Raw genomic sequence first — 72,089 nt, forward strand, 5'->3', positions numbered from 1 at the left:
CGTAAGAATGGGTACGAGAGCACCGCCCTTCCTGTATATCTCGCTGGAAAAACTGAAGAAGAAAATGTGATGGCCCGATAATGTATGAGTGCAAGGCGCGCCTCGTCTGCTCATTCGAGTACGTGGTAGTTTCAAGTAATGTTAGGAAGGTAAATGACCTTCCATTCTGATATTTCGAGGGCAAAGTTGACCATCATTATACAGCGCTTTGAGGACGCTGGCGTGACTCTTGCAGTCCATTGCCGTAAGAATGGGTACGAGAGCACCGCCCTTCCTGTATATCTCGCTGGAAAAACTGTAGAAGGAAATGTGATAGCCCGATAATGTATCAGTGCAAGGCGCGCCTCGTCTGCTGATTCGAGTACGTGGTAGTTTCAAGTGATGTTAAAAAGGTAAATGGTCTTCCATTCTGATATTTCGAGGGCACCGTTGACCATCATTATATAGCGCTTTCGAGACGCGGGCGTGGATCTTGCAGTCCATTGCCGTAAGAATGGGTACGAGAGCACCGCCCTTCCTGTATATCTCGCTGGAAAAACTGAAGAAGAAAATGTGATGGCCCGATAATGTATGAGTGCAAGGCGCGCCTCGTCTGCTCATTCGAGTACGTGGTAGTTTCAAGTAATGTTAGGAAGGTAAATGACCTTCCATTCTGATATTTCGAGGGCAAAGTTGACCATCATTATACAGCGCTTTGAGGACGCTGGCGTGACTCTTGCAGTCCATTGCCGTAAGAATGGGTACGAGAGCACCGCCCTTCCTGTATATCTCGCTGGAAAAACTGTAGAAGGAAATGTGAAAGCCCGATAATGTATCAGTGCAAGGCCGCGCCTCGTCTGCTGATTCGAGTACGTGGTAGTTTCAAGTGATGTTAAAAGGTAATGGTCTTCCATTCTGATATTTCGAGGGCACCGTTGACCATCATTATATAGCGCTCTGGAGACGCGGGCGTGGATCTTGCAGTCCATTGCCGTAAGAATGGGTACGAGAGCACCGCCCTTCCTGTATATCTCGCTGGAAAAACTGAAGAAGAAATGTGATGGCCCGATAATGTATGAGTGCAAGGCGCGCCTCGTCTGCTGATTCGAGTACGTGGTAGTTTCAAGTGATGTTAGGAAAGTAAATGATCTTCCATTCTGATATTCGAGGGCGACCGTTGACCATCATTATATAGCGCTTGGGGACGCTGGCGTGGACTCTTGCAGTCCATTGCCGTAAGAATGGGTACGAGAGCAACGCCCTTCCTTATATCTCGCTGGAAAAACTGAAGAAGGAAATGTGATAGCCCGATAATGTATCAGTGCAAGGCGCGCCTCGTCTGCTGATTCGAGTACGTGGTAGTTTCAAGTGAATGTTAAGAAGGTAAATGGTCTTCCATTCTGATATTTCGAGGGCAAAGTTGACCATCATTATATAGCGCTCTGGAGACGCGGGCGTGGATCTTGCAGTCCATTGCCGTAAGAATGGGTACGAGAGCACCGCCCTTCCTGTATATCTCGCTGGAAAAACTGTAGAAGGAAATGTGATAGCCCGATAATGTATCAGTGCAAGGCGCGCCTCGTCTGCTGATTCGAGTACGTGGTAGTTTCAAGTGATGTTAAAAGGTAAATGGTCTTCCATTCTGATATTTCGAGGGCACCGTTGACCATCATTATATAGCGCTTTGGAGACGCGGGCGTGGATCTTGCAGTCCATTGCCGTAAGAATGGGTACGAGAGCACCGCCCTTCCTATATATCTCGCTGGAAAAACTGAAGAAGGAAATGTGATAGGCCCGATAATGTATCAGTGCAAGGCGCGCCTCGTCTGCTGATTCGAGTACGTGGTAGTTTCAAGTGATGTTAAGAAGGTAAATGGTCTTCCATTCTGATATTTCGAGGGCAACGTTGACCATCATTATATAGCGCTCTGGAGACGCGGGCGTGGATCTTGCAGTCCATTGCCGTAAGAATGGGTACGAGAGCACCGCCCTTCCTGCTATATCTCGCTGGAAAAACTGTAGAAGGAAATGTGATAGCCCGATAATGTATCAGTGCAAGGCGCGCCTCGTCTGCTGATTCGAGTACGTGGTAGTTTCAAGTGATGTTAAAAGGTAAATGGTCTCCATTCTGATATTTCGAGGGCACCGTTGACCATCATTATATAGCGCTTTGGAGACGCGGGCGTGGATCTTGCAGTCCATTGCCGTAAGAATGGGTACGAGAGCACCGCCCTTCCTGTATATCTCGCTGGAAAAACTGAAGAAGAAAATGTGATGGCCCGATAATGTATGAGTGCAAGGCGCGCCTCGTCTGCTGATTCGAGTACGTGGTAGTTTCAAGTGATGTTAAAAGGTAAATGGTCTTCCATTCTGATATTTCGAGGGCACCGTTGACCATCATTATATAGCGCTTTGGGGACGCTGGCGTGACTCTTGCAGTTCATTGCCGTAAGAATGGGGTACGAGAGCAACGCCCTTCCTCTATATCTCGCTGGAAAAACTGAAGAAGGAAATGTGATAGCCCGATAATGTATCAGTGCAAGGCGCGCCTCGTCTGCTGATTCGAGTACGTGGTAGGTTCAAGTAGTGTTAGGAAGGTAAATGACCTTCCATTCTGATATTTCGAGGGCAAAGTTGACCATCATTATATAGCGCTCTGGAGACGCGGGCGTGGATCTTGCAGTCCATTGCCGTAAGAATGGGTACGAGAGCACCGCCCTTCCTGTATATCTCGCTGGAAAAACTGTAGAAGGAAATGTGATAGCCCGATAATGTATCAGTGCAAGGCGCGCCTCGTCTGCTGATTCGAGTACGTGGTAGTTTCAAGTAATATTAGGAAGGTAAATGACCTTCCATTCTGATATTTCGAGGGCAACGTTGACCATCATTATATAGCGCTCTGGAGACGCGGGCGTGGATCTTGCAGTCCATTGCCGTAAGAATGGGTACGAGAGCAACGCCCTTCCTGTATATCTCGCTGGAAAAAACTGTAGAAGCAAATGTGATGGCCCGATAATGTATCAGTGCAGGCGCGCCTCGTCTGCTGATTCGAGTACGTGGTAGTTTCAAGTAATATTAGGAAGGTAAATGACCTTCCATTCTGATATTTCGAGGGCAACGTTGACCATCATTATATAGCGCTCTGGAGACGCGGGCGTGGATCTTGCAGTCCATTGCCGTAAGAATGGGTACGAGAGCACCGCCCTTCCTGTATATCTCGCTGGAAAAACTGAAGAAGAAAATGTGATGGCCCGATTATGTATGAGTGCAAGGCGCGCCTCGTCTGCTCATTCGAGTACGTGGTAGTTTCAAGTAATATTAGGAAGGTAAATGACCTTCCATTCTGATATTTCGAGGGCAACGTTGACCATCATTATATAGCGCTCTGGAGACGTGGGCGTGGATCTTGCAGTCCATTGCCGTAAGAATGGGTACGAGAGCACCGCCCTTCCTGTATATCTCGCTGGAAAAACTGAAGAAGAAAATGTGATGGCCCGATAATGTATGAGTGCAAGGCGCGCCTCGTCTGATCATTCGAGTACGTGGTAGTTTCAAGTAATGTTAGGAAGCTAAATGACCTTCCATTCTGATATTTCGAGGGCAAAGTTGGCCATCATTATATAGCGCTGTGGGGACGCTGGCGTGACTTGCAGTCCATTGCCGTAAGAATGGGTACGAGAGCAACGCCCTTCCTATATATCTCGCTGGAAAAACTGAAGAAGGAAATGTGATAGCCCGATAATGTATCAGTGCAAGGCGCGCCTCGTCTGCTGATTCGAGTACGTGGTAGTTTCAAGTGATGTTAAGAAGGTAAATGGTCTTCCATTCTGATATTTCGAGGGCAAAGTTGACCATCATTATATAGCGCTCTGGAGACGCGGGCGTGGATCTTGCAGTCCATTGCCGTAAGAATGGGTACGAGAGCACCGCCCTTCCTGTATATCTCGCTGGAAAAACTGTAGAAGGAAATGTGATAGCCCGATAATGTATCAGTGCAAGGCGCGCCTCGTCTGCTGATTCGAGTACGTGGTAGTTTCAAGTGATGTTTAGAAGGTAAATGGTCCTTCCATTCTGATATTTCGAGGGCACCGTTGACCATCATTATATAGCGCTTTGGAGACGCGGGCGTGGATCTTGCAGGCCATTGCCGTAAGAATGGGTACGAGAGCACCGCCCTTCCTGTATATCTCGCTGGAAAAACTGAAGAAGAAAATGTGATGGCCCGATAATGTATGAGCTGCAAGGCGCGCCTCGTCTGCTCATTCGAGTACGTGGTAGTTTCAAGTAATATTAGGAAGGTAAATGACCTTCCATTCTGATATTTCGAGGGCAACGTTGACCATCATTATATAGCGCTTTGGAGACGTGGGCGTGGATCTTGCAGTCCATTGCCGTAAGAATGGGTACGAGAGCACCGCCCTTCCTGTATATCTCGCTGGAAAAACTGAAGAAGAAAATGTGATGGCCCGATTAATGTATGAGTGCAAGGCGCGCCTCGTCTGCTCATTCGAGTACGTGGTAGTTTCAAGTAATATTAGGAAGGTAAATGGATCCTTCCATTCTGATATTTCGAGGGCAACGTTGACCATCATTATATAGCGCTCTGGAGACGTGGGCGTGGATCTTGCAGTCCATTGCCGTAAGAATGGGTACGAGAGCACCGCCCTTCCTGTATATCTCGCTGGAAAAACTGAAGAAGAAAATGTGATGGCCCGATAATGTATGAGTGCAAGGCGCGCCTCGTCTGCTCATTCGAGTACGTGGTAGTTTCAAGTAATATTAGGAAGGTAAATGACCTTCCATTCTGATATTTCGAGGGCAACGTTGACCATCATTATATAGCGCTCTGGAGACGCGGGCGTGGATCTTGCAGTCCATTGCCGTAAGAATGGGTACGAGAGCACCGCCCTTCCTGTATATCTCGCTGGAAAAACTGAAGAAGAAAATGTGATGGCCCGATAATGTATGAGCTGCAAGGCGCGCCTCGTCTGCTCATTCGAGTACGTGGTAGTTTCAAGTAATATTAGGAAGGTAAATGACCTTCCATTCTGATATTTCGAGGGCAACGTTGACCATCATTATATAGCGCTTTGGAGACGTGGGCGTGGATCTTGCAGTCCATTGCCGTAAGAATGGGTACGAGAGCACCGCCCTTCCTGTATATCTCGCTGGAAAAACTGAAGAAGAAAATGTGATGGCCCGATAATGTATGAGTGCAAGGCGCGCCTCGTCTGCTCATTCGAGTACGTGGTAGTTTCAAGTAATATTAGGAAGGTAAATGACCTTCCATTCTGATATTTCGAGGGCAACGTTGACCATCATTATATAGCGCTCTGGAGACGTGGGCGTGGATCTTGCAGTCCATTGCCGTAAGAATGGGTACGAGAGCACCGCCCTTCCTGTATATCTCGCTGGAAAAACTGAAGAAGAAAATGTGATGGCCCGATAATGTATGAGTGCAAGGCGCGCCTCGTCTGCTCATTCGAGTACGTGGTAGTTTCAAGTAATATTAGGAAGGTAAATGACCTTCCATTCTGATATTTCGAGGGCAACGTTGACCATCATTATATAGCGCTCTGGAGACGTGGGCGTGGATCTTGCAGTCCATTGCCGTAAGAATGGGTACGAGAGCACCGCCCTTCCTGTATATCTCGCTGGAAAAACTGTAGAAGGAAATGTGATGGCCCGATAATGTATGAGTGCAAGGCGCGCCTCGTCTGCTCATTCGAGTACGTGGTAGTTTCAAGTAATATTAGGAAGGTAAATGACCTTCCATTCTGATATTTCGAGGGCAACGTTGACCATCATTATATAGCGCTCTGGAGACGTGGGCGTGGATCTTGCAGTCCATTGCCGTAAGAATGGGTACGAGAGCACCGCCCTTCCTGTATATCTCGCTGGAAAAACTGAAGAAGAAAATGTGATGGCCCGATAATGTATGAGTGCAAGGCGCGCCTCGTCTGCTCATTCGAGTACGTGGTAGTTTCAAGTAATATTAGGAAGGTAAATGACCTTCCATTCTGATATTTCGAGGGCAACGTTGACCATCATTATATAGCGCTCTGGAGACGCGGGCGTGGATCTTGCAGTCCATTGCCGTAAGAATGGGTACGAGAGCACCGCCCTTCCTGTATATCTCGCTGGAAAAACTGAAGAAGAAAATGTGATGGCCCGATAATGTATGAGTGCAAGGCGCGCCTCGTCTGCTCATTCGAGTACGTGGTAGTTTCAAGTGATGTTAAGAAGGTAAATGGTCTTCCATTCTGATATTTCGAGGGCAACGTTGACCATCATTATATAGCGCTCTGGAGACGTGGGCGTGGATCTTGCAGTCCATTGCCGTAAGAATGGGTACGAGAGCACCGCCCTTCCTGTATATCTCGCTGGAAAAACTGAAGAAGAAAATGTGATAGCCCGATAATGTATCAGTGCAAGGCGCGCCTCGTCTGCTCATTCGAGTACGTGGTAGTTTCAAGTAATATTAGGAAGGTATATGACCTTCCATTCTGATATTTCGAGGGCAACGTTGACCATCATTATATAGCGCTCTGGAGACGTGGGCGTGGATCTTGCAGTCCATTGCCGTAAGAATGGGTACGAGAGCACCGCCCTTCCTGTATATCTCGCTGGAAAAACTGAAGAAGAAAATGTGATAGCCCGATAATGTATCAGTGCAAGGCGCGCCTCGTCTGCTCATTCGAGTACGTGGTAGTTTCAAGTAATATTAGGAAGGTATATGACCTTCCATTCTGATATTTCGAGGGCAACGTTGACCATCATTATATAGCGCTCTGGAGACGTGGGCGTGGATCTTGCAGTCCATTGCCGTAAGAATGGGTACGAGAGCACCGCCCTTCCTGTATATCTCGCTGGAAAAACTGAAGAAGAAAATGTGATAGCCCGATAATGTATCAGTGCAAGGCGCGCCTCGTCTGCTCATTCGAGTACGTGGTAGTTTCAAGTGATGTTAAGAAGGTAAATGGTCTTCCATTCTGATATTTCGAGGGCAACGTTGACCATCATTATATAGCGCTCTGGAGACGTGGGCGTGGATCTTGCAGTCCATTGCCGTAAGAATGGGTACGAGAGCACCGCCCTTCCTGTATATCTCGCTGGAAAAACTGAAGAAGAAAATGTGATAGCCCGATAATGTATCAGTGCAAGGCGCGCCTCGTCTGCTCATTCGAGTACGTGGTAGTTTCAAGTAATATTAGGAAGGTATATGACCTTCCATTCTGATATTTCGAGGGCAAAGTTGACCATGATTATATAGCGCTTTGGAGACGTGGGCGTGGATCTTGCAGTCCATTGCCGTAAGAATGGGTACGAGAGCACCGCCCTTCCTGTATATCTCGCTGGAAAAACTGAAGAAGAAAATGTGATGGCCCGATAATGTATGAGTGCAAGGCGCGCCTCGTCTGCTCATTCGAGTACGTGGTAGTTTCAAGTAATATTAGGAAGGTATATGACCTTCCATTCTGATATTTCGAGGGCAAAGTTGATCATCATTATATAGCGCTTTGGGGACGCTGCCGTGACTCTTGCAGTCCATTGCCGTAAGAATGGGTACGAGAGCAACGCCCTTCCTATATATCTCGCTGGAAAAACTGAAGAAGGAAATGTGATGGCCCGATAATGTATGAGTACAAGGCGCGCCTCTTCTGCTCATTCGAGTACGTGGTAGTTTCAAGTAATGTTAGGATGGCAAATGACCTTCCATTCTGGTATTTCGAGGCAAATTTGACCATGATTATATAGCGCTTTGGCGACGCTGGCCTGACTCTTGCAGTCCATTGCCGTAAGAATGGGTACGAGAGCAACGCCCTTCCTGTATAGCTTGCTGGAAAAACTGAAGAAGTAAACGTTGTTGAGTTGGGTATTGTGGCGCAAGAGCAACTAAGGCAATGCTGCGCCAAACACATGGTGAGGAAAGAAAAAAATACCTATTGTGAACAACACTACGGCGCAGACTATGAAATGTGTGCTCGGCGATGACAAATGCGATATATTGAATGGTGTAGCTTGGCTGTAGAGAAGCCTAACAGAGCTAGTTGCGTCAACGCGTAAAATATATGTACTCTAAAATTGTGAACGTGATGCGTGGGGTGCGCAGTATATGGTTGGTGATGAGGTTATGTTGTTAGAACCGCGCCCTCATAGCGAAGGGCCCGGAGGCAAGCGTCGTGTATCAAATTCCTGTTGCAGCAAGGGTCTCTCCGGAGTGCCCGTGCTACAGGTCGCATTATTTCAATTTTGCCGGTCTGGTAGAGGTAGCATAGTTTGTCGCAATTAAAGTTTATTTAGCAATTCTGCTTCGTCTAAAAAGCTAATCACATTAGCCAGGGGTATTAACGGGTCATCTCCTAAGAATAGCATTAAATGAAAGTGAAACGAAATTTTGTGTTGTAAAACATATGAAAATGTGTTCTTATTAAGGGTTCCTTATGTGGGCATGCTATAAAATGCGTACAAGTGTTACTTGCTGATTGTATTTATCGAATGTTGCTGGTTTTTCAACTAACAGTAAATAATTATGTGTGATGTGTGTATGGTCTATTCGAAGTCGGCACAGTACTACTTGAAAACGTTCTTGATGAAAACAGGTATTCCATGCACAACGGACAGGTTTAATTAGGTGAAGTTTGTGTCTCTCTTGCGATTTGCATTCATCCTGCCAATGAGAGGTGATGGCCCAGCGAACTGCTTCAATTCCATCCCTAACAGGTACGTTGATCTTTGAAACACGCAGCTCTTTTGCCGTTGCTGCTAGTTGGTGCGCCATTTCATTGCCGGTGATCCATACGTGACTCGGCACCCAACACAGGTGTATGGCGTGGTCGTCAGTGAGGTGAAATAACGTATTTAAAATATCACATATAAAGGCTCATACTGAGATATCGAATTTAAGGCTCTGGGAGCACTTAAAGAGTATGTAAATATTACTGCTTTTTATGTTTTGAGCCCATATTATTCCATACTGCCATCGACAAGGCAGAGCACTCTGCGGTGCAGAGACAAATTGTGGTAGTCTTGCTAAATGCTCGCATTTTCGTCCTACCATGCTACTTCAAATATATGCAGACGTATTCGAACCATCATTATAAAACTTTGTGAGTGTGGTACGTTTCTAGTAGCTTGCGGAATTCCTGCAGTATATGTTCCCGTGGGGTGTGTTGATTTTATATGTGTTAGTGAAAAACCAAGGTATTGGAGAAGTGACTCCGGGGAGCTAATCTGGCTTTCCTTCTGGCGACGAAGAGAGCTTCCTTGCGCCATGCAGGGATTGATATTGTTCATGTAAGTGTTAGTGCACACTAAACAAAAATACCCAGAAATGGGAGTAAACTGCTTCTCCTCTAGCGCATTCCCTTTTCTGTTTTTTACTATGTACCAGTCGAGGTAAAAATTTACTCACATGCTGAGTTTTTGAACGCAGAAACGGTAGTAATTATTTACTTCGGTGAGGTTTTGAGCGAGTATTGTCAGAGTAATTTTTTGCTTCCTTTACCATGCAATTTTCCTCGTCGTTATTTTATACACAAATTGAAAATTTGTGTATAAAACACAATTGGCGTCTTACGCAGCGATGCACTTACAACGAACGAGACGGCTCGCAGGCCCGGTTTTTGCCGCGCTCGTACTCACAGTGCACCGACAGCTGCACGTTGGTTCCGTCTGCCGCGTATCGGGGCTCACGTTCGTGCTGTAGATGTTTCACAGGGGTGGCCGTATAGAGCGAAATTCACAGTGCGAACTAAACTTATACTCCAGCGGACACTATTTTCTGTGAAACAAAATCTATGCGATGCTTGTTTAACCTGTTCTGCGACGCGCTCACATCGGCCGCTGGCCGGCTCTGTGCCGACGACGTAGCAGTTTTTTTCACTCTCGAAGAAGAAAGCACAGACGATCACAGAAGCTTGATTTGGTTTCTGCTGAGAGTGTTCTTCATAGCTGTTCAAGATTGAGCACGGAAGCGTATTTATTTTCTAGTAAACAAACGATTGATGTGGCGCCTCAGATATGCGTACTATTTGCTTTTTGATCGACAATGTTCACAAGTATGAATGGCGCTACCAGTTCAAGATGGCTGGGCATTAAGGAACTTATTAAATTTTGGCCGCTTAGCCGAATCAGGCGACAGACAAATAGACGGAGAGACATACCAATATCTCTGCGTTTAAGTTCCCCAAGAAAGACTATCGTCTTTAAAAAAAAACAATTGTAGTGTTCGCATACCTTCACTGTAACTGCAAGAGGCATTGTTCTGCGGACAAAAGCCGCCGAAGGAGGGAGAGTGGGAAGAGCTTGAGGTCACATGGTAATAAACTCTCAAACGGTGGTTAAAAATCACGCTACAGAAAACTGCCCACGTAGTAAAATTGGATTATGACATCCTTTTACTACGTTCCTCAGACGCGCTGCTAAAACTAGGTCATTTACCACTTTTACTCCTACATGACGTAGCAATTTTAGGACAGAGGGAGTTTTCAGAGGTAATGAACCGCAAAAACTTCAATGTCGGCTTACTTTTGCTTACAGTGTGGTGCAATGGTTCTTGGCTTGTTCGTGTAGTGTAGTCGTTGGTCAGAGCGTGTGGTAATGTTGCAGCATATATGGTCTAGATAAGAACGAACTCTGATTACATATGTAAACATCAGTTGTGTTCTTCTGTATTCCAAGGACTTCCGTTACTCTCGGAGTACAAGCTAGGAATAGACTAGGTCCGGTAGGCACGTGTTACTAGGCGTAGCCCTTTGCTATGGGCAGGATCTAGGTGCTTGAGGTACGAGCCTCTTGCCGAACCATAGAATACACTACCGTTGTCTAGTTTACTATGTGCCAACGAACGATAGATGTGTAGGAGGCATTTACGGATGTAGGAGGCATTTAAGGATTTACGCCGCCCCAGCGGCTACAGCGCGCGATGTTTCGTCCTTCCTGCTACGCCGATTCATACTGCGTTACGGTCCACGCAAGGAGCTTCTCAGCGTTTGAGGAAAAAACTGCTAGGGGGCGAAGATATTGTGCACGAAGAATTGCGAAATTGCCGCCACAACCGCCCCGACCACAGCTGATGGCCTGCCAACCCAAACGCATGTTCAGCGACAGCCGGGCAGGTGGAGAGACGCTACAGCTCGGAGCTGTCCAGCTGGGCCAAGGCATGAACGACAACGTGGATTGAGACGCGGTGACTGAAACAGCGGACGCCCGTGCAGAAAACCGCGCTAACACACTGATGGACCTTACGAACACCAACGACCACGCCTTGGTGAGTGATAAATCATCCGATCCTCACGACGCCGATTGAGCGGACTGGCAGCTCAGCCGAACGCTTCGCCAACGCAAGAAACAAGCCCACGAGCGCCGCAACCTTGCCGCGCTTCAGACCCAGCAAAAGCGAATTGTTAACAGTCAAGCGATGCGACCGCGAGGACAGAAACTCCCTCCACTGCCTAAAGATGATTATAAAATTGTCACACGACCGCACCAAGGCCTGCCGTTGAAAGCGATTACTGCTCCTGCACTCGCTAGACCAATCATCGAAGCCTGCGACAACCAGTTCACGGATGAGACGTTCGTTCTGCGTATCAACCAAGGCTCCAATATTGCCATATTATCCACTAAGTACTCCGAAGTGGTTCAACCAGTTCGGAAGCTCCAACAGCTTGCCATAAATGAAATGCCGCACCCGGTGCGCGCCTATATGGTTACGGGGAAAGAGGCACTCCATGGCGTGGTGCATGGTATTCAACCCAACACGTCTATGGAAACTTTAATAACTCATCGTCGCATACGCACACAAGGCGTCGAACCTTTGCAAGCCAGCATGACAGGCAACACAAAGAACGCAGCCCTAACTTTCTATGGGTATAAGCTTCCTCGAACTGTCTATTTTTACGGAGGAGAACTGATTCGCCACTCATTTCGAGCTACGTTGCAAGTTTGCAAGGTATGCAGGGAAAAGGATCATCGTACGGACGTTTGCCCGCAACCTGACGAACCCATCTGTAGACTCTGTGGCACGCGCAATCCCACCACCGGACATCCTTGCCAACTAAATTGTGCCTCTTGCGGGGAAGCTCATCTTACCGGGGATCATGCGTGCTCTAAGAGACTTAAGCCAGTGCAACTGCGCAACCGAACTAGCGAATGAAGTGCGAAACAACTACCTTCGCAAGCTTCCGAAGTTCCGCCGCGATGGTTTTCCTCTGAAGAAGAAGAAGACGCTCTGAAACTCGGAGGACGGTCCGCTCGGACTCCATCTAACTCTCGCTCTCGCTCAAAACACCGACCCCAGGCAACCAAGGCGATCAAACAGGAAGCCCAGCAACCTAGCCAGGCAACTCCATTCAAGAAGCACAACGAGCAGCAACAGCAGGGGATGAAGACTCCAGACTTAAAGGTAAGGTGGGCAAACGTCGCGTCTTCACGGCCGCTCCACACACACACACACACGGCCAGGCGTATCAGCAGGTTGTAACCGAATCCAAACAACTCAGAGCGCAACTTAACAGCTACGCCCAGATAATAGGCCTGTTAGAGAAGAAAATAGAACTGCTTTTAGAACACAGGCAGGCGGAAAACACACAGCCGCAATCAGCGCAATCTGCACAAGCACAAGTGCGACAACTGACACCTACTCTGCGGCTTAGCGGGAACAAAGAGCCGGTAGCTACTCCCCATCTCTCTTATGAACAAGCTGCACAGCCAATTATCCCACGCCAGCAGATGCAGAGACTTCAACATACACTGCTAGAACAATTACAAAGAAATCTACAACAGCAAACAAGCCAACAATTTCATCTGCTTTATCAAGAATTTCAAGAGCTTAAACGCCATGTGGATGAAACGCTTCAGAACGCCCTAAAAAGGAGACGGAAGCCCAGTGTCGACTCCAAGTGCCCAGGAGCGAAGGTAGTTGAAACATCAGATACAGAAGGCACAGCCTGCAGCAGCAATTTCCCTAACCATGGCTAAGAACTTAAGGTCGCAGGAGAATGTCACATGACGGTCTTGGAACTGCCGTTCTCTTAAAAACAAACACGCCTGTCTAACACAATACGTCCATGAAGCATTCATTCAAGCTGATGTAATCTGTTTACAGGAAGCTGGCAAGGGCTCGGAACTGCTCACAGGCTATCGCCTACTATTAAACAGCGCAGATCCAAGAGTGGCATTGCTGGTGAAGAAATACTTGGCAATTACATATGATAGCTACTCCACTCCAGAAATTACCTCACAAACACTCCCTATATGTTCACCAAAGAAGGGGCGCCCCAAAGTAGTAATCTGCAATGTATACAGCCCACCTGAGGCGCGCTCGGCGGATTTTGATAGACTACTATATGAACTCAATACCAACATAACTGGCAATGATCCCGTATTCTTCCTGGGCGACTTCAACGCGTGAAGCGCTACCTGGGGCTATAGAGTAGACCGTCCAAAAGGAACAAAGATGTTGGAAGTAACCTAACACTACAATCTAGAGCTACTTACGCCTCTGGGTGTACCAACCAGACTAGCAATAGCGTCACAGGAGACACCATTCCAGACCATGCCTTTACAAACAACATGTGGCAGGCGCAATGGAATAACCTCGGGGAAGCCCTCGGAAGTGGCCATTATGTAACACATATGCAATGCAACTCCACCCGCCTTATACGGCCGCTGGGGAAAACGAAGTTAACAGACTGGAAGAAATACAACGAGGCACATGAGAACAGACTTCACAAACCAGCCACAGCGACAGAGTGGGGACAATACATCACTGAAACCCACGCTAACTTTACAAAGACGTACCAAATCACAGTGGACAGACCGGCAGTAGACAACCACCTAGCACACCTGTGGGAGGCCCAACGGGGCCTTGTTAAACGGTGGAAACTCCAAAGGCTTAACCGTAAAGTGAAGCAGCGAACCGCCCAGCTAACCGACGAAGCCAGCACCTACGCTGCAGCGCTCACACAAAACAAATGGCGAACTTTCTGCGACTCATGAAAAGGCTCATTAGGAACCAAAAAAACATGGGCGATCTTGCGCGCGATGATAGATCCTGCTAGCACGAGAACCGAAACGACAAATACATTAAGAAATCTAGCCGCTGAGTATAACGGGAGCGCCGACCAACTTCTGCAGGAGCTTGCAAAATCTATATCGGTAGTGCCAGGTCCTCGATGGCGGGAAATGCAACTGGGCGATAATACATTGGGTCACCCAATCTCAACCTAGACGCTCCAATCACGGTGGAGGAGCTCTATTCAGCCGCTCAAAGCTTGAAAAAAAATTACTGCCCCGGGACCTGATGGTGTCACCAACGCTATGATCAGGAATCTAGACAGAGGAACATTACAAGATCTCACTGACTACTTTAACAGCGAAATTTGGACACCACAAGGAGACCTACCCGCCCCGTGGAAAAAGGTCAATATAGTCCTCATACCGAAACCAGGTAAACCCAAAACACTCTGTAACTTTCGTCCTATTTCATTGACTTCTTGTCTGGGGAAGCTATTTGGAAACGTCATACTGCAGCGATTTGAATTGAATGTTGAAAAACAGCAGCTCATGTCCAATATGATGTTAGGCTTCCGCAGAGGGTTCTTGGCACAGGACATTTTTCTCGTACTCAAGGAGGAAGTATTGAATCCACCCTCAGGAAGTCTGGTAAACATACTCTTGGCATTGGATGTGCACAGAGCGTACGACACAATCTCTCACGAAACGATACTGCAATGATTAGAAGATATTGGACGTGACCAACGCACTTACCACTATGTTCAAACTTTTCTGCGCAACCGCACTGCAACTCCCGCCATGGGTCCTATAAAACCGAAGCCCTTAAGTATGTCCAATCAAGGCACATCACAAGGTTCTGTATTTTCTCCCTTTCTTTTCAATATTGGCCTACGCAGGTTGGCCATAGCGCTCACTCATGAAACCCACCTTGGCTTTGCGATGTATACTGACGATATCACCCTTTGGACCACACAGGGTTCCTGCGGGAAATGCCAGGGTACTCTGCAAACTGCCCTGAGTATAGTGGAAGACTACCTAAAAAAGCCGGAATGAGGTGCGCACCGGCAAAGTCATAATACCTTCATATATGACCATATAAGTCCAGGTCTCGACGAGCACCTGAGCTAACATTTTATTTGGGAGGATCGCCACTCATAAGAGTTAACACCCTTCGAATACACGGCATGTACATTCAAGAAACATCGAGTGTCAAGGTAGCCCTGGATAAGCTGAGGTATATAATAAAAACCCTGACAGCCCTCATTAGAAGAATCTCCAGAGGAAAGAATAGCCTGAATGAACAGGACACGCTGAGGTTTGTGCAAGCACTGGTTTTGAGCCGGCTGACCTACGCCCTCTCTTTCCACATAACCCGAAAACAGAGCAGGAGCAAGCCGACATATTCATTCGCCTTGCGACTGAAGCAGCTCTTGTACTTCCTAACAGTACAAGCACACACCACCTGTTAGCAATGGGGGTGCACAATACTTTCGACGAGTTGGCAGCTACCCCACACTCATCTCCCAGCGAGAAAGGCTCTGCGGCACACCACAGAGAAATTCCTCTTACAAAGACTCGGATTTCCAATCTCACCGCAGTATTGTTCAGAAGACACTGACCTACTCTCACAAAGTCTCAGACAACGCATCATGACGCAGCCCATCCCCCGCAATATGCATCCATACCACCATAAAGGACGACGCAAAGCTCGAGTACAGAAGCTGCAGCGACTAAATCACCACCCTGACGTTTACTATACAGACGTTTGTCGCTACCCAAAGCAGCAAGTGCAAGCTCCCGCCTACGCTCTCGCTGTAGTCAACCGGGGCAAACTTGCCAATCCGCTACCATACATACCTCATACTCCGCGGCAGCCCAGGCAACTGCTATAGCTCTCGCCATTCGAATGGCAGACCAACAAGGTATCTCTGCCTATGTGGTCTCAGATTCGCAGGCGGCTTGTCGAATGTACCTCAAGGGCATATTACCAACACGAGCCATCCAGCTACTGGGAAACGAACTCCTCTTTGATCACGGGATAGTCTGGTGTCCGGCACATACGGGCCAGGATGGCAATGAAATAGTTCATTGCCAAGCTTGAGTACTCAGTGGCCGAGCCGCAGGACCACCCGCCACTGAAGCGGACACATATGATGGGGTGACACGGCGTGGCATACTAGACAACTATTAGATCGCCGCATCGGGGCACCTTCTCAGAAGGACCTCGACAGACACCATGCGCGGGACTGGCGCTGCCTGCAGACCAACACCTTTCCGGAGCTTCAAAAGCTTTATGTCATGTACCCAGAGAGATATCCCAACGCATGCCCATGGTGCGAATATATTGCAACATTCACTCACACAACCTACCGCTGTCCGGAGCGACCCGCTGCAGTCGACAAAGGACATACGCACCCAATACACACGTGGTCGTGGGAGGCGCGACTCGTTGAACAGACCCTGGGAAGCTAACTGGCAACCCTAAGTCAGGCTCCCGAGCCCCTACATCCAGTGGGCCAAACCAGCAATGAACCCCTCTTTTTCAATAAATGTTGTTTCTCTCTGAGCGATCAAGGCCGTGTCTTCTTGTCGGAAGTCGTCCAAGCCATTCTCAAAAGGTGCCATGCTGTTCACCGCAAAACTACTGCTTACCACCCGCAACGAATGGCTTTACCGAGCGTTATAACCGCACGCTCGGCGACATGCTCTCAATGTACGTCGACGCCGAACACACAAAGTGGGATGCCAATCTGCCCTTCGTCACGTACGCATACAATACCGCTACTCAGAGCACTACTCGTTTTTCACCATTCTTCCTATTGTACGGAAGGCATCCGTCGCACATCATCGACATGATACTTCCATACAAGCCGGATCGATCTCAGTGTGCGCCTATTTCTGCCACAGCCAGACTTGCTGAAGAGTGTCGCGACCTTGCCCAGACCTTTACGACGCATGAACAAGAGCGACAGAAGAGCATTCTAGGTGGCACCACCATTTCTGATCCCACGTTCTTCCCAGGAGCACTCGTAAGGCTCTCGGTTCCTGCCACTGCAACTCGCCTCTCTACAATGCTACTGCCGAAATACGAAGGCCCCTACCGTGTTGTCGAACGAAGATCTCCGGTCAACTACCTGATCGAACCTATTGAGCCTTCTTCGGGCATGCGCCGTCGAGGGTGTGACATAGTCAACATGGAGCGCCTCAAGGCCTACTATGACGCGCTCATAGTGATCAGCTGTTAGGTCGCCAGACGGGTCCCTTTTCGTGCCTGGGGTAATTCTGGCGAAGCCTTCGTACCGTTTATAGTCTTCCGCTCTCCAGAGGCTTCTAGTGGGTCGTCCTCTTCTGAACGCCACTCGCGCTCGAAGTCCGTGCTTTTGTCTTGACTGTCGCCACTGCGTATTCCCGCTGAGTGCCGTCCAATAAACACCTTAACAGGTGTTTTGACATTTCATAAACAACACGATCGGAACCTGGCGCGCACTTATTGCAGCAGTTCAGCGATACCTGTACCTTTGTGAGGCGGAAAGGTTCATTGTATGCCTCTTAAATATCTGAGGCCCGTGTACTTAGATTTAGTTGCACGTTAAAGCACCCCAGGTGGTCGAAATTTCCGGAACCCTCCACTACGGCGTCTCTCATAATCATATCGTAATTTTCGGACGGCAAACCCCAGATATTATTTTTGAATGCCTCCTCGTGCTTTGTGGATTTACGCTCTAGTTTCTGTTTTTCTATTCTTGCTTCGTATCGCTGGAAAGAGTCAGTACAGTGCGACGAACTCGTCACCTGTTCAAAATGCGCGCCGATGTGTTTTCCAAGCTATCGGCTTGTGTGTTTACAAGAGGGAGTGAATATGGTTGTGGTCCTGCTAACTTACTAAACATCTACGAGACTTTAGCCTCCAGTGTATATGAATTGATGCCTTATAAAAACTGCCAACTTGCCCTTCTTGCCTGTCGGCACGTCCTCCTGGCTTGAGACTTCATGTTCTTAAAACTGTCAATATTGTGACGCGGTCGTGGCGTCGACGAAGACAACAGCCGGCGCGTTCAAGATGAAACTCTTTATATGACCGAACTTGTGGCAGGACAACGAAAACTCAGAGTACATCAATACACGCTGTACAGTGACAGCGGCGAACTGGGCGTCGGCCGTCGATAATCTGCCCTGCGGTAAGGGGCGTCAGCATTTATACAGGCAGCATCGAAACACTCGAGCCTTATCGCTGGTGACCGCGTTAGTTCCAAAATAACCTCAACTGCTCGCATTTGCGCGCTAAGCTTCCAGATTATTCTACGATAATCTGGAAGGTTCCCAGACATTAGGGCGCGGCTCACGCAAGGCGGCGGCTACGTGGGTAACACTAGTCACATAAAAATGACAAAAAAGAAGCGCGCGTGGCATTGCCCCCCCTCTGAAAAAGCATCGTCCCGATGCTCGTAACATAACATGGAAGGGGGAAAAAGAAGTGCATACACAAATAAATTACAATAACAAAGCAAAAAATAGAGTCCACAGGTTCGCTAACGCGTAAAAAATGGCTTAAGGCGCACGCCATGGACGACTTCAGGTCGTGCCCGGCGCCGCTGAAAGTTCCGGATGCCGTCGGGGTTGACCTCGTAGTCTACAGCACCGAGACGTCGAAAAACCTTGTATGGCCCGAAGTATCACTGAAGAAGTTTTTCACTAAGTCCACGTCGGCGTATCGGCGTCCAGACCCAAACATGGTCGCGGGGCTGGTATTCCACGAAGCGTCGTCGAAGATTGTAATCGCGGCTGTCGGTCATCTGGTGATTTTTGATGCGTAGGCGGGCGAGTTGTCGGGATTCGGCGCGCTGAAGGTAGACAGTCACGTCGAGCGTCGTTGTAGGGTTCCTTCCGTATACGAGCTTGTATGGCATATTCTGCGTCGTTTCTTGCACGGCCGTGTTGATTGCGAAGGTCATGTACGGAAGGATGACAACCCACGTCTTATGTTCGACGTCGACGTACATGGCCAGCATGTCGGCGACGGTCTTATCTAGACGTTCGATGAGGTCATTGGTCTGTGGGTGGTAGGCTCTTCTGCTCTTTTGCTTTTAGGGGTAAACTCAGCAGCAATATAAAGTGGTGTGATGACGCGGGCGTGATTCTTGAAGTCCATTACCGTTGATTCTTGAAGCCCATTTCGCTGGGAAAACTGAAGGAGGAATAGTGACGGCCGGATGTAGTTTGAGACTAAGGCGAGCCTCTCCTCCTAATTCGAGTGCATGGTCATGTCAAGTGATATTAAGAATGTAATTGCCCTACCGACTTGATACATCCAGGGCAAAGTTGACCAGCAAAATAGAGTGGTGGGGACACGCGGGCTTGTCCCTTGCAGTTCATTACCGTAACAGTTCGTACGAACGAAACGCAACCCCCCCCCCCTTGAAATATTCCGCTGGAAAAACTGAAGAAACAATTGTGACTGCCGGATTGGGTTTAGAGTAAGGCGCGCCTCCACAGTTGAATCGAGTACGCGGTTGTGTCAAGCGATGTTAAGAAGGTAAATGCGCTTATCATTCTGATGCATCAAGGGCAAAATTGACCAGCAAAATAGAGTGGTGAGGAGACGTGGTCGTGACATTTGCAACCAATTGCCGTCAGTGTTCGTACAAGGAAAACGCCCTTCCAATACTCCTCGCTGGAAAAACTGAAGAAGAAATTGTGACCGCCGGATTGGATTTGAATGTAAGGCGCGCCCACACTGCTGATTCGAGTACGTGGTGGTGTCAAGCAGCGTTAAGGAGGTAAATGCCCTTTCATTCTGTTGCATCCAGGCCAAATATAGCAGCAAAATAGAGTGGTGGGGAGACGCTGGCGCGACAATTGCAGTCCGATGTCTTAATAGCTGGTAAAACGAAAACGCCCTTCCCATACATTTTGCTGGAAAAACTGAAGAAATTATCACAGCCGGATTAGGTTTGAGAGTAAGGCACGCTTCCACTGCTGATTTGAGTACGTGATGGTGCCACGCGATGGAAAAAATTTAAACGCCCTTTCATTACACCCAGGGGAAAACTGACCACCAAAATAGTGGTGGGGAGAAGCGGGCGTGACTCTTGCAGTCCATTACCGTGAGATTTGGTACAAGAGAAATGCCTTTACAATACATTTCGCTGGAAAAAGTGAATAAGAAATTGTGACAGGCGGAATGGTTTGAGCGTAAGGCGAGCCTCCACTGCTGATTCGAGTACGTTGTTGTGTCAAGTTATGTTAAGGGCCTAAATGACCTGCCGATCTGATGCATCCAGGGTAAAATTTACCAGCAATATAGAGTGGTGGGGAGACGCGGTCGGGACATTTACAATCAATTGCCGTTAATGTTGGTACAAGGGAAACGCCCTTCAAAGACATTTCGCTAGATAAGCTAAATAAGAAATTGTGACAGCCGGATTGGGTTTGAAAGTAAGGCACTCCTGCACTGCTGATTCGAGTACGTGGTGTTGTCAAGCGATGTTAGCAAGGTAAATACCCTTGCGTTCTGATACATCCAGGGCAAAATGAAGCGGTAAAATAGAATGGTGGGGAGACGCGTGCGTGACTCTGGCTGTCCATTGTCGTGAGATTTGGTACAAGAGGAACGCCCTTACAATACATTTCGCTGGAAAAGCTTAACAAATTGTGACAGCTGTATTGGGTTTAAAGTAAGGCGCTCCTCCGCTGCTGATTCGAGTACGTGGTCGTGTCTAGCGATGTTAGGATGGTAAAGACATTTTCCTTCTGAAACATCGAGGGCAAAATTGACCAGCAAAATATATTGGTAGGGAGACGCGGGCGTGACTCTTGCAGTCTATTGCCGTAAGAGTTGGTACGAGCAAAACGCCCTTCCAATACATTTCGCTCGAAAAACTGAAGAAATTGTGAGATCCGGATGAGCTTTGAGTGTAAGGCGAGCATTCACTGCTGATTCGAGGACGTCGTCGTGTCAAGCAATGTTAAGAAGGTGAACGCCCTTTCCTTCTCGGACATCCAGGGCAAATATACCAGCAAAATAGAGTGGTGGGGAGAGGCGTTCGTGACATTTGCAATCCATTCACCTAAGTGTTGGTACAAGGGAAACGCCCTTCCAAGACATTTCGCTCGAAAAACTAAAGAAATTGTGAGAGCCGGATCGGGTTTGAGAGCAAGGCACGCCTCCACTGCTGATTTGAGTACGTGGTGGTGTCACGCGATGGTAAGAATGTAAATGCCCTTTCATTATTGTCACAAACGAGCGCTTCTTAAAGCGCTCGCACAACCGCTTTCAAACAGCAGCGGGATAAAACCGCGCGAGCCGCTCGCCCAAGGAGCGCGAACGACGAAAAAAGAAGCATAAAAGGCGCCGTCGCGCCGCATCCTCCTCGCTAACTAGCAGTCTCAGATCAAACGGCCGGCAAAGCCTAGATGTTTCTAGAGGGAAGGGGTGACGTATCGCTGAGCGACGCCGCCGCGATTCGAATATACGAGAAAGCACTCGCCCTTTCACCAGCTTTGGCTGTGCTACACGCCGGAGAACGATCCCGACGTTTCTAGAACCCTGGGTAGAGGAGATAAAAGCGTGCGACGAAGACGAGTCAGTCAGTCAGTGAGTGAGTGAGGCAGTCGGCCTGAAGATGGTGAGGTTATGCTGATTGTGGCCCCGTCAACCAAAGAAGACGTGTTTATGATGGTGTGCGGGCAGTTGATCGTCGATCTGGAAGAATCCGATGACGACGCCGTGTGAGCCGTGACAAGTTACGACGACGGTTGAGCAACGACAGACACCACTGCAGTTTGCGGGGGTGTTTCCTTGAAGAGAAGCATTCAAGTACCGTCCATGAATTGTGGACTGGATATGCCATTTTATATACAGGACTTTCTCTGTCCTTGAATAGTTGTAATGCATGCGATTGCATTTGTAGCGTGTGATCTGTTTGTGTAGTTCCCGTTGTGTAAACACCATCTGAGTTATATTGTGAACCTGTAACTGCTAACAGCCGAGTATGCATGTGTTTGTGATATCTGTAGTACCTTAGCTGTGAATATATTTCGTTTTCGTTTGTGTTATCGACTCTCGGCTCTGATTCGGTCTTTGGACCACAACCGGCGTTTGCTGGCGCACCAAAAGGACCAACTCCAAATTGTCCGCGCTTTCGTGGTGGGTTTTCGGAGGGCGGAGACGCCAGGCCTTGGAATCCGCCCATCGATTTCCAACCCGATTAACGGGATCAGTGACAATTATTCTGGCGTACGCGACACAGGACCTTTTTGGTGCAAACTGTGTCCAAAGTAGGGAGAAAGAGCCTTGAGATGTTGATAGTGCTTTCGTGACGGTTTTTGAGTGCTGCACCGCGTTCTCGCTAACATGTGTGCATTGGGTGTTTTGGAATTCAAAGCTAGGCAGATATTTTGTGCACGCGGCTAGGTTTGTCGACGGGCATCATGGATCTTGAGAAGCTAGTCGCCCTTGGTGAGTAGATGGGTTTGTCTGGGGCCGAACTACAAAAGTGGGTCAGCGAAAAGGGAAAAGAAGAACGAGAAAGAGTTAAGGAAGAAAAAGCAGCTGAGCTTAAAAGAGAGAGGTTGGCGGTTGAGAGGACTAACAAAAAGAAAGAAGCAGAGCTGGAGAGAGAAAGGCTAGCAGCTGAGAGGGAGAAATAAGAGAGATAGGCGCAAGAGAGACAGATGCAAGCTGAGATGGCTAAGAGAGAAAGGCAACGGCAGCACGAATTGGAACTCGAACGGCTCCGTTTGCAGCAGCGCACAGAGACTCCCGTCCAGGCTAGAGTGGAGAGCAGTGAAAGGGAAGATCATGGCTTCCGATTGAACCCAAGCAAATTGCTTGTGGCGTTTCATGAGAGGAAGGATGACCTTGATGCATACCTGCACAGGTTTGAGACGATAGCTACAATCCAAAATTGGCCGGAGCAGCAATGGAGACCTGCTTAGAGCACTTGCTTGAGTGGCGAAGCACTCAGTGTGTACGGTAGGCTGACACCGACCGATGCAGCTAATTACACGAAAGTGAAAGCTGCTTTGCTGAAGTGATTTTGATTCATCGTGGAAGGCTTCCGAGATCGGTTCCGTACTGGAAAGCCAGCTGATGGCGGGTCGGCAACGCAGCATGCCGCGCGGCTCAGCCATTATTTTGACAGGTGGATCGAACTTTCAGAGACGGCACGGGAGTGCGGTAAGCTTAGAAAGCTTTCAATCAGAGAGCAATTTCTCACCAGCTCGAAAATATGGAGAACAAATTGTGAGAGCCAGATCGGGTTTGAGATCAAGACGCGCCTCCACTGCTGATTCGAGTACGTGGTGGTGTCAAGCGATGTTAAGAAGGTAAATGCCCTTCCATTCATACTCTTGTAGGGCACAATTGACCCCCAAAATAAAGTTTCGTCAAGACGCGGGTGTGACCCTTGAAGTCCATTACCGTAACATTGGGTGCGATGGCAACGCCCCTCCAATAAATATCGCTGAAAAAATAGAAGATCTTGTTACAGCCGGATTCGTTTTTAGCGTAAGGCGATCCTCTTCTGATAATTCGAGTGCGTGGTCGCGTCAAGCGCTGTTAAGAATGTATATGTCTTTCCATTCTGAATCTTCTTGGGGGAAATTGACCAGCAAAATAAAGTGTGTGAAGACGCGGGCCTGACTCTTGAAGTCCATTACCGTAACATTGGGTACGATGGCAACGCCCCTGCCATACATATCACTAAAGAAATAGAAGAACATCTTGTTACAGCCGGATTTGCTTTGAGTGTAAGGCGCTCCTCTTCTGCTAGTACGAGTACGTGGTCGTGTCAAGCGCTGTTAAGAATGTAAATGCCCTTCCATTCTGATTCTTGTAGGGGAAAATTTACCAGAAAATTGAAGTGGCGTCAAGACGCGGGCGTGACTCTTGAAGTCCATTACCGAAACATTGGGTACGACGGCAACGCCCCTATAATACATATCGCTGAAAAAATAGAAATTGTGACAGCTGGATTGCGTTTTACTGTAAGGTGCGCCTCCACTGCTCATTCGAATATAGTGGTGGGGAGACGCTGGCGTGACTCTTGCAGTCCATAGCCGTAAGAGTTGGTACGAGGGAAACTCCATTCCAATACATTTCGCTGGAAAAACTGAAGAAATTGTTAGAGCTGGATGAAGTTGAGTGTAAGGCGAGCCTACAATGCTGATTCTAGTACGTGCTTGTGTCAAGTTATGTTAAGAAGGTAAATGCCCTTTCATTCTGATACATCAAGGGCAAAATTTACCAGCAAAATAGATTTGTGGGAATACGCGGGCGTGACTCTTGCAGTACATTGCCGTGGGAGTTGGGACAAGGGAAACGCCCTTCCAATATATTTCGCTGGATAAACTGAAGAAGAAATTGTGAGAGCCGAATGAGGTTTCAGTTTAAGGCGAGCCTCCACTGATGATTCCATTACGTCATCGTGTCAGATGTTAAGGTAAATGCCGTTTCATTCTTGTACATCCAGGGCAAAATTTGTCACCAAAATAGAGTGGTGGGGAGACGAGGGCGTTACTCTTGCAGTCCATTGGCGTAAGATCTGGTACGAGGTAAACTCCTTTCCATAACATTTCGCTGGAAAAACTAAAGAAGAAATTGTGGCAGCCGGAGTGGGTTTGAGTGTAAGGCGGTGCTGCACTGCTAATTCGAGTACGTGGTTGTGTCAAGCGATGTTTAAGGGGTGGTGCCACCACATTTGTGGCTTGCGCGTTCTTTGCTGTAAGCATTTCCTATAGCTCCATGAAGTACGATACACGCACCAAGATTCATGTATTCTCGCTAAATGATTTATTACCGTGTTTTGATGCGGACAACGTTCGGTTGAGGTTTCTGGGCGCCGGGGTTGGGCAGTGACGTAGAAGTGTAGGGGGCTTGGTCACGTGACCACACAAGGCTGTGACACACTTAGCCAGGAAGCGATCGAAACTCGGCGAGTGATGTAGCAACCAATGCTTTGCCGGTACTATAGTGAACTAGGCTACATTCTAGTTCACCGCAGCTGGTACGTGCGTTGCGGAGGTGGCGTAGGTCCGGAGGTCACTCACGTCACTACAGCAGATCTGGTGTGAGGTCACTACAACTTTCGTTGCCCATCCTGCAGAGCTACGTCTGTGTTGGAGCGCTAGCGATCGGTTTCGATCGGGAGAGTGGGTATTTCGGTATACTTTGGTAGTGAAATAAAATATATTCTAAAAGTTTGGTGTGTCCGACCCTTCGTGTGGAGTGTCCTTGCATAGAGAGGAAACCCACAACGTGCTTGTTATAGCCTCGAAGTTTGATGACACCACCCCTTTAAAAAGGTAAATGCCCTTCCATTCTGATCCTTGTAGGGGAAAATTGACCAGCAAAATAAAGTGGTGTCATGACGCGGACGTGACTCTTGAACACCATTACCGTACCTTTGGTTGCCATGACAACGCCCCTAAAATACATTTCGCTAAAAAAATGAAGAAATTGTGACACCCGGATTGGTTTTGAGTGTAAGGCGCGCTTCTTCTGCTAATTCGAATAGAGTGGACGGGAGATGCTGGCGTGATTCATGAAGTCCATTGCCGTAAGAGTGCATTCGAGTGAAGCGCCCTTCTAATACCTTTCGCTGGAAAATCTGAATAAGAAAAGAATTTTGAGAGCCGGACGATGTTTCAGTGTAAGGCGAGCCTCCAATGCTGATTCGTGCACGTGGTCGTCTCAAGCAATGCTAAGAAGGTAAATGCCCCTTCATTCTGATACATCCAGGGCAAAACTGACCAGCAAAATACAGTGCTGGGGAGACGCGGACGTGATTCTTGCAGTCCATTGATGTAACAGTGGGTACAAGGGAAACGCTCTTCCAATACAATTCGCTGGAAAACTGAAGAAGAAATTGTGACAGCCGGATCGGGTTTCAGATTAAGGCGCGCCTCCTCTGCTGATTCGACTACGTGGTGGTGTCAAGCGATGTTGAGAAGGTAAATGCCCTTCCATTGTGATTCTTGTAGGAGAAAATTGACCCGCAAAATAAAGTTGTGTTAAGACGCGGGCGTGACTATTGAAGTCCATTACCGTAGCATTGGGTACGACGGCAACGCGCCAATAATACATATCGCTGAAAGAAATAGAAATTGTCACAGCTGGATTGGGTGTGAGTGTAAGGCGCGCCTCCATTGCTCATTCGAATAGAGTGGTTGGGAGACGCTGGGGTGACTCTTGCATCCATTGCCCTAAGATCAGGTTGGAAGGGCATTTACCTTCCTAACATCATTTGACAAGACCAGGTACTCGAATTAGGAGAAGGGCGCCTTGCACTCGTACGTCATCGGGCCACCACATCTTCCTCTTCAGTTTTTCCAGCGAAATGTACTGGAAGGGCGTTGCCCTCAACCCTAAACCTACGTCAATGGACTGCAAGAGTCACGCCCGCGTCTTCACACCACTTTATTTTGCTGGTAAATTTTCCCCTCGACGTATCAGATTGAGAGGACATTTACCTTCTTAACAACATTTGACACGACCACGTACTCAAAAAATTACACCATCTCCCGCTAAAGGGGACCATGAGGCGATGCGAAGCCGGAGCACTTGCAGGTCGCGTTCCGTTGGCGTTCGTTGGGCATGCTACCGACCTCGCGTCGTGGAATGCGAAGAGGGACGCTACGCGCGTCTATCTTCCATCTAGCCTGGCCGTTAATTCTCACACGGCGAGCGGGGAACGCGGTCGACACGCGGGCGGGAGGGGGGCAGCGTAGGAGAGGAGAGAGAAGGGGAGGGGACGCGCATGCGCTCGAGCTCATCGCGGCGTTGCGTAGGAGAGAATTTCGGCATGTCTAGCCCGCGTTTGAGAGGATGAGTGGAAAGGGGGAGGGGAGAGGGGTATGGGCGAGAGGAACGGGAGAGGGAAAGTGTAGAGGGGAAGGGGAGAGGGTGAGATACTTCGCATCTAATTAGCAGAAGAGGCGCGGCTTACACGCAAACCTCATCCAGTCCCCAGTATTTCTTCGGTTTTTCCAGCGAAATTTATAGGAAGGGCGTTTCACTTGTACCCAAACTTACGGTAATGGGCTCAAAGAATCACGCCCGCGTCTCCCCTTGCTGGTCAATTTCACAGTTTAGTATCACATTGGAAGGGCATTTACCTTCCTAACATCACGCCACCACGTACTCAAAATAGCTGAAGAGCCTCAACATGCACTCATATCTCTTGTGGCCATCACATTTTCTGCTGAAGTTTTTGCAATGAAATTTACCGGAAGAGCGTTGCCCTCGTAAGATATCTTACCATGATGTACTTCAATAGTCACACCCGCGTATCCAAATCACTATAATTTGCCGGCCAGTTTGTGCTTGATGTAGGTGAATGGGGGGCATTTGTCATTTTCCTTGTTTTCTATCACATCATTCCCCTTGCCACTTTACCTATATATATGCGTGCAATAAAAGCTTTTTGTTTGTTCTCGGCTAACATGGAATCATCAATATCTCCGCCTTTTCATCACAGCAGCCAGGCGGCCGCCGCTAGGTTACAAAAGGTAAATGCTCTTTCATTCTGATATAGCCACGGCGAAATTGACCAGCAGAATAGAGTGGTGGGGAGACGCGGTCATGACATTTGCAATCCAGTCCCGTAAGAGTTGCTACGACGGAAACGCCCTTCCAATACATTTCGCTGGAAAAAAAACTGGAGAAGAAATTGTGACAGCTGTATTGGGTTTGAAGTAAGGCGCTCCTCCACTGCTGATTCGAGTACGTGGTCGTGTCTAGCGATGTTAGGATGGTAAAGACATTTTCATTCTGAAACATCTAGGGCAAAATCGACCAGCAAAATAGATTGGTGGGGAGACGCTGGCGTGACTCTTGCAGTTCATTGCCGCAAGAGTTGGTACGAGCAAAACGCCCTTCCAATACATTTCGCTGAAAAAACTGAAGAAATTGTGAGTGCCGGATGAGGTTTGAGTGTAAGGTGAGCCTCCACTGCCGATTCGAGTACGTGGTCGTGTCAAGCGATGATAAAAGGGTGGCACCAAATTTGCGGATTGCGCGTTCTTTGCTCTAAGCGTTTCCTATAGCTTCATGAGCTCGATACACGCACCAAGATTCATGTATTCTCGCTAAATAAATTATTATGGTTTTTGATGTGGAGAACTTTCAGTTTAGGTTTCTGGGCGCCGAGGTTGCACAGTGATGTAGAAGTGTAGGGCGCTTGATCACGTGACCAGACAAGGATGTGACGCACTTAGCCAGGAAGCGATCTAAACTCGGCGAGTGATGTAGCAACCGATGCTTTGCCGGTACAATAGTGAACTGGACTATATTTAAGTGCACTACACCCGGTACGTACGTTGCGGAGGTCGCGGAGGTCTAGAGGTCACTCACGCCACTACAGCAGATCTGGTGTGACTTTACTATAACTTCCGTTGCCCATCCTACAGAGCTACTTCAGAGTTGGCGCGCTAGCGATGGGTTTCGATCGGGAGAGTGGACATACCGGTACACTTTGTAAGTGAATTAAAATATATTCTAAACGTTTGCTGTGTCCGACCCTTCGTGTAGAGTGTCCTTGCATAAAGTGAAAACCCACAACAGGCTTGTTATAGCATCGAAATTCGATGGCACCACCCCTTTCAAAAGTTAAATGAGCTTCCATTCTGATCCTTGTAGGGGAAAATTGAGCAGCAAAATAATGTAGTGTCAACACGCCGGCGTGACTTTTGAAGTCCATTACCGTAACATTGGGTACGTTGACAACGCCCCTCCAATACATATCGCTGAAAAAATAGACATTTCTTCAGTTTTTCAGCGAAATGTATTAGAGGAGCGTTGCCCTCGTAACTAATTTTAGGGCAATACACCTCAAGCGTCACGCCCGCGTCTACGCACCACATTACCTTGCTCCACTGGAGTATCGGATTTCAGGTGAATTACCTTCACAAAGTTTTGCACGACCGCGTTCTCAAATTTGCAGAAGAGGCGCGCCTTACACTCAGACCTCATCCGGCGGTCACTTTTCCTTCTTCGATTTGTCCAGTAAAATATATTGGAAGGGCGTATCTGTCTTAGGTAAACTTACGGTAATCGCCTGCAAGTATCGCGCCCGTGCCTCCCCGCCACTATATTTTGCTGGTCAATTTCACTCCCTTAGTATCAGATTGGAAAGGCGTTTACCTTCCTAACATCACTTCATACGACCACGTACTCAACGTAGCGGAAAAGACGTGAATTCCACGCATACGTGAACAAGCCGTCGCATTTAAATCTTCAATTTTTTCAGAGAAGTATAGTCTGAGGTCAATTTTCATCTCGAAGGATCAGATTGGAAGGGCATTTACCTTCTTAACATTACTTGGCTTGACCACATACTCGAATTAGCAGACGTGGCACGTCTTACACTCACAGCTCATTCGGCCATCTCATTTTCCTCCGCAGTTTTTCAGCGAAATATAGTGAAAGAGCGTTTTAATCTTCAGGGAATGGACTTCAATAGTCACGCACGCGTCTTCACACCGCCTTATTTTGCTGGTAAGTTTTCCCTTCCAGGTATCAGATTGGAAGGGCATTTACCTTCTTAACATCACTTTACACGATCACTTACTTGAATCAGCAGTCAGGCGCACCTCACACACAAACCTCATCCGGCCGGCACTATATCTGCTTCGGGTTTTGCGGCGAAATGTATTGGAAGGGCGTTTCCCTCGTACTTATTCTTACGGCAATGGAACTTAAGAGTCACGCATGCGTCTTCACACCACTTTATTAAATTTCTAAGTGAACTTCTGCGACTTTGAGCGCACCTATCTATCTCTCTATCTGTCTATCTATCTATCGAGTCTTCTATGACTTTGTGCTCTCCTGGCCGTTTCAATAATGGGATGTATACCAAAATTGGTATGACACAACATAACTGATAACTGCATGGCGAACAGAAATGATATGTCATAACATGAAAATCATGATAGGAATGTCTTGAAGGGCATGATTTACATGTCACGGCCTAGGAGCTATTGCGGCCGTTTCGTTAAATTGATATATACCGTACGACGAAGAATTTCTTTATGGCGAACATAAATGAGATGTGGTAACACGGAAATATGACATGCGTGATATGTACCAAACTTGGTACAGCGTGACGTGATTGTATGAAGAACACAAATCGCAGGTGGTAACATGAATCATATAAATCATGATTTACATGCCGCACTCATGGTGCGTTCAAGGCCGGTTCGCTTGCTTATACCCAACACTGGTATTTGGTGACGTGACTGTATGAAGAATATAAATGACAGGCGAGAACATGAAAAATATGACATGCATGTCGTGTACGGCATGATTTACATATCATGCTCATGTTGACTTCGCGGCCGTTTTGTTGGCTTGATATGTACAACAATTAATATTGTATGACGTGACCGTGCGACGTATATAAATGACAGGTGGTAACAAGAAAATGATGACATGCATGTCGTGTAGGGCATGGGATACATGCCATGCACATTGTGCCCTCGCGGCCGTATCGCTAGCCTAATATGAAAAAAATTGGTATTTTATGATATGACTGTATGACGTGTAGGGCATGATTTGCATGTCAAGCAGATGGTGCGCTCGTGGCCAATTCGCTAGATTGATATATGCCAAAATTGGTATTACATGACGCGACTGTACGAAGCAAATAAATGACTGGTGGTAACATGACAATCATGATACGCATTTTATGTACAGCATGATTTACATGCAACGCTCATGGTGCGCTTAAGGCCGTTTTTTAGGCTTGATATACACAAAAAACACGGTTGATCCCTCCGTCATAGGAATCGGAATAACACGAAAGTAAAGCGTGCCCTTGCAGAAGTACCTGAATGCTTACTGTACATTGATATAAGAGAGTATGCACAATGTATATTGATGTGTGGCAGCTAATGGCACCGTTTAACGTGTATGCAACCACTTTGATGATTGGTGGTACATCGCCATCCCGACGACAAACGTCCATGTTAAATGACTAAACAAACCTTTGTGGTAGATGTAGTAGTTAACGGTGAAAGCGTAATCAGTGAACGAGGTGTGAGAGCCAGAAGAGCGTCGCATATTGGACTTGAGAAGCGTGCGAACTTGAGCTTGTTGGTACACATTCATAGTAAAAAAACAGCGCGAAAACACAAGGACGAGAGAGAAGCGCTGGTCCCGTTTCATGCCTTGTCCTTGCGTTTTTGAGCTGTTTTTTACTATGCATATTGGACGCAGAGCTTGTTCACCATACCGCGGCATGTTAAAATGCGATTGAACACCCACGGCCGCACTAGAAGGAAACGCAAAGCGCGTCGTGTCGCCCCGGTAGCACGGCCGCGATTTTTCTCTGGGCGAGCGCGACAACGGGGAACGCGGTGGCACAGCCAGGTGAGGCAGGCGCGCGTCGCAGAGCGAGGCCGACGCTTTTACGACGCTTGGGCAAAGGTCGCCACCTCGCGGTGTGTTAAGGCATTGACAAAATTCAAATTCTATGGAAAACGCGCCGAATGGGACAGACGCGTAACGCGTTGCAGGTGCTAGTCGCGGAGGCCACAGCAATGACGAATTGCTTTACCTTACCACTCCCAGAGGTCAACACCACCCAGCCGACCGTGAGAGTGGTAGATATAAAAGGCGCGTTCGTAAAGCCTCCAGAGTCTGTGACCGTGGCGCAGTGGATAGCGTGCCCGGCATCTGTTGTTGCGGACCGAGCAGTCGTGGGCTCGATTCCCGTTGACGGTACCTTTTTTCTTTTCATCTGATTGTGTATATTTTTCCGACGTTATTTCCGTGACGGAAATACGTCACTGAAGTCTTGGTGGATCCCGGCATAAAACACTTTCGTGTTAAAACTGGCACTGCTTGACGTGACTGTATGACGAATGTAAATGACAGGTACTAACGCGCAAATCACAAAATGCATGTCATGTGCAGCATGATATACATCACACTATCTTGGTGCGCTTCCGGCCGTTTCTTTAACCGAATACACACCAAAATTGGTATGGCGTGACTTGAGTGCGTGACGAACATAAACGACAGGTCACGCATTGCACATGATATAATATACGTTTCATTTTATTACAGATTGCACATGCACAAATGCATGACAAACTTGCGATATACATGCACTAGATGTCATGATATGAATGACTTAATTTGCCTCAAACGCAAACAAGGCTACGTATGCAGCTCTGATGGCTGCTTCGCATTCTATAGATTCCCATCGTGCGTGGGTACTGCCGGATTTTTTTGCAGGTAAATTTTCCCCTTCACATTTGCCCTTCCGGCGAAATGCATTAGGAGCGGGTTTGCATCGTACCTAAACTTACGGCAGTGGCCTTCAATAGTCACGCATGCGTCTTCACACCACTTTATTTTCCTGGTAAACATTCCTCTCCAAGTATCAGAGTCAAAGGTCATTTACCTTCTTAACATGATTTCACACGACCACGTACTCGAATTAGCAGAAGAGGCGTGCCTTACACTCAAACCTCATCCGGCGGTCAATATTTCTTCTTCAGTTTTTGCAGCGATTTATACTGGAGGGAGTTGCTCTCGTCCCTAATATTACGGCAGTGGGCTGCGAGACTCACACCTTCGTCTGCAAACCACTATATTTTGCTGGTCCATTTTGACCTCCAAGTATCAGATTAGAAGGACGTTTACCTTCTTAACAACGACTGTCACGACCATGTTCTCGAATTAGCAGAAGAGGAGCGCCTTACACTCAAACCTCTTCCGGCCGTCACATTTTTTTTTCACTTTTCCCAGCGAAATGTTTGGAAGGGCGTTTCCCTCATTCCTGAACTTATGCCAATGACATTCAAGAGCCACCCCGGCATCTTCACACAGATTCATTTTTATGGTTATTTTGGTCAGTGTGGAGAGGCGGGCATAACTCTTGCAGTCCATTGATGTTGGATTAGGTGCGAAGACAACGCTCTTCCTGATTATTTCGTCGGAAAAAACGGAATAAAAGGTGACGTCCGGATGAGGTATGAGTGTGGGTGCACCTCTTTTGCCAATTGGAGTACGTTGTTCTGAAAAGTTATGTTAGGCAGGTAAATGCCCTCCCAATCTGATACCTCGAACGGAAAGGTGACCAGCCATATATGGCGGTGTGAAGACGCGGGCGTGACTCTTGAAATCCATTGCTTTAAGATTAGGCACGAGGGCACCGCCCTTCCTCTACACTTTTCTGGTAAAACTAAAGAATAGAGACAGCCGATTGAGGGTTGAGTAAAGTCGCTCCTCTACTGGTACATCGAGAACGTGGTCGTGTGAAGTTATTTTAAGAAGGCACATGCACTTCCATTCCTTACATGGAGGGCAAATTGGCCAGCAAAATATAGTGATTTGGAGACGCGGGTGTGACTCTTCAAGTCCCTTACGGTACGGTACCTTATGAGGGCAACGCTCTTCCAGTAAATTTCACTACAAAAACTTGAGCACAAAATGTGATGGCCGCAAGAGATATGAGTGTAAGTCGAGCCTATTCTGCTATTTTGAGTATGCAGTCGCGTAAAGTGATGTTAGGAAGGTAAATGCCTTTCTAATCTGCTACTTAGCGGTGAAATTGACCAGCAAAATATAGTGGTGGGGAGACGCGGGCGCAATTCTTGGAGCCCATTACCGTAAGTTTAGGCACAAGAGAAACGTCCTTCCTATACATTTCGCTGGAAAAACCGAAGAATAACACTGAGGGCCGGATGAGGTTTGAGTGTAAGCCCCGCCTTTTCTGCTAATTTGAGTACGTAGTCGTGTCAAGTGATGTTAAGAAGGTAAATGCCCTCTCAATCTGATACATCGAGGGAAAATTGACCAGCAAAATAAAGTGATGTGAAGACGTGGGTGTAACTCTTGCAGTCCATTGAGGTAAGTTGAGGGTTGAGGGCAACGCCCTTCCAGTATATTTCGCTGGAAAAACTGAAGCGGCGGTGGCCCTATGAGGTTCGAGTGCAAGACGCGCTTCTTCTTCTAATTCGAGTACGCGGTCGTGTGAAGTGATGTTAGTAAGGTAAATAATTCGAGTGGAGAATTGACGAGCAAAATAAACTGGTGGTAAGACGCGGGCGTGACGCTTGCAGTTCATTGCAGTAAGATTAGGTATGAGGGTAACGTCCTTCCAGTATACTGCGCTCAACAATTTGACGAAAATGTGATGGCCAATTAAGGTATGAGTGTGACGCATCACTATTCTGGTAAATCGAGTATGTGGTCGTATCAAGTACTGTTAAGAAGTTAAATCCTCTCCCAATCTGATACCTCAATGGGAAAATTGACAAGACCGATATAGTGGTGTGGAGACACGGGCGTGAATATTCAAGTCTTTTGCTGTAATGGAAGGTACGAGGGCAGCGTCCTTCCAATAGATTTCCCTGGATATATTGAACAAAATCTGAACGCCGGATGAGGTATGAGCGTAAGTCACGCCATTTCTGCTAATTCCAGTCCGTGGTCGTGTAAGCCATAATAAGAATGTAAATACCTTTCTGTGCTGATTCTTGGAGGAGAAATTGATCAGCAAAATATTGGTGGTGAAAACGCGTTCGTAGCTCTTGATGTTCACTGTCCTAAGATTAGGTGGGATGGAAACGGCCTTCCATTATATTTCGCTAAGAAAAGTGAACAAGAAATAGTGACGGCTGGACGATGTTTTCGCGTAAGGCCCGCCTCTTCTGCAAATCCTTGTACGTGGTCGTGTCAAGTGATGATAGGAACATAAATGCCCTTCCAATCTGGTACTTGGAGGGGAAAATTGAGCAACAAAATGAGGTGGTGTGATGGCGCGGGCGTGGGTGTTGAAGGCGAGTGCCGGAATATTAGGTACGAGGGAAACACCCTTCCGATACATTTCGCTGGAAAAACTAAATCGATACAATCAAGAAGAAATTGCGCATGGATTCGGAGCCTACGATTTCAGTCTTTGAATGTAAAAATAGAACATGCTTGTGTGCATAAAAGTAAGTATTTGATTGCACGCTACATAGGAATAATTATGAAAATAGGCAAAACAACGCGCTACTTCATTTTCTTTCTTCTGATCTAATATTCAGTGCCTTGCAGTTATATCGTACGAAGTTGACACATTTGCATACAGTCGATCATAATCCGCGCTTGAAGAGAATAAGACTTGAGATAGGACCTGTCTTAATCACGGTGTATTTTGAAAATGACATTCAGCGGGTTTAGGGTGGTGTTTGCGTCGCCCTCGAGCACCTTTCAGGGACAACATGAATGCATTCGCACTCAACGTGAAATCTGTAGAAAGTGCGGAGCAGTGATTAACCTGTTCTTCAGCGACCTTCGCGCTCACGGGCCTTCGGATTTATTGCCGCGTTCGGAGTTCATTGCCGAGTCCAAGAGCGGGACTATTTCTTTGGTCGCGGAGGCGAACGGCTGCTGCGCTTCGGTCGTCTGGGTGGCGACTCTCCGGATTTTTCAAGTTCTATCCCACTACCCGAGGAGGTATTCGGGCTGTCATAAACGACTGCATACGACAGCCCTGCCCCTAAAGTGCTCCGCAATTAAAGCAGTTGGTTATTGCTTCACCGGAGGCCCAATGACGGCAGGCTCACGAGTCCCGCCAGATGCGTTGCACCACCTGTGCAACTGAGGAATGCTGCTGGATAATTGAGTACTGCAAAGTGCGACTTCCTTGTACAGTTTGTTGTCGCAGCAGGTGAAGTTAGCGAGTGTGAAACGACGATTAGGCTTAATATTGCGTGTTTTGTGCACTCAACAATCAGAAAGAGAGCTATGAAATTCTCTCCGCTATTCAGTCGCGCCACCGAAACGCCACGAAGTGCGTGTTGAAGCACTTGCCAGAACGATAGTGACAACGAATGCAAACGTGACAGATCCTCATGCTACGAAGGAACGCCCGCCATCGACGCTACTGATGCGTCGTGCATTCCCACGAACGTAAAATACTGAATAACCGCGTTCAGTTTAACCGATTTTTGTCGCTGTTGTACGAAGGAAAATGGCGTGAGCGCTGAATGCGGGTCGTTGCGAACACGTTGGTTAAGCGAATTGTTCGCATTTTACACAGCCGGTCGCATGGTAAAGCATGATTATGTGGCTCTGTTGTTATATTTTGTGCGTAGCGCGGATGGAGAACAGTGACAATCTTGGCTAAAAAGTTCAGCGTTACCTCTGACCGCTGTGCGTGCCGTGTAACACGTAGTGAACCTCTAGCGGCAGACTGAAGACGCGTGATAACATCACGCACACCGCCACGTCACATAATGTGAATTGGTCGTGAGCACACAGCTTCGCGCACGCACGTTTTCAAGGCTCAATTTTCCGCTTTTAATTAGCAAATGCTAACACGTACGTCACATAAGTAAATCGCAAAATGTCGGTCGCCACATGTTGGGTGTTTCCAAATCTACCCCCTGAAAGCGGACGATCCCTATTTGCTGTATAAACAAACGGAAGACAACCTTTCATAGAACATTCAACGATGCCTAATAAAACAGTTCAATGAACAGGAAACGAGTGCTGAAAGGAGAATGCTACTGAAAAGGCGAAAATTGCCGGGGCCCTTCGTCCCTGATAAAGCGAGCTTTGTATCACTCGTCGTAAGATACATAGCTAACGAAATAATTAAATAAGGGCAATCTTATGGGCTCTTTTTTCTTTGTTGGACACAAATTTTTGAGATCTAACCAATATTGAAGCCTTGGAAACCATAGGGGATGCTATTTGTAGCAATCGCGAGATAAATGTGAAGAAATAAAGTGGACAAACAATAGCTTGCCGCAGGCTGGAACCGAACCTGCAACTTTCGGATAACGCCTCCAATGATCTATCAAATGAGATGACGAGGCGGTCTTCCTGCCATGAAATTTATGAGCTATATCTGTTAAAATACGTATATGAGGTATATCTGTAAGCAGATAACCCGAATAACCACAAAAGCTTATGCCCATGTAGCACGCCGCAAACGTGTCGGCCGTCGTGGGGCAGCGACATTACTTTCTTAATTCATGCGACCTAAGCGGCTTTCCTAATTGGCTGGCTTTTCTTCTTTCCTCGCATTTGTTTTCCGACATGTCGTGTACCTTTCCGAGAGTAGGGCTGCGTAAGCATTCTGTGTGGCGCCAGTATTTCGCTATTAGGGGAAAATGGGTTTATGGACACCTACAACCATATCAAAACAAGGATGGCCCACAAGTTATGTGTTCGTGTAATCACAATACATCTTATGTTACATCTAGGATGCGGGAGAGCCTGCAGGAGCCCTCGTCGATGCTGGCTATTAGTGTTCGGAAATGGTAATTGAAAGATGTAGCGGCTGCTGATCGCACTGGTGCGTGTTTCTCGACTTAAACTATAAATAAGTACGATAATATTCTCGCATCCATTGTTTAGCATATATAAATACGTTGATAAGTGGAGACTGATGAACATGTGTTCCTCCAGACACGTACGACACAAAAATTTGGCAGATACCACGTACCGTGGGAATCGATGTTATGCAAAGCATGCGCGCGATGGTGACTGTGGCGTAATTTTTTACATTGAGCTAAAGGTTACGGAATGACGGTAGAGAAATATGGAAGTGGTATACGCACACTCATATGCTGAAGAGTCGCATATCTATTATTTAATCAGTTGTTTACAGTTTGCTTAGCGATGGAAATAGACACATGGGCGTTACCAACACCAGACGCGGTAAGCAAATATGTAGTGCTTATATTCATCAATACTTGATAGCACGAATCCCAACAGAACAAAGAAGGAACAAGGACGCACAGGACAGGCGTAAGCCGCAACTAAGCTTCATTCAGGGAAGTTTCCCTAGATATCATCGCCATCATCATCATCATCAGCCTGTCTACGCCCACTGCAGGGCAAAGGCCTCTCCCATGTTCCGCCAATCAACCCGGTCCTGTGCTTTCTGCTGCCACGTAATACCTGCAGACTTCTTAATCTCATCTACCCACCTAATTTTCTGTCTCGCCCTCACGCGTTTGCCATCTCTTGGAATCCAGTCAGTTACCCTAAATGACCACCTGTTATCCTGCCGACGTGCTACGTGCCCGGCCCATATCCATTTCTTCTTCTTGAATATATACACATCCGAATGGCACGCACAGGCGCACTGCACGTACGTTACAGTCACAGTTACAGTTGTAATGCTTATACTTGTCCGTTATGACGGAGAACGCACGCACGTTTCACGAACCTGTGTGTATGTGTAGAAGGGGTTCTTCACAGTTCTCGAACAAGGTCATCATCACCGTGATCAGTGAGCACCAGCAGCTGGACCGGACTTGTTAATCGGATCCGTTCGTGATGGCGGCTATGAAGCGTCTAAGTGTAGTGAAGTACGAGATGTAGTGCAGCTGGTCGAAATCCTGTATGCCTTTTACGATGAAATGATGTATGATGCCTCCTGTCGTGGACGTGGCAGCGAGGTCTTTTGATGCCATCTCCACATCCAATCCGCATTTCACGCAATATAAGGACCAAGCATTTCTGGGTCATGATAAATGAATGTTCAAGACACCGGTAATGATGAGAGGCCTGCTTCTCTCAGCAGGTTTATTGTAGGAAGCATTGACGCCGGTTTTTGCCTAATACACGTAGCCTACGTTGCAGACCATGTGGACGAGTGGATGGTACTTGAGCGTCTTCCAGGGGCATTCTGTCTTCAGTTTCCTTACTTTTGTTGCGTTCGCCGCGGTGGTGTAGCGGTGAAGGTGCTCGGCTGCTGGCCCGAAGGTCGCGGGTTCGATCCCGGCCGCGGCGGTCGCATTTGGATAGAGGCAAAATGCTAGGTGCCCGTGTTCTGTGCGATATCGGTACACGTTAAAGAATATCCAATGGCCTAAATTTCCGGAGCCATTCTCTACGGCGTCTCTCATATCATATCGTGGTTTTCGGACATAAAACCCCAACAATTACTATTAATATTATCACTTTCCTTGCGTGTCAATGTGTGTGTTCGCGGTTACTGTGTTGGTTGAGACTCTGTATCACCTGTGGCACATACCCGGATAACATTAACTCTGGTTTACGGGTATGTGCCACACATGACTGAGAGAAAGGGTTTTATGACGTACGCGACAGGTATTTTGCGTTATTCATGCCATGACCAGTGAATCGTGTTCGTCATACAGTGATCCCCTGCTAGGCCAATTTTGGTATATTACAAGTTATGGAGACGACCAGGAGAGCGCCCAGACGTAGGCGGCTAAATAGATAGATAGACACGTAGATAGAAACGGCCAAAGTGCCCGAGGTTCGCTAATAAATGATTCGGATTTAAAAGGGGAATACCTCTTTGGTGGTTTTTTATTTATTTAAAGTACCTGCAGCGCCCGAAGGCATTCAGGGGGGAATACGCAGGGTAACATATGCTTACATAAATGGATAACTATGGCAACAAGATCAACAGCAAAAAAAGAGCTACGAGCGTAACAATATATCTCTGAACGAAGTTTCAGTGCGTCAGTCAACATTCTCCTGTGGAAGCTGATTCCACTGGGAGATTGTGTGGGGAAATATTTTGTGCGTTCACCTATATTTTTATTGCGATGGTATGGAAACACGTTTTGGTATAGCCATAGTAGAAGTAGGGAATCATCATTGCGTAGTGAAACCGGACAGGCCCAGGGCCCCGATGATAACCAGAAATGAACTGCAGGGGTGTGCTTAAATGGGCTGGTTGGTACATGATTAAGGCGAGAGCGAACAGCGCTAAACACGGGACGGAGGAGAAGAACGACAGACACAAGCGCTGAACTAACAACCACTGGTTTATTGCTGGGATATGCAATATATACGGAAGCACTGCGCAGAATAACAACAAAAACATAGTAACAGCGCAATGCGCAAAGAGGGGTGTGAAGTCATCATACTAGAAGCGTCGGCAAAACAGGTTTTAAGTTTTGGAAAGTAATTAAGTTCACACTTATGCAGATAAATGGAAGGAATGCTGACGCACGCATTCCCGTGTGCATGGATACGGTGCGCTTCACTAATCTCGCGTGTTCTTTGTTGATTGTACCCTTCCAAAACGGTACACCGCTCAAGAATTGGCTGACAGCCACACGCCTTGCAGTGCTGGGCTAAATGACTTGGCACTGATCCGTTAAGCGAGTACGCGTGCACTCGTAACCAGTAATTTAAACATCGGCCGGTTTGTCCGATGTAGCAACTTCCGCACGTAAATGGAATCCTGTATTCTACAGCCTTCCTCCATTCGACAAAGTGCTTTCTCTGCTTCTTCTCACACATATCTTTCTTGCCACCTTTGTTCATTTATCGGCACAGCGCTGCAAGTTTGGTTTTTGCACTAAATACAACGCGTACACCAATCTTGCCAGTAACCTCCCAGAGAAGGGTATTGCCGTCTTCTGCCTCAAGGCGTCTCTGACTCGTTCGTGCCACCACCAGGTGGCGGCTAGCTTCGAGCACCAAGTGCAACGACTCAGCGATGCTGGTTATCCCCAGGCGCTGCTGGTGTCTGTTGCTGAGAGGCTTTTGGTGAGCTTGACAAGGGGAGAGGCAGCACGCGGCAAAGAGGATCATAAGGCCTCGTGCAGGTACGGCGGTTATACCTTATGTTCACGAGGTATCGGACAGACTGAAATAGTTGGCTGGCAAGATTGGTGTACGCGTTGTATTTAGTGCAAAAAACAAACTTGCAGCGCTCTGCTGAAAAGTGAACAAAGGAGGCAAGAAAGATATGTGTGAGAAGAAGCATAGAAAGCATTTTGTCGAATGTAGGAAGGCGTAGTATACAGGATTCCATTTACGTGCGGAAGTTGCTACATCGGACAAACCGGCCGATATTTAAATGACCGGTTACGAGAGCACGCGTACTCGTTTAATGGATCAGTGCCAAGTCATTTAGCCCAGCGCTGCAAAGCGTGTGGCTGTCAGCCAATTCTTGAGCGGTGCACCGTTTTGGAAGGGTACAATCAACAAAGAACACGCGATATTAGTGAAGCGCACCATATCCATGCACTCGGAAATGCGTGCGTCAGCGTTCCTTCCATTTATCTGCATAAGTGTGAACTTAATTACTTGTCCAAAACTTAACAACCTGTTTTGCCGACGCTTCTAGTATGATGGCAACACCCCCCTTTGCGCATTGCGCAGTTACTGTGTTTTTGTTGTTATTCTGCGCAGTGCTTCCGTTTATATTGAATATCCAAGCAATAACACAGTGGTTGTTAGTTCAGCGCTTGTGTCTGTCGTTCTTCTTCTCCGTCCCGTCTTTAGCGCTGTTTGCTCTCGCCTTGATAACCAGAGAAATACTATGAATGAAACATCGTCAAAATGAAGGCAGTGCTTTACACTAGTGGGGTACACATGTCCCACTGGCGCATGAGAGTGTTTTAAGGAGTGGGAGAACACTGCCCCATTGCCTCATCAAAGAACGTTCTTGCTATCCCATCGCCGGATTTTTGGGACATGATGCTGAGGAACACTTCACAAGCTGAGCAGAGAACAATCTTGCGAACCTGAATTCCAGATGTAAAACACCACCTCCACCTGTGCCTCTAATGAGCCTTCATATGCCAGTGGTCTCTTCCTGTAAACCTTACGTCATCGCATACGCAGTATAGGAGCTTAGGTATATATAGGTAAAACAGCACCAAGGTTAAGTCGCGCTAATGGCAAAAGGTGGTATGGGAAAAAGTTTTTCTGCAGCGGGAAAAGAGGACATACTATGCCCAAAGAGATGGTACATGATCATATAGTATAATAGACTGCATTACTGTGAGTTCCTCAAGTTGTGCAATGTGAAAATATTTTGTAATCAACCCAAACTTTACGTAAAGTACAACAATATATTCAAGGCGCTACCAAAAATTTGAATTATACACTGGAGACTTTGCAGAGAATTATTTAAATAGTACGGTAATATACAATACTGCACGTAATAGAATACAAAACTCTCGGATCCGGCCATTCTGGTGATATTAAATGTCTCCTTCTTGTATACAAATATACCTATCACTGAAGGAACTGATGCGCTCTAAAAGTCACTCATAGAAAGCAAACACACTGATGAAGTTTACTGAGCGTTACTGAAATTAGTCCTGATGCTCAGTTATTTTGAATTTGATATGTCCTACTGGTTACACACTTTTGGCACTTATATGGGAACTCCTTTTACGCCAACATACGCCAGCCTGTTGATATCACCTTCGGTAAAGGATTCCACCTATCTCCGCTACATAGACGGCATACGTGTATTTCTTATATGGGACCATGCCATAAGCGCACAAAACGCATTCATTGACCACAGCAACAAGAGTCTCTCAAGTATTATATTTACCATGCACCATTCTTCTAGAGAACTTCACTTCCTAGAAACGGCGGTATCTATTGAAACAGGAAAAGTAAAGACGACGATCTAGAGAAAACCAACAGACTGCCAACAATACCAAGGATAGACTAGTCGTCACCCGCGACACTGAAAGAAGGGATGATTTTCGGACAGTCGGGCGGATAAGAATGATCTACTGCGACGATCGTCACCACATTCACCACCTAAGCAACCTAAAAGGAAACATTAGTTGCAAGAAATTACTGCACGACACCCTAAAGAAGGTCAACAACGAAGCATGTAACTTTGGAAACCAATACTATCTAAAAGAGTCCCCCTAGCACAGCCCAACGAGGCGCTATCATTTATAACCAAATATTCCAATGCACTGCCAAATATAAATATTATCCTCTGCAAGTATGATCCAAGATTACCAAGTGACCAGCACTCTAGAAAAGCATTTGCCGAAGTACCAAAGGCCCTGTATTGTCATAGTATAAATTTTAAGAACCACCCTGTCGCGTGGTTAGTGCCACAAGGGCACGGACACGCAGGGACCGACGCATACACACTGCTGGCTCGGACGAAAGTGGAACCCCCACTTTTATTGGGCACGAACATATATGATGCACTCATGCAAGTAACAGGGGCGCCACGCTTCAGTGGCGGCCTATTAAAGGGCTGAATTGTGGCTACCTCTACATCTCCCCGATTGATGAATTTCGAAGATCCGATGGGAGGATGGAGGACGCCAAACACATCACATTGTCCCAAGTTCAAACGGCGCGGCGGAACAACGCGCCGGCCGTAAAATGTTCGTGTAACACCATCACTACGGTCCCTGGCGGCAGGGGAATGTTGCAAAGGCTGCCCTTGAGGGGCCATAGGTTCCACGCTGTTGGCAGGCTGAGGTTCCTGAAGGGGAACTTGCTGCGGTGGCGATGGTTGCTGTGCAGCTGTCAGCAGCGACTCCTCACCGGAGGCAGCAGCCACGAAACGCACTAGGTGACGGCGGTTGCGCTGTAGAACACCACGTCGGCATGTTTCAACCACATAGCTTCTTGGCCTTTGCCCTGGGATGAAGACCGTAGCTTGCACTTGGTCAGGGCACACCCACAAACGCTGAGCCGTTTGGAGAGGTGGCAGGCCTCGAGCTCCATGGTGCCTATTGTAGTCGTCGGTCTGCTTACGGTTGTCGGCCGCATTCTTCGCGGATAACATCTTTTCTAGGGGGCCAGTTGGGACGTCGCTGGGAGTTTTGCTCCAGGACTCTGGTTCTCAGCTGACGTCCAATCAACAGCAGGGCTGGACTGAAGCCACCGGCTCCCGGAGTATCCCGATAACTGAGCAGAGCGAGGTGAGGGTCTTTGGAATTGCGGAACAGGTCCTTGACTGTGCGTTCGAGTGGGCGTAGTGTGGAGTACTGGTCGCATGGTTGAAGTCGTAAGACGCTGCAAATGCCGCAAACTCTTGCGACGAGAACGGTGGGCCGTAGTCCGACCTGACGTCTTGTGGGATTCCGTGGCGTGCGAAGATGCTTTTGAGACCATCGATGACTGTCCGAGCTGTAGTGCTTCTCAGGGTCACCACCTCGGGGAACTTCGAGCAGTAGTCCACCATTAGGAGGAACGTCTGACGATTGAGATGGAACAAGTCCATTCCGAGAAATTCCCAAGGACGTCCAGGTACAGCTGTGGAGACTAGGGGTTCTGCAAGGTTCACACGGGTGGAAGCTCGTTGTTCGCAGCTGGTGACGAGAGAGGCGATGTCTGCTGAGATACCCGGCCACCAAACCGACACCCGAGCTAGGGCTTTGGAGTCAGAAGTGGGATGATATCGACATAGTGTCAGAAGTGGGATGGCTTTGCGTGACAGGAAGGCCGGAGCGAAGGAATAACGCCCCCCAGCCCTAGGCCTTATCACGACGGAACGGCAGCGCGATGGCCCTCGAGACCGGCGAGCCGCCGAAACTGTACAGCGTCAACCTTCAACCACTGACACCGTTCGACTTCGCGAACCCGGCAGCATGCTCGATATGGCTCAGCCGCTACGAAGACTTCGCGGCGGTTTCCGGACTGCCAAAAACGTCGGGAGACGTGCAGGTACGCTCGCTACTGTACTTCATGGGCCCGGAGGCACTTCCGCTCCTCAAGACGTTCTCGCTGGACGCCCAATCGCTCGCCTCGTACCAAGTTGTTGCCGCCCGCTTCACTGAGAACTTCGTGCACCCGGCCAACGTGCACTACGAATCGTCGCGGAACTGTGCACGATGGTGAAGCGCTGCAACTACCCGTCAGCTGCTGTCGAGGAAAGGCTCGTACGCGACCGGTTCGTCGTCGGCCTCCGTGACTCTCGCCTCTCGGATCAGCTGTGCCGAAACGTGAAGCTGGCGCTCAAGGAGGCATGGACACAGGACCGTCAGTCCGCAGACGCCGACAAAGAGAATCAGTTGACCCAGAACCGCACCGAGCACGCACGCGAGCTCAACCACGACGCTGCGGAAGCCAACAAGTTCGTCTCTCGTCGTCGCTCCGGAGCTAAGCCTATTACGTCACAGTCGCCAGCCGTGCGCTTTCGCGAGCCGTCCACATTTGAATTCTGCGGCCGCGCGCCTCACCGACGTTCGGACTGCCCGGCTCGACGCTCCGCCTGCAACTTCTGCAAAAAGAAAGGCCACTTCGCCGATGTATGCCGCTTGCGGAAGCACCAGCAGAACAAGCTCGGCTGCGTTAACCTGCATGCCGTCGGCACGCCCGCCTCCGCGAAGTTCGTCGACGTGACTGTTCACAACTGCACAGCGCAATTCAAAGTGGACTCGGGCGCAGAATTATCTGCGGTACCCACCGACTTCCCTACGCTGCCTGCCAAGCTCGACAAGTCGACAGTCTGGTCACCGGCCCCGGAGGACAGCCACTTCGGGTGCTAGGCTCGTATCTGGCACGACTTCGGTGGGAAGGGAAAAGAAGCTGCCAGCGCCTATGCGTAATCCAGTCACTGACGGTGCCTCTTTTAGGAGTGCCAGCGCTCCAACCTCTGAAAGTTCCTTGACGAACTCAAGACTCCGAAAGCAACGCTGCACGCCGAGCTCTTCAAAGGATTGGGCACTCTCAAGGACGAGTACGTTATTCGGCTGAAACACGATGCCGTGCCCTTCTCGCTGAGCATCCCCCGCAGGATCGCCATCCCGCTCCTCGAAGTCGTCCGCCGTGAGCTGAAAAAATTGGAAAGCGCGGGCGTGATCCGCAGGATTGACAAGCCAACTCTATGGTGCTCCGGTCTCGTCGTCGTCAGGAAAGACGATGGTCCCTAGCGGCTATGCGCCGACTTGACTCAACAAAGTCGTCCTCCGCGAATTCCATATTTTGCCGACGGTTGAGCAAGTCCTTGGCCTCCTCGGTGACGCAACAGTTTTTTCAAGGCTGGATGACACCGAAAGCTTCCACCAGCTGAAGTTTTCTGCCGGTATCCAAGAGCTGACGATATTCATCACCCCATATGGCCGATACTGCTTTTACGGCTACCCGTTGGCATCACCTTCTCTCTTTTTACAGCGAAAGCTGTTATGAGATCATCTCACCGCCCGTTTTTGGCGCCGTAGTTGTCCGCCGCCGCCGGTGTCCTTAACCAGTATCGCTCGAAATCAGAAAACAAAACGAAATAAGAAAAAAATTCCAGGATGGAACGAGGTTCGAACCTGGGCCCTCTGCGTGGGAGCCCAGTATTCAATTTCTGAGCCATGCCGGTGCTTTTTTTTCTTTAATTCATGGAAAGATGACCCGTTATAGCTGTGAACCACACACTACATACTTTGTCACATTAGAATTACCTTAACATGCAGAACAACCACATTGTTGCCTACAGTAAGAGGCTGTTCAAAAGTCAGGCAAACACACACAAGCGTCCAGAAGTGCAAGCCACTCCGGAACGGGCTCAAAATCTCAACAGCACTGCGCACTTGAGCAGCTTCTTTTCGGAAGACAGACCTCGTGGATCGTGGTGGCTCGGCGTGCCTGTCGATCATGCGACTTTTCCATAGCGCATAAAATCTTAATAACATAAATAAATCGCACGGTGTATTATTGGCGGGGCTCTTTTCGAAAGGGAGGAACCGAATACCATGAGCTGTGATTGGAAGGTCTTTTCTGATTGGAAGGTCTTTTCTCTTTAGAATGTCCCAGAAATAAAATGCGTCACGGCAATAGCTTGAAACTGCTTTGCAAAAAGGTCCTATACAGGCTTCATGTCGGGAAGGAACCACATTAGCACATGCAATATAGCGTGGTAGAAGAGTAAAATGAGCACCAAGCGTCGCACAACGCGAATTCTGTAACGAGGCGTCACACAATGCGAATTGCGCAACGAGTACGTTGTTGAATGCTTCCAACCCATTAAAAAGGGCTCTGCCATAATTTTTCATCGTCATCAGGCACAGCATCACCAAAGTGCGCATAATGCCTTACATGCGTTTAGCAGGTACCAACGCTTTCCGTAGAATGACGAAAAATTGCACAGTGCATGCTGCCCTACTTCTCAAAAATTACAATGATTTATAGCGTAGTGGGTTCCTCGCAAGTGCACTTGTATTGGTTGCCATGGAAGCCCATAAGCGCATGTTCCACATCCTCGGGGTCTCAGTAAAATTACAATGATTTATAGCGTAGTGGGTTCCTCGCAAGTGCGCTTGTATTGGTTGCCAAGGAAGCCCATAAGCGCATGATCCATTTCATCGGGGTCTCAGTAAAGGTCTTCGCCCGCCCACGTCTCACTCCCACGTCAACGTGTGTTATACAGCATGACGGGAGTGGGAAATAGCGACTGGGCGTCACCCAATGCAAATTAAATAACTGGTGGGCCGTTTAAAGATTCCAACCCATTACAAAGAGCTGAGCCATAATTCTTCATCGTTATCGGTCGTCGCGTCAAAAAAGTGCACATAATGCCTGACAGACGTGTAGCTGGTGTCTCGCTTGTCCGCAGAATGACGAATGATGGCTTAGTAGGTGCTTCCCAACTTCACAAAAATTGTGATTTAGGGCGTAGTGGGTACCTTTCTAGTGTACTTGTATTGTAGCCCCAAGAGAGCTTAACGGGCTCTAGAAATGCCGCTCTTCCACCTTTCGCTGTGACTGTGCTGCGGTTTCAGCGAAGGCAGGCGATTTTTTATAGATAAAATGTAGTTTTAACTGCGCTGGTTCGAAAGTTGTCTACATTACCGCCTGTTCATATTGCCACGCCCACTTCTGTCTTGTTTTGATGTATTCGGGTTTCACCGGCAGGAACGGTTATCAACGCTCGACGCTGTCCGCGAAGCAGTGTTCGAGAAGCTTCGCGATTGTAGGAGATCGTTTTCTTAAGATTGCGCCCCGCACGCGAATGTTCCAGCTTTGTCTAGAGATAACGCCGCCACCAGCGATATTGCTGCAAAGTTCGATAGCGCCTGTATAAAACCCGACACGCTTGACCGCTTGTCGGTTGATCGAAGGTCAACACTCTGTTCGCCGCTATCAGTGTATTGCTGACTTTCAGTTTCTCGGCCACAAGTTAGGCCAAATAAACAGTTTCTCTCGGACGTGCTGACTGTTGTCTTCGTCGACGTCACGACCACGTGATATCTGGTGGAGGTGCTGCTTCTTCCATGATCCGGACACCCCCGCGAAGCGCTAACCCAAGCCCAAGCCGCAAGGAGGACGACGGCAAAGAAAACCCGGATCGTCGAACAAGCCGCAGGCAGAAGGGACTGCAGCCGGAGCACGGGCTCCTTCCCGAACAAACCAGGCAGCCCCAGGTCCCAACACCGACCGCAGCGACGATGACCGACCCCATGCAGCCTGCGCCGATCCTACTCCGGCAGCCCAAGGAGCCGCCAACCTTCCGCGGGTCGTCATTCGAAGACCCGGAAACCTGGGTCGAGACTTTCGAAAGAATCTCAACTGGGACTCCGAGGACAAGCTGCGCCACGTTTACTTTCACCTTGAACACGGAGCAAGGACCTGGTTCGAGAATCGGGTGTCCCTTTTTCGAACTTGGGACGCCTTTCGCAGCGCTTTCCTGCAGTCGTTTGCAAGCGTCGTCAGAAATGAAAGGGCCGCAGCCTTGCTAGAGACGCGGGTCCAACTTCCAAATGAAAGCGTTGCCATCTTTGGAGAGGAAATGACCAGATTGTTCCGCCACGCTGAGCCAGCCATGCCCGAGGACAAAAAAGTCAGGTTGCTCATGCGAGGGGTAAAGGAAGAGCTCTTCGCTGGGCTAATGCGGAACCCACCCTCGACCGTCCAAGAATTCGTCTCAGAGGCGACGACGATTGAGAAGACGCTGAAAATGCGCAACCGCCAGTATAATCGCCGATCGCTTCAAGACAGCCCAGCTGTTCATGCCGTCGGCTCTGACGACCTGCGTGAAACGATCCGAACGATCGTGCGGGAAGAATTGCGCAAGCTGTTACCATTAACACAGCCTGAGGTTGCCTCGATCGCTGACATTGTCCGAGAGGAAATCTAGCAGTCTCTGGGCACCCCCGAGTCAGCGCAGCCGCAGCTGCAAGCAGTGAGCTATGCTGCTGCAGCCCGACGCAACGCCCCCCTCCTCGCCCACGTCAAGAGGCCGCGCCGCCCCAGCAGTTCCGTCGCCAGGCACCACCGCAGCCGCCACCGACGTCATACCGCCCGCTAGCCGGCGAGCTATACACGCCGAGCAAGACCGACGTTTCGCGCGCCCCCGACCACCGCCCACTCTGCTACCATTGCGGGGAAGCTGGCCACACTTACCGCCGCTGCCAGTACCGACAGATGGGACTGCGTGGTTCGCCATCGACGCGCCGTGTCCACAGTGAGGGGAAAGACCACGCCACATCGCCGACTACCTCGCGCGAACACAATGGACGCCCCGACAACCTTCCCGTTCGCCGTCGCCAGGCCGCTACGTCTCCCCTCAGCGCCGACCATACACTGGCCCAACGCGAGGCCGGCCACCCAGCTCGTATCCGGAAAACTAGGGGCAGCAACCGATGAAGGTGCGGTTGCTCTACGACGAAATACCGAAGATCCTGCGCCGCCGACGACAACGCCGCAATGAAATCTAAAGAACACGCCGCAAGCCGAACGAAGCCCTGACGTCGAAACTTCACGGCCCGAAGAAGAGCTGACGACGCAACGTCGAAGCAGCAGGACAAACCGACGTAGCCGTGATCCGCCGCCGCGACCAAATCGAAACAGTAGGCGACGAACAAGTGACCTCGACGTTCTCATCGACGGCCACAACGTCACCGCTCTCGTCGATACCGGAGCCGACTATTCTGTCATCAGTGGACCGTTCGCGATGAAGCTGAACAAAGTCAAGACCGCCTGGGAAGGCCCCGAAATCCGTACAGCTGGAGGTCACCTAGTAACGCCGGCAGAAATCTGCACAGCGAGGGTCTCCATCAACAACCGGATTTATCCCGCAAGCTTCGTAGTTCTTCAGCATTGCTGCCGATATCCCGACCCTTGGTATAGACTTCGTAGGCCATCATGGTGCAGTCATCGACCTCAGATCGAAACCGATAACACTATGTACAGAAAAAAGCATTACCGCGGTACACGCCGCCAGGGAACCATGCCTTGAATGTGCTGGAAGACCAGGTCACCATTCCCCTCGCTCCAGCGTCATCATTTCCGTGGGCACTCAGAAAGTAGCAGACCTGGAAGGCGTCGTTGAAGGCGACCAGCATCAGTTGATTAACCACGAGATTTGCGTCGCAAGATGAACAGCAGAGTTGCGGGGAGGCAAAGCAACAGTGATGCTCAAAAATTTTAGCAACGAGTATAGGCACGTAAACAAAGGCACGACAGTCGCCTACATCGAATAAATTGTGGCAGTAACCAATGCTTTCGACATCGCCGATTCTTCCGAGCCCACACCGACGAACCAAGCTCCTCAACCAGCTTTCAACATCAATCCTAGCCTTCCGAAGCATAAACAGGAACAGCTCAAAACCCTGTTCTTGAAATACAGGGACTGCTTTCTGTCATCGTCAAGAATCCGCCAGACCCCAGTCGCAAAACATAGCATCATAACAGATAAAAATGCCAGGCCACTCCGGCAGAGCCCGTAAGAGTTTCAACGCGAGAACGCGAATCCATAAAGAAACAAGTCGACGAAATGCTACGCGACGACATCATCCAGCCGTCGAAGAGTCCATGGGCGTCACCCGTGGTGTTAGTGAAGAAGAAGGACGGAACCATACGCTTCTGCGTCGATTATTGCCGCCTGAACAAAATCACAAAGAAGGACGACTACCCTCTCCCGCGAATAGATGACACCCTGGATCGACTCTACAACGCGAGGTACTCTTCGTCGATGGACTTCAAGACCGCCTATTGGGAAATCGAAGTCGACGAAAGAGACCGAGAGAAGACTGCCTTTATAACACCAGACGGCCTCTTGGAGTTCCAGGTTATGCCTTTTGGTCTTTGCTCGGCACCTGGACATTCCAGCGCGTTACGGACAACGCGCTGGCTGGATTGAGTGGCAGACTTGCCTTGTGTACTTGGACGACGTCATTGTGTTTGCCTCAAGCTTCGACGAACACCTCCGGCGCCTTGACGCTGTACTACAAGCAATCAAGATCTCTGGCCTCACCTTGAAGCCCGAAAAGTGTCGCTTTCCATACGAGGAGCAACTGTTTTTGGTCCCGTGATCAGAATAGGTGGGGTTCGCCCAGACCCGCGGAAAAGAGCTGCCATCGCTGCCTTCCCGCCACCCACCGACACGAAAGCCGTGCGCCGTTTTCTCGGATTGAGCGCCTACTACAGGCGCTTCGTCAAGAAATTTTCACGAATCGCCGAACCGCTAACTCACCTCACGAAGACCGACGTGCCATTCAAGTGGGAAACGGCGCAAATCGAAGCGTTTGAATAACTGAAACGACGCCTTCAGATGCCTCTGATACTAGCGCATTTCGACGAATACGCCGATACGGAAATCCACACCGACGCAAGCAGCGTAGGACTCGGCGCCGTCCTTGTGCAGAAGACTGACGGGAAGGAAAGTGTCATCAGTTATGCTAGCCGGTCGCTATCAAAGGCAGAAACGAACTATTCCACAACAGAAAAGGAGTGCCTAGCGATCATCTGGGCTGCATCTAACTTTCGCCCCTACCTCTACGGCAGGCCCTTCAAAGATGTGAGCGACCACCACGCATTGTGTTGGCTAGCTAACTTGAAGGACACTTCAGGTCTCCTCGCCCGCTGGAGCCTACAACTTCAGGAACTCGACATTACCGTCGTTTACAAGTCCGGAAGAAAACACTCCGACGCTTACTGCCTATCTCGTGCCCCTGTCGACCCACCGCCGCAGGACGACAAGGAGGACGACTCCTTCTTGGGAACGATAAGTGCCGACGACTTCGCCGAACGATAGCGAGCGGATTCAGAACTCAGGGGCCTTGTGGAATACCTCGAGGGCAGGACCACCGTTGTTCCGAAGGTATTCACGCGGGGACTGACGTCGTTTTACATCGAAAGCTGTTATGAGATCATTTCAGCGGCCATTATTGGCGCCGTAGTTGTCCGCCGCTGCCGCCGCCGGTGTGCGTAACCACTATCGTTCGAAATAAGAAAAAAAAACGAAATAAGAAAAATTTGGCAGATCCCACGTACCGTGGGAGTCGATGTTATGCGAAGCATGCGGCGAGTAGGTGACTGTGGCGTAACTTTTTTACTGAGCGACACGTTACAAAATGATGCTAAAGATTTCTATAAATTTTATACGCACACATATATATGTTGAAGAGCCGCATATGTGTTATATATGCGGCATATGTGTTATATATGCGGCATATGTGTTATATATGACCGTAAACAACTGGTTATATACCAGTTGTTTACGGTTGGGTAACGCTGCCAATGGCAACGTGGGTATTACCAACACCAGAAGCGGTAAGCTGATATGTAGTGCTTATAAGTGTCCCGAGAACGCATGCACGTTTCACGAACCCGTCTGCATGTGTGCAAGAAGCTCTTGACAGTTCTTGAACAAGGGCATTATCACCGTGATCAGTGAGCACCAGCAGCTGGTCATGACTTGTTATAGGATCCGGTCTTGATCGTGGTGACGAGGGGTCCATGTGTAGTGAAGTATGTGGTATAGTAGAGCTGTTGGAATTCGTGTATGCCTCGGTCATTTCGTCGACACATCGTCTGTCGACAGAGTCGGTGACAAGTCGGAACCTAAAGCCACCCTTCGCGTTGTGGAGGTATAGGCCGTCGAGGCTGGTAGACCTGGATAGTGCTACGTAGACAAACATCAGTGGATGGTGTTTGTCGTATTCGTAGACTACCTGGGCGTTTGTGGCCTACGTAGCCTAGTCTACAAAGCGGCTGTCAATCAATCTGGCATCATCCTCGGTCAGCATGAGGCCATCGCCCAGCCTCGTAAGAAATGAAGAGGACACTGCTTCGCTCTGGTGGACGAAGTGCATTTTACGGTGCGGTGATGTGGATATCATATGTAACTTTCAATAATATATTCCTTCGGGGTCGAGCAATGCTTCAATATAGCTTGCTGAATCATAGGAATACAAACGTAATGTTTATTAGACTGCTATAAATGTGGAGCCAACACTGGAACTACAGACGTTAATCTGATATGACGCCTGTATCGTAGGAGTACACATCGTAGGAGTATCATGTAGTGTTTATTGCCTTCTTGAAAAATTAGATAGCCAGCACCACAACCACAATTGACGTTGCACCGATATTACGCCTGCGTGGGCTGTTTTTCCAAACGAGTTTATAGACCTGGCGTGGCTCTGTGGTAGAATACCTGATTGCCACGCAGAATGCTTGGGTTCGATTCCTGCTGGGATCCTAATTTTCATTCTTCCCATTTGTTGAGTCAACGCTGCCGATGTTGGTTTTCCTTAACGCTCTAGCATTTAAGTTACCAATGTCTGTTGTCGCCGTTCCTGGGTAGAGATAAACTGTCAATCACCTGTGGCGCATACCCGTACACCGCGGCCCGTGGTAAACGGGTATGTGCCACACGTGTCTAGTGGAAAGGGTTTGACGACGTATGCGGCAGGATTTTAACGTTATTCATGCCATGACCCGGCAATCATATTCGTCAAATCCTATTACCCTCCCATGCCAATTTTGGTCTACACCAAGTGAAGGAGGCGGATAGATACGTAGATAGAAACGCTCAAAGTGCCAGAGGTTCGCTAAGAAATGCTTCGCATTTAAAAAAATTCCAGGATGGAACGAGGTTCGAATCTGGACCATCTGCGTGGGAGCCCAGTATTCAACCTCTGAGCCATGCCGGTGCTTGAAACTGCTTTGCAAAAGGTCCTATACAGGCTTCATGTCGTGAAGGAACCACATTAACATATGCAGTGTAGCGCGGTAGAAGAGTAAAATAAGCACCAAGCGTCGCACAACGCGAATTCTGTAACCGGGTGTCACACAATGCGAATTGCGCAACGAGTAGGTTGTTGAATGCTTCCAACCCGTTACAAAGAGCTCGGCCATAATGCCTCATCGTCATAAGGCACAGTATCAACAAAGTGCGCAATGCCTTACATGCGTTTAGCAGGTACCACGGCTCTCCGTAGAATGACGAAAATGGCATAGTGTATCCTTCCCTACTTCTCAAAAATTACAATAATTTATGGTGTAGTGGGTTCCTCGCAAGTGCAGTTGTATTGGTTGCCAAGGAAGCCCCTAAGCGCTTGATCCATTTCCTCGGGGTCTCAATAAAGTTCTTCGCACCCCCCCTCTCTATCCCACGTCAACGTACGTTATACAGCATGGCGGGAGTGGGAAATAGTGACCGGGCGTCACCCAATGCAAATTACTAACTGGTGGGCCGTTTAAAGCTTCCAACCCATTACAAAGGGCTGAGCCACAATTCTTCATCGTCATCAGTCGTCGCGTATACAAAGTGCACATACTGCCTTACAGACGTGTAGCTGGTGCCCCGCTTCTCCACAGAATGACGAATAATGGCTTAGTAGGTGCTTCCCAACTTCACAAAAATTGTGATTTATGGCGTAGTAGGTACCTTGCTTGTATTTATGGCGTAGTGGGTACTTGTATTAGTAGCCCCAAGAGAGCATACAAAGGGTTCTAGAAACGCCGCTCTTGAAGCTTTCGCTGTGACTGTGCTGCGGTTTCAGCGCAGGCCTGGAGTTTTTTAAAGACGATAGTCTTTCTTGGGGAACTTAAACGCAGAAATTTTGGTCTGTCTTTCTGTCTGTCTGTCTTTCTGTTTGTCGGCACGTCCCTCGATTCAGCCACTCGGCCAAAGTTGAACCACTTGCCCAAGGGCCAGCCGTCTTGAACTGGTACGGCTGTTCATACTTGTGAACGTTGTCGATCAAAAAGTAAATATCATGCATATCTGAGGTGCAACATCACTAGGTAAGTATTAGGTGGCGTGTTCCTTTAATAGAAAATGCATACATACGTAATTTTAAGGACCCTAGTTTCTTAAGCTGCGCTGAAAATGCATAAGAATGTAAGCTTGAGCGAGTTGGTATGCGCTCATCTTTGTTGAAACAGCGCTCACTAGACGACGACGAAGTAAAAGAAGGCACAGGACAGGCGCTGCCTGTCCTGTGCCTTCTTTTACTTCGTCATCGTCTAGTGAGCGCTGTTTCAACAAAGCTGAAAATGCGACTGCGCTGAAATTTGCCTTCCTCCGTGCCCTTCGCACGAGCTCATTGTTGTGTTTCGGTTTCGGTTCTGTATTGCACTGTACGAATGCCATAGGTTGGTGTTGAAAAACTTTAGTTTTGAGAAGGCCAAGAAGGTGAAAAAGATATTTAAAAAATGAAAAAGCAGCGTTGTGGGCGGCCTTCAGGCTGCCGGTTGTGGGCGCCGCTCTGGCGTTCCTGTTTTACCCAGGCGACGTGTAAATAAAAGAGTGTGTGGAGAGTACTCGTTGAGTGCGAACGTTTCTCTGCTTCAGCGCTTCGCGCCAAACCGCGTTTTCGGGCTGGCTGGCGTCCCCGCCGGTCGCGTTGGTCACCGCCGGTCTTCGCCTGCTGCTGCGCCGGGACTACCAGCACGCAACACAGCACTCATGTTTCCCGACGTATTGCCAGATGGCGTCGATATCTCACACAGCGCCTCTTCTATCGTCTTTACACGACATCTGCAGCGAAGCACGCAGATACGCGGCCAATTTTTCTTACGCAACGGTGTTCTCCTAAAGATGAACTTTTCACCACTTCGAGCCGATTGCCTTCTCGTGGTACCCTCGACATTGCGGCCAGAGGTCCTCAAGGCTCTGCAGGACGACCCGACGCCTGGACACCTGGGTGTTTCTCGCACGCTAGCAAGAATACAGGAGAAGTACTACTTTCCGCGCCTTTCCGCCGACGTTACTTGTTACGTAAAGACCTGCCCGGACTGTCAGCGACGCAAGACACCACCCACTAGGCCAGCCGGACTTCTGCAGCCTGTCGAGCCACCTCGACGGCCGTTCCAGCAAACCGGGATGGACTTACTGGGGCCGTTCCCGATGTCCAATACCCGAAACAACTGGATCGTCGTAGCTACCGACTACCTCACCCGCTACGCCGAGACAAGGGCCCTACCCAGAGGCAGTGCCGCCGAGTTAGCGAAGTTCTTCGTTGAGAACATCGTCCCGCGTCATGGCACCCCAGAGGCCCTCATCACCGACAGAGGTACGGCGTTTACTGCTGACCTAACTCAGGCAATACTGAGATACAGCCAAACAAGCCACCGCCTGACCACAGCGTACCACCCACAGACAAATGGCCTCACCGATCGGCTAAACAAGACCATCGCCGACATGTTGGCCATGTATGTAGACGTCGAACACAAGACGTGGGATGCCAGCCTTCGTATGTGACCTTCGCATACAACACGGCCGTCCAAGAAACGACGAAGATGACGCCGTACAAGTTGGTCTACGGAAGGAGCCCGGAGATGACGCTCGACGCCATGCTACACAACGTCACCGACGAAGAAAATGTCGATGCCGCCGCTTACTTACAACGTGCCGAAGAAGCTCGACAGCTCGCCCGCCTGCGCATCAAGACCCAGCAGGACACCGCAGCCGTCACTACAATCTTCGACGACGCTTCGTGGAATACCAGCCCGGCGACCGTGTTTGGGTCTGGACGCCGATACGCCGACGTGGGCTTAGCAAAAAACTCCTTCGGCGATACTTCGGGCCGTACAACGTTCTTCGACGCCTCGGCGCTCTTGACTACGAGGTCATCCCGGACGGCATTACGAACTCCCAGCGACGCCGCGCACGACCTGAAGTCGTCCATGTCGTGCGCCTTAAGCCGTTTTTTGCGCGTTAGCGAACCTGGGGACTCTATTTTTTCCTTTGTTATTGTAATTTATTTCTGTATGCACTTGTTTTCTTTCTCTTCTATGCTCTTTCACAAGTATCGGGACGATGCTTTTTCAGAGGGGGACAATGCCACTCCCACTTCTTGTCTTGTTTTGATGTATTCGGGTTTGACCGGCAGGGACGGTTATCAACGCTCGACGCTGTCCGCGAAGCAGTGTTCGAGAAGCTTCGAGATTGTAGTAGATCGTTTTGTTAAGATTGCGCCCCGCACGCGAATGTTCCAGCTTTGTCTAGAGATAACGGCGCCACCAGCGATATTGCTGGAAAGTTCGATAGCGCCTGTATAAAAGCCGACGCGCTTGACCGCTTGTCTGTTGATCGACGGTCGACGCTCTGTTCGCCGCTATCAGTGTATCTTTCAGTTTATCGGCCACAAGTTCGGCCAAAAAAAACAGTTTCATCTCGGACGTGCTCACTGTTGTCTTCGTCGACGTCACGGCCACGTGACAATATTGTCACAAACGGTGCAGTGGCGAAATGGGACAGTGTGTGTTCTTGTTATATTAAACGGGCATCACGCGGACATGGCAAAAAATTTACCGAATGCAGTGGCACAGCCTTTTAATCTAGCTTCTGACAACTTTGACGACCTCAAATTTAGATGATTCAGTCAAAGTTGCGGTCTCAAAGAGACAGGAATTATAGAGTCATACCTTGTTCACAAGTTTAATACAGTCTAGCCAGAAAGTATAAGCGTTTGAAAGGGAGATTTTCAGTCTATCCGATATGGCACATACACAATGAAAACCGAGGAGTGTTGTGGGCATTGCTCTGGCTCCAGAGAACACGATGCTTAGCTCGGACGCACGCGCTGTAGCGCTCAAGGCTTAAAGGCGGTCGGCAGTTGGGCCCGGGACTCTGCGCAGTAAAGGTCCACTTTCTTGCTCTCTCTGCGTACTCTCCGAGGGCTTCAGCCGAGCCTTGGTCATGGGCTTACATTTGGCGCCCAACGTGGGGCACCCTGATTAGCAGACAGCGTCTTCTCGAGGAGCAGCGCAACGACGGCCTGTGTCGGCGGATCCTCCGCCACTTAGGTGACCTTAACGCGCAACCAACTCGTGAGTTAAATTCTTATGTCCTTGCTGACGATGGCCTCCTCCTACGTTACAAAGGGCGCCCTGCGCCAGAAGATCCGGAGGGGCCGAGCGAAGCAGAGTGATGACGGCCTCGACGGTTGTTGGAGCTGGCAGTGGTTGCAGTGGTCGAGTGATGGTGTCCCGGATTGTTGCCGCAGGGAGGCGGCTGCGATGGAGGGAGCCGTCCCAGGGGGCTGATCGTAAACGGGACCGGCGGGAGGATGTCGGTGAAGGTCGCTGTCGCCGGGTAAGATGCATCTGGAGAGCGAGCCGAGCATTGCTTATAAGAGCTGGCATGCAATGATAGGAAATGACCGTGAACTTGCGATCTTGCAGCTTCCGATGTTGAATGTGCATCGAGTAGATAGTTAGGCGTTATAAGGTTTAAGCTCGGAAACATGTATTCGTCCCATTAGCTTTCTGGTTGTGGTGTGTTTCAAACGTTACGATATGTTGCCAAGTTTTCGTGAAACGCTAAATGGACCTCCCTACTTAGGTACTAAGGATGCTGAGAAACCCTTAGATGTGTTACTCAAATAGTGTGCAGGGCGCAAAATACATCGCCGTTCTCGTACTGAATGTGACGATGGCGCGCGTTGTATTTCCGCGCTTGCTCGAGCCTTACATTATCTAATTGCTCGCGAGCAGCAACGACGCCATGGGAAAGACGCTTTTCCGAGTTTCTGTAAAGGTACGTGTATCGGGGTCAGACGGATGCGATGGCACCTGGGTGTGGCTTAATGGAAATGAAAGCTCCCTCCCGAAGTTAAAAAATGTGGTTGTATAACCTGTCGACCTATTAACCATGGTACTAGGAGAAAACGCCATTTCTGAGAGGTTAACATCCCATGGCCTATGCACCGTGGTGTTCGCCCTGAGCATCGCCTTCATGTTTCGATTCACGCGTTCGGTGATATTAGCTTGTGGGTGATATGGCGATGTCTTTTTGAGTTTGATGGCCAACGCTGAACATGTCTTGACAAATGTACGACTAGTGAAGTACGTGATGTTGCCCGTTCTCAATTGTGGTAGAAAACCGAAGCTCGAGAACAGATCGAGAAGACAACGCCAAATACGCCCGCGAAGTTAGTAGGCATAAAACAAGGTGCTGCGCAAAGGAAACACGGACAAGGACGAGAGCGAGGACGGGCGCTCGTCCTCGTTCACATCCTTGTCCGTGATTCCTTTGCGCATCACCTTGTTTAATTGTGTACGACCGACTCGCCCAGCAACATGTAATACTTTAGTTAGTAAGCCCAAGGCGTATAACTCTACTCATTTTTGTAAAGTGGTCGGTCACTACTAACAGGTAGCGGTAGCCCTTAGTTGTACGGGGAAAGGACCCATTACGTCACACGAAAATGATAGGTGTAACCTTAAGAGACAGGAAGAGAGCAGAGTGGGTCAGGGAACAAACGGGGGTTAAGGACATCATAGTTGAAATCAAGAAGAAATGTATATGGGCCGGGCACGTAGCACGTCGGCAGGATAACCGGTGGTCATTAAGGGTAACTGACTGGATTCCAAGACATGGCTTACGCGTCAGGGGGAGACAGAAAATTAGGTGGGTAGATGAAATTAAGAAGTTTGTTGGTATAACGTGGCAGCTGAAAGCACAGGACCGGGTTGATTGGCGGAACATGGGAGAGGCCTTTGCCCTGCAGTGGGCGTAGACAGGCTGATGATGATGACGTCACACGCGACGATTTGCCAGGGACTTTGGCTAAGTACTGGCTGCATCAAGCCAGGTGGGAGTCCGCCACGTGGTTTCACCCGTCGGCAGACTGCGCAACGTATGATGTCCTTCCGCGTGGAAGACCATGTTGCAGTCTGACATAACTTATCGTAAGTCTTGCCGGCAGAACTGTTACCGGCTGAAGCTGAATCATGGAAGTAGCGAATGAAGAGCCTCCTGAGTCGCCTTGTGACGAAAACACGAAAGGGAGAATTACCGTCACCCTTGTCAGCGCGTGAGATGTAACGTAGGAGGACGCCGTCGTCGGCAAGGACATAAGAATCGATCCCACCACTTGGTTTCGCGTTAAGCTCAGCACAGCCCGTCGTTGCGCTGCTCATCGAGAAGACGCTGCCTGCTGATCAGGGTGCCCCACTCAGGAGCAACAAAGGAGGGATTTTCCGGTTAGGAAGGCTCGGGCAAATGCGCACGAGGGAGGGCCTCAGCAACTCTGCTTTGCGCTCCATTGCGGTGCTCGACAGTGAATGATATTTCTGTAGCGTTAATATCCAACGAGCTAACCCTATTGGAAAACCCAGTGTCACTGTCCCAGTGCCATACATGATTATTGGACCAATGTGGCGCTGGGTACTCGGACGCTGGACGCTGGATGCTGGTGTGCAGCGCGTCACGCTGGACGCTGGGGCGCTGCACACTGGGACACCCGTTACGGGCCGAAATCGGGCTTTTGAATAGTTTTTAAAAACTCTGGTCATGCCCAGATCGTAATTAGGACTGACACACGAGCGCTGCGAGAAAAGAAAAACACCTAAAAAAACAAGACGAGCGAGCGGGAGTCGAACCCACCACCTCGATGGACCGTGCATTCTGAGTCGGACACGTTACCGCTACGCTACAACTTCTTATTCATGTTGTAACTACTTCCGGTAGCCAGCATTTTCATACTGGTTCAGAAACGCAGATTTCAGTCTCTTCGTGCTCACGAGAACCTAACAGAAGATCGTTATTTTGTTTGTTATGTGCTGCCTAGCATCAGAACGTCTATCTGGCGCGTTTTGCCGCAAAAATGCTAGCGTAACCGCAGATGTGTTGCGGCGATCGCACTGACTCGCTAAGCAGTTAGTCATACCTATGTAAAAAACAATGTTTATCTGAACTGCACACTGAGCACTTTAGTTTTGGTCACCCATTGGAAAGAAAATGTCCGTCCTCTTTGTTTACTTTCCGCGTAATATACAGCCGCAGTATTTCACCCTAGCCGAACCAACCGTTAGGCTTAGAGCTGTACTCCGTGCGCCGCGATCGCTGTCAAGAACGTGCATAGTAAATTACGATGAATCTAATAACCGTTCAAATGTAGTTTTGATCATGCCTGACTGAAGCGAGGCCATATTTGCACCTTCGATTACGCAAACCAGAAGCTAAAAACGCCGAGATTGAGCGTTACATTGGTTCACCGTTGCCGGTGACGAAGCAACATGGTGCGGTTTTCAGCAGTTTGAACCCACATGGAAAGGCTGACTGATAAGGTAGGTTGATGTTATTATCAAACTAATACTAATGTCATATTGTGTGGCGAATGATAAGTTCCTTCGATGCAGTTATATGAACTACATTCACGACACTCGATCACACACTTCAGCGGAAGCGCGCGCGCTGGACAGATTGCTTTAGCGTATACGTACGTCCATGGGCATCGGCAGGGGGGTGCAAAAGGGGCACTTGCCCCCCTCAAGCCACACCAGCACTTGCCCCCACCCAAGTTGCACCAGCGCTCTCCCCTTCTCCCAGCCGCTATGCAACACAGGCTATGCAACACCCCACGAGACAAAATCCTGCCGACGCTCATGCGTACGTCGGGCGCTTAACTAAAGCTAAAGCTAGATATGCGTAGGACACAGAATAGAATAATATTTTGAAAATATTCGATAAGTTTTTATTTCGACTTCTCGCGACTCAATACCAAAGTTTATACGAACTCCACCCAGCGCGCACAGTTTTTTTCAATGTGCTGCCAGTGTTCCCAGTGCGCGGGCAGACACTGTACAGCCTGCCCAGTGCCTCCCAGTGCGCTGTAAGACACTGGGCCACTGGGTACAGTATTTCCAGCGTCTTTCAGGGCATTGGGCGGCGCTGGCCACGCTGTACAGTCTGGCCCAGTGCCTCCCAGCGCACCGAGAGGCACTGGGAGGCACTGGAAACGCTGTTTTTTTCGATAGGGAAGCGGCCTGCAGCATTCTGTAAACGCTGCAACCAAGTGAGCACCATGTGGTCCGTTTGTGCTTTAAAAGAGGCACCATGCAAATACATGTCAACTTTCTTGAGGGCGAATACAATCGCCAGACACTCCCTCTCAGTGGCAGTATAGTTCCTTTCAACTGGCGTTAGTGTTAAGCCCTGTTTGAAATTTATAACCAACCATTCTTCAGTGGCGCTTCTTTCAGACCACATATTTTAGCGAAACTACCCCTCCACTTCTCCTTTTCATCTCTTGTTGTTTTCACGCGATATCTCTTCCTTTTCATTCACTTGAATCGTCTTGGCGGCCTCTCTTCGCCACCTGCGCCCTCTTTCGCAGTTCCCTTCTCCTCCTTCTATGTTTGGATTGGAAGAGAGGGTACGAAATGTACACACACGTACGCTAACGAAATTAGTTGCAACCTTGAGAAAGACAAATCCACAGCACACTGTCCCTGTTTACGGATTTCTAATTGCAAGTATCCATCTTTCTCTTCCTGCCTTATTTTTTGGATTTACACCTCATACAGTGGCTCAGAGACTATCGCTTCAACTACTGAGCGTCAAAGAGCATGTCCATTGCTTAGCCGAACGACCAATCTTTTCATTAGGACAGAATGCCGAAATTCCAATTTATCCCGGACCCCACACAATGGATTCATTCATGTGTAGCGAAGCCTTGGAGATGAGTAATGGGTTGCGCTCTCTATAGCCTTTTAGGGGGTCGTCCTCTTTGGCTCTTCCCGCTCGCGCGTGTTTTGCTTGACTGTCGCCATTGCGCATCGTCGCCGACTGCCGTCGAATAAACACCTCAACAATGTCGTGCTGAGTGCTGTGCTTCCATTCGATGCCCCTGGAGCTGAGATCCCATACCCTACCAACTACCATGCCTCAAGACATTCCCCGGTGTCTCCCGCATCCGCGACCCTCCTATCTTCACCGGCGCCGGTGAGACCGACGTTGAGGACTGGTTTGCGATGTACGAGCGTGTGAGCGTACCCAATAAATGGGACGAGGCAGGCAAACTCAGCAACCTGGTTTTCTACCTCGCGGGTGTGGCGGGCCTGTGGTACAACAACCACGCCACCGATTTCCCCACGTGGTCTGATTTCAAGACCGCCATCATCGACGTGTTGCCGACGCAGCCATGCCCCAGTTTGACAAGATCCAGAACGTTATGAGAGGCATCGACGACGACGCCTTCACCATGCTGCTCGCCAAGAACCCTCGTACTGTGGCCGAGGTGATCGCGCTTTGCCAAAGCTACGAGGAGCTACGCCGGCAGCGTTTGCTGACCCGTCGACCTCCAACACGCGACACCGATCTCGCTGACTTGTCGGCTATTTCTGATCAGTCCGCGTTGCTCGCCGAGATCAAGTCATTCGCGCGCAAGGAAATTGCCCGCCAGTTCTCCCTACTGGCCTTCCCTCACCCGCAGCATGTTGAACAGCCGACGACCACACTGCTGCCTCCCTTTCGCCGAACTAATCAGGAGTAAATCGCGGAGGTCATGCCGAAATACCACCAGAGCCCTCCGGCACCTGCGCCGCTTAGTTACGCGCAAGTTGTAGCCAGGCCCCCCCAAGCGATCCCTGTAGCTTCCCCACTTACTTACGCCGAAGCCCTCTCCCGACATCAGGCCTTCGAAGCGAGTGTGCCCGCTGCGTATGCCGACGTCATCCCTGGCCACGAATACAGCTCGTCATGCAGTCGTATCAGCAAACGCCTCGTCCACCGGGTCCTGCGCCATGGATGGGACCTACTCCGGCGGACCGATGGCGCACTTCCGACAACCACCCGATCTGCTTCGCGTGCGGTTGCGCCGCTCATGTTGCCCGCTATTGCAATCGTGTGCATCCGCTCCGTGTCGCCTCAACCATCCCCAGCCAGTCAAGCCGCCCGCATTATGATTCACCGTCGCCTCGCCCAGCTCCATCTACCTACCGTTCGCCGTCACCACGACGCCGCTCACCGTCACCGATGCGGCCAGGTCCGATCCCACGTGACCAGGAAAACTAGTGGTCGCAGCCCACAAGACAAAGGCTGCGACGCTATCGAACTGCGAAAGCGCTCAGCGAAGCCCTCATCACTCAGCGTGAAATATTGAGTGAAGAAACAATGTTCAGTTATACCCACTAGCATATATTTCAACGAGAAGTACTGCGTTCTTTCCAATAAAGTGTAGTTGCGAGTAGGCGATTGTATTGTTCGCGAGGTTTCCTTTTGTGTCCCTGTCTGTGTGCGCGCTCCATTCACTCTAAATATGAAAAGTACTGACAAGTCTAAGAACCCTCGTTGATGACGTTTAAGTTAAACAAATTGGCCGCGTATCTGCGTGCTTCCCTGCAAATGTCGTCAAAAGACAATAGTCTTCTCCGGACCGTACTACCTGAGTCCTCCTCTCCTCCTCTATGTTGAATCGCCGCATCTGGCTCATAACGTTGCATTTGCAGCGCAGCCCAATAATACACTAGCATTTTCAGTGCAGCTAAGAAACACTAGGGTCTTTTGAATTACGTATCTATATATTTTCTATTAGAGGAACACACCGCCTTATGCTTACGTATTACTGTTGCGCCTCAGATATGCGTAACCTTTGGTTTTTTATCGACAATGTTCACAAGTATGAACGGCGCTACCAGTTCAAGGTGGCTGGGCGTTGAGAAAGTAGCTAAACTTTGGCCGGGTGGCTGAATCGGCTGACAGACAGACAAACAGAAAGACAGACAGGCCAAAATTTCTGCGCTAAGTTTCCCAAGAAAGGCTATCGCCTTTAATACCAGTCTGCTATCGTATCACCAAGAGCCACTGCTCCTGTTTTCAAGCAATGTAAATGTGGTTAATAAAAGTTTGTTATTAATGGCAACGGCGTTTTGCGTTAAACCGGGTGCATGCAATCTGTACATACCTCTTAGGTAAGGATCCAACTCGTAGTATACATCCCTTGCCTGCAAATATAATTACCATGGCTTTACCGAGTTCCAGTTAAGCAAGGTTTCGTACGTTTCGTACAAAATAAATATTGTGCTATTTCTTATTTTATGAAATATATTCTGCTATGGTAAGTGACATACCACCATGACAAGTGTCATAACACACGCATGCGTGCTCCTAATCAGGCTACCGTCGCTGCCGAAACTTGTTGGAGGAACAAACAGTGCTGCCTGGCAATCACTTTTTATTCGCGTTTGCAGAGAGTATGTCGGAGCTCTTCTAGCGGAGGTGGAAAATGTACATGTTAAGATCGGAGGTAAAGTAGACAGTCGTTTAGTCGAAAGTGAAACAGGTTCGCCGCTGGAAAGTGCCATGCTGCAAGCAAAAAGCCACGGCAGTTAATGTACTACGACCACTGAAGCGGAAGGATTAGTCTCCGGAAAATCGGCCTGAATTCTCCCTGAATTTCCAAAGAACGTGTGTACGTGACAGCGCTACCAATGGGCACTCGTTTCATAGCGGAGATAGATATATGAGCAACAGTGTCGCTGCATGACTGCGATCTGGTAATGCTATCGTGCAGTCCAGGCGTTTGCAGATCTGGCTGTACTTAGTAGTAGTCCTGCATAATGCGCATTTTTTTTCTGTCAAAGTACGAAAAATTTCACCTGGTGATATTTAGTATAAAAATCAAACGCGTACAAAAATACCATGACTTAGCACTTAAAATTCCGCTAAACGATGTTTCAGTGGAAGCCACATTTTCTTACGTCGTTGTGGCAGTGAAAATAGGGCAATCAGAACCGCAAGCTAAATGAAAAGGTGGCATATTGGAGTATTTGAGGAAATGTGGAGTGCACAACATATCTACTTCAGCAGGGAAAACGACGCACGAAAACGCGCTGATAACACACTCTGGTTTATTACAAAAACACTCTAACATGCATAAAAGATCATGCGGCTCTACATGCACATGAAAGAAATACAAAGTAAGGCAAAAAGAGCTAAGCAATAAAAATAATTTCAACATAACACAATGAACATAACTAAATTGTTATCCCTCTCGTCGCCCATAAAGCCGCGCTTAAGAAAAGAGTACCTTATAAAGACCGTTTGATAACACACTGACAACGACACGCGGCTAACACGTGACTTGGGCTGCCTGATAATGACTGGCACAGTAGACCTATTTCATCTTATATTAGTAAGGAGCCTTAGACTGGGACATCTGAGCCTGTCAGTCTTTAAGTACTCAAGATTCATGACCAACTCACGACTGCTTATTTTGGTTTTGCCAGGACTACAACTGCTATGTGCATCCCGACATCTGCCTGAGGGTGCTGTAGAACGAATTATCCCTTTTTAGATGTGAAGCATCTTATAGCGGAGTTCAATCCGTTGGTGGTGGTGGTGGTGTGCGGCGTGACCACCCTTACTGCGCATGCGCAAACCCTCTCCACTTCCCATCGCCACTCCTCATTTCCCCCTCTCCCCTCCCCTCCGCCTTACCCATTTCCCTTCCCCTTTCTCTTTCCCGTCCCCCTCTCCTTTCCCCATCTCCACTCCTCCTTTCCCATCCACTCTCTCCTCCCCTCCCTCTTTCACCCTCCCTCATTCCCTTTCTCCTCCCCCTCTCATTTCCACCTCTCCACTTCCCCTTTCCCCTTTACCCCTCACCACTCCACCTCTGAAACGCGGGCTCTACATGCCCAAACACTGCTTCGCATCGCCTCATGGTCCCCTTTAGCGGGAGATGGCGTGATTATTTCTTCGCGGCGGTGTTTCACTGCACAGATGGTTTGACTCTGGCAGTCGCACCAGTGACGTACACATGTCATTTATTCAACGTGTCAAGATATTTTTTTCATGTTGGTAGCATTTCCTACCCCGTGCTCTTGCACAGTTCATATCTTATCGTCGCCCTTGCTGGCACGAGTGTCCCAGCGCATAGCATATGTATTAGTGTCACTTGTGGGCTCTGGCGCTGTGAAATATTTGAAGCTTGTGTGATCTAGCCAGCTCTCTTGCTGACAAGCAGTCATATACTTAATGGAAGTCGTTAATGTGTTGATTGACCTGACATCGAAGGTTAAAGCGTTTGCGATGTATATATGAAGATACGTTGGCGGGGCGGCGAGCTCGAATGCGGAAATTCACCGTGAAATTGGAACCATGCGTGACTTCGATGGGTTTTTAAATGACGACCTCGAACAGTGTAAGAAACAGGTCGACGCTTTCTGTCGCGAACTCACTGTGGTCGCGGTTGAAAATCAGAGATGTAAACAATAAAATGAGCCGCTAAAATGTGAGCTGAAAGAAGCAAAGAGAAACATAATAATATCTGGGGTTCAACGGTCCCAAAACCACGATATGATTATGAGAGACGCCGTAGTGGAGGGCTCCGGAAATTTAGACCACCTGGGGTTCTTCAACGTGCACCTAAATCTAAGTACACGGGCCTCAAACATTTTCGCCTCCATCGAAAATGCAGCCGCCGCGGCCGGGATTCGATTTCGCAACCTTCGGGTCAGCAGTCGAGCGCCATAACCACTAGACCACCGTGGCGAGGCCAAAGAGAAAAATAGTACAGGTGAAACTGTACAGTAGAAGCATGAACCTTGAAGTGAAGGGTCTACCTTTGGTCTCTAATGAACTCTTCAAGAAAAATGTAGGAAAATTTTATTTATTTATTTAATACACATCAAAGGCCCCCCAACAGAGGGCTTTACATGAGGGTGTGGGCAAACAATATATTGTATTAAAACAATTATTCTCTGACATTTCTAGATTTATGCATGTTGAAATGATGGGTGACACTTGGGGGAAGATCATCCCAGTCCCTGGATGCCTGAGCAAAAAAGGAGTGATGGTGCGCTGTGGTGCAAGCAGGAGGTGGGTAGATGGCCTTGTGGTGACTTGTGCGGGCTGAAGTACGATGGGCTCGCTGACTGGGAGAGTTATAATGACACGTATGGTACATTTTGTGATAAAATGATAGTCTAGAAATCTCACGGTGTAGGTCAAGGTTAGGTTGACTTGCTTTTCTGTTAAAGTTAGTAACACTGACATAATATGAGTAATCTCAACAGATAAATCTAACTGCGCGATTTGAACTAGTTCGATGGACTTAGGTTATTTTGGGGTGGGTCCCAAATGGCGGATGCGCACTTTAGTTTTGGGCGAATAAGTGTTTTTAGGCTCGATTTTGAGTGATGGTGGGGCAAGATGTTAGTTACGACTAAACTAACCGAGCGCTCTGTAAGCGTTGTTAACTATTTTACTTACGTGAAAAGGCCAGTTTGGGTTCTGTGAGATATTAACACCGTGATATTTAATGGAAATTTGGAAAGAAACTATTGGGCCATTATTAGTATAGCTAGCGGTTGGTAAGTTTTGGCGTCTGCGAAATGAAACAAGTGCGCTTGTATTATTATTTAAAACCATTAGCCATTTGCGACGCCACTCGTCGAGTTTGAGAAGGTCATGCTGGAGAGTAAGTGTATCTGAATCGTTAGTAATAGGTCGGTAGATTACATAGTCGTCAGCAAAGAGGCGGATTTTAGTTCAAATGTTATCAAGTAAATCATTGATGTAAATTGAACTGAGGAGGGGGCCTAGAGCTGCACCTTGTGACACACCGGAGATTACGTTAGAAAGGGATGAGGGCGTATCGTTAGCTTCAACAAATTGCTGAAGGTTAGTGAGGAAGTCCTGTTGGTAGTGTGTAAATCCATGTTGGTAGTGTGTAAAAATTTAACTCAGGTAAGGAAATTAGCAATTTGTGAATGAATTATATGTTCTGTAGCGAAGCGTTCGAACTTACTAATGGGTCGTCCTCTCGAGCACCTTCTAGTGGCTCGCCCTCTTCGGCTATTTTTGGAGAGAACGCAGCTCGCGCTGAGAGTCGGCCCCACTTTGTCTGTCGCTGTCGAGTGCCCGCTAATAAACCTCTTTATAATTTGGTGGTTAGTGCTGGGCCTTCACAAAAACTTTGGCCCTCATTTGATGCCCCTGGCTCTTTGATCCCGTACCCTGCCGCCTACTATGCCTCAACACGCCACCCAGCAAACGCCCCCGCATGCACCGACCTCATGTCACGGTGTCCCTCGTATTCGCGACCCTCCAGTCTTCACTGGCGCCGATGGTACCGACTTGAAGGACTGGCTCGCGATTTACGAGTGCGTGAGTGTCCCTAATAAATAGGACGGGGCAGGAAAATTGACTAACCTGGTTTTCTACGTCGCGGGTGTGGCGGGCCTGTGGCACAACAACAACGCATCCGATTTTACGAGGTCGTCCGACTTCAAGACCGCCATTATCAACCTGTTTGGCCGCCCTGCCGTTCGTAAGCTGTAGGCCGAACAGCGCTTACGTGAACGTGTTCAGCAGGCCGGTGAATCATTCCCCAGGTACATAGAAGAGGTCCTCAATTTGTGTAAGAAAGCCGACGCCACCATGTCCAATTCTGACAAGTTCAGGCACATCATGAAAGGCATCGACGAAGACGCCTTCACCATGCTGCTCACCAAGAACCCCAGCACAGTGGCAGAGGTCATGACGCTCTGCCAAAGCTATAAGGAGCCGCCCAAGCAGCGATCAATGACCCGTCGCTCTCCATTACGCGACGCCGAGCTCGCTGGCTTGTCGACCATATCCGACCACTCCGCGATGCTCGCAGAAATCAAGACATTCGTGTGCGAGGAAATGGCGCACCAGTTCTGTTAGCTGGACTTTGCTCGCCCTCGGTCCACTCAACAGCCGTCGCCTCCCCTCTGTCGACCAATTGAGCAGGAAATCGCGGAGGTCATGCCCCAGTGCCACCAGCACCATCCGGCTCTTGCAACCTTGAGTTACGCCCAAGTTCTCGGAAGAACGCCCCCAACAATCCCTACGGCTGCCCCACAGATTTACGCCGAAGCGTCCGCCCGACCTGCCTCTTTCGAAGCGGATGTATCGTAACCTACGCCGACGTCACGCACAGGCCATGACTGCAGCCCACCATGCAGCCCTATCAGTTGCCGCCCCGTCAATCCCATCCTGCATCATGGGCGGGCCATGCCCCAGCGAACCGATGGCGCACACCTGACAACCGCCCCATATGCTTCGCATGCGTTTACTCCGGCCACGTGGCACGCTATTGCCATCGCATGCAGCCGCCTAGAGACGTGTCGCCTGCCACCAGCCAGTCCAACCGCCCATATTACGACCCACCTACGCCTCTGTCGTCGCCGACGTCTCGCCCAGCTCCATCTACCCGCCGTTCACCGTCACCACGACGCCGCTCGCTGTCACCGATGCGGCCACGTCCGGTCCCACGCGACCAGGAAAACTAGTCGTCGCAGTCTACACGGCAAGGGTTGCGACTCATCGAACTGTGAAAGCCCTCAGCGAAGCCCATCGAACGTGATAGACGTTTTTGTGGACGGTGTTCGGACATCTGCCCTTATCGACACTGGAGCAGCCGTATCCGTTATGGACGCTAAACTAAGCCGCCTGATACGAAAAGTGACGACGCGACTTTCCGCGCTCTCCCTGTGCCCAAAGCCAGTGCCCAAAGTATTCACCCGACGGCGGCATGCACAGCCCGCGTCATCATTCACGACGCTCTGTACGCTATCGATTTCATCATAATTTCTTCATGCCCTCACGACGTCATCCTGGGATGGGATTTTCGCAGCCGCCACGACGCCCTCATTCATTGCGCACCAAAGCACTGTGGTGTCGTCAAAGACGACACCACAGTTCCTGCAAATTCGTTACGCCTGTGTCAGTCTATTGCACTGGTCTCTGCGGCGCCGTTGCACTCCTTTCTCCATGTGATCGCGTTTTCACTAGGAAAGGCTTCCTGGTGCCATTTGCGACGATGGAAATCACACAGGGCGACACGAATATTTTTGTGACCAACCCATCCCTGTTCATTGTTACGTTGGTGCGAGGGGAATGTCTCGGTACAGTGGAGCCCCTCGAAGACGCACAAGATATGGACGCACCGGGTGACACGCAGTGCTGATGATGATTTGATGATTAGTGGGGTTTTTTGGCGCAAGGGCCATGGGTGGCCAAAGAGCGCCATGTCTGTTATGTGGTTTTAGCGATGACCTATGATTACGATGACAGGGTGTATTGTGGCTGTATAGAGGCCTAAAATCACGCGCTATAAAGAAGCGTAAAAATGTGTATACAGTATAAAATTATGGCAGTGATAAGTGGTGTGATCTATGGATGTGGGATAAATGACGAGTGAGCATGGTATTTACAAGTGAGAGGCGGGATAGCAGCACGAGTGCCTCCTCAAGGCCTTTGATCCCAAAGGCTGGGAGGCAGGTGCTTCCTTTGATAGAAACCGCAGCAGCAGCCTCAATCATGAGGCCGCGCTACGGAGCGCCTGGAAAAATCACGTTAAAATTGTGTACATCTTTTAGAAATTCACAGAGGGACTTATACTTAAAGAGAGGTTCTTTGCCAATGAACATATCGGGATGGAGTGGGAACTGAAAGTATATTGATGAGAAATGCTTTTTCCTGAGAGCGTCTAGTTCCCGGCATTGCAGTAGGATGTGGAGTACGGTGAGGGGGTCGCCACAGTGGTCACACAACGGTGGGTCGCCTCCGGACAGAAGGTATGAATGTGTACTATATGTGTGGCCAATCCTAAGTCTGCAGAGTGTAACTTCTGTGTGGCGTGACTTTGATACGGGTGTCCAATTACCTAGTTGCGGCTTGATAACATGCAGTTTATTTTGTGTGTTCCTATCCCATGTGCTCTGCCAAAAGGCCCTGATCTTTCTTTTGAGGAATGGTTTTAAGTCTAGTGGAGGGATAGCTACAGACGTATTGGGACTGTTTTCGTGGGCGGATGCTGCTAGCTGATCCGCCAACACGTTGCCTTGTATCTCGCGGTGCCCTGGCACCCAGCACACTACCACATGTTGTTTAAGAGAGTATATCGTGCACAAAATAGAGTAGAGCGAGACAAGGACCGGATTTATGTGTTTTGTCATAGTTTTTAAAGCTTTCACTACGCTTAATGAATCCGTGTATATCACTGCCTTTTGTAGTTTTGATTGTTTTATGTGTTTAACTGCCACAAGAATCGCGTAAGCTTCTGCCGTGAAGATACTGGAAGCAGGGTGCAGAATACCGGAATCGGAAAAGGATGGACCAACGGCTGCGTACGACACAGAAGTGTTAGACTTTGAGGCATCTGTAAAGAATTCAGGGTGTCGGTACTTGTATTGTAATTCGAGGAAGTGTGTACGGATATGTGCAAGTGGCGCATGCTTGATAACCTCGACGAAAGAAACATCGCATTCTATAAGCTGCTACTGCCACGGCGGGAGATAGGCAGCGGGAGCCATTAGACAGTGTTCGAGAAGTGGCACACCTATTTCTTCAGCTAGGCCCCTCACACGAAGTGAGTACGGCTGTCTCATCGAAGGACGGTTGTGAAAAAGTTCAGAAGCAGACAACTCATTGATTGTAGTGTGAGAGGGGTGTTCG

This window comes from Rhipicephalus sanguineus, chromosome 9 (assembly GCF_013339695.2).
Source record: "Rhipicephalus sanguineus isolate Rsan-2018 chromosome 9, BIME_Rsan_1.4, whole genome shotgun sequence".
NCBI classification, from domain to species: Eukaryota; Metazoa; Arthropoda; class Arachnida; order Ixodida; family Ixodidae; genus Rhipicephalus; species Rhipicephalus sanguineus.